Source organism: Lonchura striata, chromosome 3 (assembly GCF_046129695.1).
Source record: "Lonchura striata isolate bLonStr1 chromosome 3, bLonStr1.mat, whole genome shotgun sequence".
In the NCBI taxonomy this organism is placed as follows: Eukaryota; Metazoa; Chordata; class Aves; order Passeriformes; family Estrildidae; genus Lonchura; species Lonchura striata.
The window spans coordinates 77,303,719-77,375,807 of NC_134605.1; positions in this window are offsets into that span (position 1 = coordinate 77,303,719).

Genomic DNA, 72,089 nt, shown 5'->3' on the forward strand with positions numbered 1-72,089 from the left:
TTTGATTGTCATGCATTTTAAATGGAAAGTATCATAACCTGTTTTTTTCTTCAATTATCCCTTTCTGTCAATTCAATATTTAATGATTATATTAGCCACTTCATCTCCTTTTTCAGAGCTCACAGATTCAAAAATATTTTTAAGTTATTTATCAAGGAAGCCGATTATACAGGCTGATTCAATGAGATACTAGCAACACCTGTGTTTAAATTATTTGGTATTCAAATAGATTTTGTTGCATGAGGGGCAGCCCCATGACACAATCACAGTATGCCTTAGTCCCACTAACTAGTCAGTGCCCACTTAACCAGCTCCCCATGAACTGAGGGGGTGTGGTGAAAGAGACTTCATTTGCAATATGAACTCGAAGCTGCTAGTCAATCTAGTCTGAGTAAACACTACAAGAAACATCTTTACTCAAGAGTCAGAGGTTTACTTTACCATGTGCCTGCCTATGCATTGCTTCTCTCATTATGCACAACAACATAGTATCCCAGAGATTTTACAGTCTGCATTATGGAGTGTTTTTACCAATTGACCAATAATACTACCCCATGTTTTGCTAGGTATATGTGTGTTCATAGCTACTCAAATCCCTTCCAGAGCATAAGATTAATAAAAATAACCTTACAAAAAAATCTTCTGTGCAGTTAATTTCTAATTGCTCCCTTTTCACCCCTATTATAATGTCATGAAGGCTTTGCTTCAGGCATGGGCATTTTCACTCATGGATTTACATGATTTTGCACCTATTGTTGAGCCCCAAGGTCCCACTGTCAGCCAGAAAGCAAGTGACCAACCTGAAATCAATTGGTCCATACCCAAATTTAATTAAACTCCTCTCCTCAACTCTAGAGGAAGAGGATTTCCCTCATTATTGCTTATGTGGATAATATGTAAAATTAATTCTCCTTCACTAAGTTATCACTGCATTGAGCAGATATAACACAGATATAATGTTATTAAAAGTAATGAAATAGGTTCATCAGCAGTTAACATTAATGTTTTGTGTCATTGCAATCTCGTGTGCAGTTTAGGATAGAATTATTCACCTTTGCAGCTGCAAGATGCAGAAAGTTAGCTGCTTAAGGGTTTGCAAAGGTATTGTCATAAGGCACTATTTACACAAAATTTTCTGTTTACAGAAATGGGAGGCAAAAAATGTGCGAGATCTTCCTCTCTGTGGGAGGTGAGTGGAAGACCCCTGCAGTAGGTCAAGAACACTGTCCTGGTGTTGCCTTTGCTAGTAAGGAGCCACAGGTTTTCACTGAGTTTTCAAGGTCTCAAGGTTTGTCAGGATTCATTTGTCTGAACCTTTCTTTAACTGCAGTCAGCTCTGTTTTAACAAAGCACATGTTAGCCATAAGAGTAGTGTGTCTAATGACTAGTGCTAACAAGTAGTTATGCTGTGGTGAATTAGGTATTTATTACTCTAATATAGCAATGCAGTGAAGAGGAAAAGAAACCTGGTACAACAGCAGGTGTCTTAAGAAGTGGAGACACAGGATGTGATGTAGAGGAGCAGGCAGGGAATGGTCAGAGATGAGAAACTTGACAACACCGGAGACTCTAAGCTGGTAAATAGCTCACCATGACACTGTTAAAGAATGCAGACATGGAGCTGGACAAAATGAGGTTTAGGTGTATCAAAGACTAAGAATTTAATACCTATAGAATGGAACATAAATTCAGATGCAATGTCCAGCTGTAGACCAAGAAAAAGCAAGACACAACAGCATGTTGAAGACTTACAAAATGGCATCTAGTTGATCAAAATAAATAAAGAAATAAATGTGAGAGGAAGCAGAAGCCACTGATATCAGTACCATAGTCATCCCAGAACAGGATTCAAGGTGCTAGTGGCTTGTACTCTGACATACACACCCTGGCTGTTCTCACAGGACAAGGACTGCCTGAAAGCATCTGGAAAAAAATAACTGGACTGTAGCTGAGTAGATCTAATTCAGAGGATTTTGGTAGGTAGGTAAAAAAAAGGATCACAGGTAATAATCAAAGCTGAACTGTTAAATCTACATCCGTGTAGCACAGTTGAGGGAATGGCTAGAAAGTCACAGCAACCAAGGTAATGACAGCTAATTTAGTCTTAAACAGAGAGAAATTCAAAAGCATTTGGCCTTTAACTACATGATCAACAATTCTATTCACAGCTTACGCTGACCACATACCTAGAAAGCAATAAATATCTGAGACAGCATTGCCATGGAGGGAACATATCCTCAAATGCCTAGTGCTGGGCAGAAATTTGAGCCCAAGTTAGTACCATTATTTGTGCAAGCCAGGACACCTGTAAAGGCTTGGACACAGTCACCAGCTGTAGTGAATATCTGGCATCCTCAAGTCTGTGGTGCAGACTGAAATTGGACCGAAGCAGCAGGACTTTTGTTGGTGTGAATGTCACTGTGGTGTGTGTGCATGGTAAAATAGCAATCTTGGAACAAAAATCACTGGCCACCTGCTATGCCCATCCCACTCAGTAAATCAATTTTACATTTTATGTCAGTGAGTGATGTCATTAGAGCCTTGAGACTGCTAAGGACACTTCCCATGATCATTCCCAAAACCCCTTCACAGCTCCAGTGGTGGCTCCAGTAATCCAAGGGGTCCCTGCTTGGCTCCCCACACACCCCACTGACACACAGACCTGGTTTCTTTGCCAGTTCAACCCAGGACAGCATTTTAAAGATAGCTACAATTCTTGTGGAATGTGAGCAAGATTTTGTAATCTCACAGAATAGGTTTTTTTCTGATGTCAGTAATAGGAGAGTCCTTTTACCTTTTCACACAGTGATCAGCTGGTTAACTGTACTGATGCTCTCAGGCCTCTATTGCATATAAATGGCAGATAAATGAATTTATCTGCAAAGATGCTTGTGAAATAACAACAAAAGAACTCAAACAATCAGATTTAAGGGCTGAGATCAGCACATAAATTTGTACTCAGCTTCTCAGACTTACTTCGATATTTTAATCTGAAGAGTTAGAGGTGATTATAACAGTCTAGACAAGGCTGGGAGATCACCTTGATAAAAAGGAAAAAAATGGCCTTACCTATTGATCAGCTGGAAACACAAGAAGTCATTTCTTATGGGTATGATCAGATGCTTTTTGGATATCTGATTGTGAGAGCTGGAAGATACCCTTCCATTCCTTGGTCTGCAGGCCATCTTGGACAATTCAGAACAGATGTTACCAATTCAAAACAAATTTCCTTCTGTGAGATGGATAGCCATTTTCCTTTCTGTTTTGCCTTACTGATGTTGTAAGCTGTTTATGAAGGTATTACTATCAGTTCTGCTTTAGGTGCCTAACTTAGGTTAATGGAAAAGGGTAAATGCTTCTAGAGTACAACCCATAGCATAAGTTATAGCATTTGAAATATCATAATGTTTCCTTGTAATTTGCAAAGCTGTATCCCAGTCCTGAGATGTAAAATTCTTCTCTAGCAGAAGCAGGCTGGTTTTTAGCTCTGGAATGTGGAGCATGGCTGCTACCAACTACCTCTTAAATTACTAAACTGAGAAAATTAAGGTGAATGTTAAATTCACGTCAAGGTAGGTAACTGGACAGACAGAATGAATAAAACAATGTCTTGTGAAAATTAATCATGGCCAAACTCAAGAAAGTATTACTACCTGCCTGAATTTTCCCTGGACTTTCAATTAAATTTTATCTTCACTTCCTCCTGTTAAAACACTACTGTGTAATATTGCGTCCCAGAAGGAGTCACTATTCTTTCAAAGGAAACTGTATTTCAGCAGCAAGCCCAGCAATCTTTGTAGGGTCTCTGAGAAGTTCTTAGTATTCTTCTAGGCACATGCTTCTATAAAAATGCAAAGTATAACAGTATGCAATACTATCACTCTGCTATTAATAAAAAGGAAAAAGAAAGTAGGTCAGTATGTGAAGAACACAGGACATTGGGAATGTTCCCAAATACAGCTTCGGCTTAATCCAAATGAGGCCACACTAAGTATCCCAACAGAGGTGCTCCTTTTTAAGGATGCCAGATAGCATCATCTAAGAGGTGCAAGGCACCAAAACTTTGATTTTGATTTGTGTACCAAGTGGAAATGTAAATAGATTTCCGAATAATCTTACTGACTCACTCTAAGGTGTTAGAACTGTGTTAGAGAAAATCTGTGTTAATATGAGTATGGACATCTCTTCTTAAGATATCTGTAGGCACTATATACATTCACATGCCTTAATGCACATAAGGCTTCTGATGGATTCTTGGGTTTGTTAGTTTTAATTTTTTTTTAAGCTGGCTATAATAGTAATAATGACCTCAGTGCCCAGCATTTCCTGGGGACTAATGACCAGCTGGGATTAATGACCTGAAATGTAGCTGCAGGCCATCAACTCATCCCAGACAGCCATTAATCCTATGGAGCTACCAGCGCCTCTACTGTTATTGCTTAATTTAGTCTCCCTAATTTCAGCGTAGCTTTAAAAACCTTGCTGCAGCCACTGAGCAGCTCAGTATTTTATTAGCCCTGCATTTCTACTGCTGAGCACAGGTTGTTTTCCTAGCTGCTGATCAACTCTAAACACTGAATAGACTTTATTAAAACTTGGTTATCAAGCTGCTGAGCATCTCCAGACATCTAAATATTTTATGTGTGTTTGCTTTGAGTGGCCCTGAGCAATTAATACATTGTTTCATTAGGAGGGCTTTTTACTAACCACTAAGTGACTCTAAACACCTAATATATTTCACAAGAAGTTTGTATTCCAGCCATTGAGCAGCTTTAAACACTAAATTGGCGTCATACATTTAAAAAAGAAATCACTCAGTGCTATACATTTCTCACAAGTAATTTCCTGTCTCTACCCTTCTAAACATTATTATTTTATTTTATGGGGTTTTTTTTTCAGCTGATACATTCCCATTTAGCTTGTTAGACCTCCAGTACTGTTCATTGAAAAGCTTGGAGCGTCACTGGAATTGGCTTTGCTTCATTTCCATCATCTAATACAAAGAAAAGATGACCCACAGGAGGCAACGCAGACCTTAGTTTCCTTTCAACAGCAAACTAAGGGACTAGAAAATTACTGTGTTGCTCTGACCAAGGCAATAATTCAGACTTTAGACTTAAAAATAACCTATGGTGTATCCCTGCATATACAACCACCAGCAACATGACAATCAAAATGACATTGATTCAGTAGGTGCTCTTAATCATTGTTATAGGTCTCCAGCCTGGTGCTGTCAACACCAAGATTGGCCAACATCTGCTCTCAGGCATTTCAGCACACAGACCTCCACACGGCTGTAGTGAGTCTGTGTGCCAAGGCTTTGGTAGCAGGGGGGCTGCAGGGGTGGCTTCTGGGAGAAGCTGCCAAAAGAGCAGTCCCCATGTCTAACAGAGCCAAAGCCAGGAGGCTCCAAGACGGACGTGCCACTGGCCAAGGCTGGACCAATCAGCAGTGGTGGTAGTGCCTCTGGGATAATAAACTTAAGAAGGGGAAAAAGTTGTTGCACAGGAGCAAATTGCAGCCAGAGAAGAGAGTGATAATATGTGAGAGGAACAACTCTGCATATACCAAGGTCAGTGCAGTAGGAGTGGGAGGAGGGTTTCCAGGTACCAGAGCTGAGATTCCCCTGCAGTCCCTGATGCAGACTGTGGTGAAGCAGCTGTGCCCCTGCAGCCCATGCAGATCCACAGTGAAGCAGATTTCCACCTGCAACCCATAAAGGATCCTAAGAGAGTGGATGGTCAAAGGAGGCCATGACCCCATGGGAAGCCTGTGCTGGATCAGGCTCCTGCCAGGACATGCAGATGCTTGGGAAGAGGAACCCACACTGGAGCAGGATTGCTGGCAGAACTTGTGACCCTGGAGGGGTCCCACCCTGGAGCAGCCTGTTCCCACAGGACTGCACCCTGTGGGAAAGACTCGTATTGAAGTTGGTGAGGGACTTCCTTCTATGGGAGGGATCCCACACTGGGGCAGGGGAAGAGCCTGAGATCTTTCCCTGAGGCAGAGGGAGTGGCAGAGGCAAGGTGTGATGAACTGTCTGTCGCTCTCACTCCTCATCTTCCCATTCTGCTGGCAGGGAAGAGGCAGAGCTATCAGGTGTGAGGCTGAGCCTGGGAAAAGGGAGGTGTAAGGGAAAATGCTTGTGAGATTTGGTTTTATTTCTCATTGCCCTACTCTGATTTGGTTGGTAATAAATAAAATTCATTTTCCTCAAGTCATGTCTGTTTAGCCATTACAGTAAATGCTGAGTGATGTCTTCCTGTCCTTATCTTGACCCACAAGCCTTTCATTGTATTTTCCATCCCAAGTCCAGCTGCGGAGGAGAGTGATAGAGCAACATTTGTGGGCATGTTTTCAGGAAAAATTACTAAGGAAAATAAAAAAATATTGTTAAGGAGAAGATTAAAAAAAAAAAAAAAAAAAAAAAAAGAAAAGCCAATTTCCATCATTTTAAAATCATTTAAAAATTTGCCCTGAGACAATATAGGCATGGATTTAGAAGACTGGAACATTGATGTGGCCAAATAAACCCCTCTTTTTCAATTATTATCTCACAGGTAATGTTTTTAGAGCTCAGCCTGACTACACACACCACCTGCCTTCTAACATAATACAGAAATATTCTCTCTAATGATATCAGTTGAATTAACTGAATTCAAAATATAGGTTATATCATTACCTTTGAAATTATCCAATTTGATAGTCATGGTATAGAACTGTAGAGCAGAAATTTAGAGATATTTTACCAGGGTGCACCAGGAGTGTTTTGGTTTGTCTAAGTCTCCTCAGGCACTCCTGGTATTCAGCAGTTCTGCGTTGGTTCTGCAGCAAGAATGGCAAGGCAATTCTTACATTCAAATGATATCCAGTGCAATATACTTCAAAACTTTGCAATAAGATCTTACCTTATAATATCTGGATTGCTAGTTATGCACCAGCTTCAACTGCAAATATCTGTCTTGGTGCTAATACATAAGACATGAGTTAAGGAATGAGCTAGTATGGGAAAAAATGAGTGAAGATTATTACTTGGATAACTCCTCTGCTTTTATTTCTGTACATAAAAAAACTGACTTTGGGTGCTCTGGTTTGGCAAACTTGTAGTTCAGACTGATATCATGTGTGGAGTTGAGTTTGTGTATCTGTATGCAGGACTGCATACAAGAACATACTTGAATTTTACTTTCAAGCCTCCAATCTCTATTACTTTCCTGAAATCCTGTCAAAATTACCTGGTTCCCAGGAATCAGCTGTGGGATTATAGACTGTTACCTCTGGACCAAATCCATTCTGGGCTCCTCATGGGAGGTATTTGGTTTGTTTTTACCTTCCAGGCACTGAAAACCCATATATTTCAAAGCTGAATCACAATTTTTCTTTGACATGCATATTTTATTTTGCAAACACATGTGGTTTTCATGCAGTTAATATTTTAAGTTTAGAAAGCCTAAAATAAACACAACAAAAATCAAAATCCAAAATCCAAGTAAAGACCTTTAAAAATAAAGGGTATAATGGAAATATAAACTGACCCTGAGTTTCGTAAATACAGAAGCATAACTGTGTTGACTTTGGTTTAGGTTCAGTTCAGAGAGGATGAATGCAATATTTATTTCATCATGATCTGCAAGCATTGAAGTTACTGCCAGTTATAAGTGAAGTCACTCCAATGATAATCGAAATTATAATTGAAGAATATATTGTCACAAGAGCAATACATTATTCTTGTATTAAAGAGGGAAATACATTATTCTTGCATTGAAAAGGAAACCTGCCTTTTTTCTCTTACTGTGATTAATGCTACAAATTTTTATGTATTTAACTCTTCCTGTATTATAATTCCTGGACCTTTACAATAAAGATATGTCTGCTGCAACAAAATAAAACAAAAAAGAAAGAACATACAATATTACATTCAGAAAGAGAGTTACATTGTTTAAGTTACTTTTTCAGCACTGTCTGATCGAGTATGTTTTACTAATATAGTCTTAAGTGTTGGGTTTTAGTGGAGGCTTCTATATATAGTTCTGAAGTAGGTCAAAAGTTCCTTTGGATGCATGCATCCTAACAAACCAACAATAAAAATTTGCACCGTGATGCAGTTTCTGGGGAAAGCCATACATTTCACAAGTTCCTTGTCTGTGATGACACTATGTGAACTTAAAAGTACAACAGTTGCAGTGACAAAACCTATAAATGGCAGATGTTTGCCTATCTTCTCTGGTAATTAAATTTCATAGGACTGCACTGGAAAAAAAACCATATGCCTCATTTGGCACAACCCAGTAAATCAAAGGCAAACTTCTCATTAAAAATATTTGTTGTTTTAAAAACAGTTATTTCTGCTAAAAACAGGCTAAAATCCATTCTCTATCAGTACACTGGTGCATCTCTATGTGATGTCATTTTTAATATTTATTATTTAATAAATACCAATTCTTTATTTGTTAACTCTTAAGAAAAAGCTGATGATCAGAAAGCTCAGCTTTAAAGTCTGCTTTTCATCCAGTTAGTAAATACAACAAATAATTTCCCACTGATTTTCAACAAGTTCCTGTACTTCAAATAGTTCTGTCCTATCTAATTGACATGGTCTTAAAGGATATGAAATAGACTCTTTGTGAATATCACCTGAAGTTAAATCAGAGATTTCAAACAACCTTTTCTTTCCCTATGATATTGTTCCTTCTACAAAGAGATGTTTAACAGACAAGATCTCAGTCCTTTCTCTTTCTCCATTCATCAGTATATTTCTCAAAGCTTTGTCAGTCTTGTTTTTTTTTTTTTCCATTATATATTTATCATTTACTTTAGTTCTTTTCTCTTGTTATCTTAAATTTTTTCCACCTAAAAAATCAAATTACACAGCATCTGCTTCTTAAGACTTTCTAAGATAACAGTGGTCTCAGTCAGCCATTCACTTCTTAAAAATCCTAGATTAACCTTTTGCAAACATGTTGCCTCTGAAATATATCTTCCTTTTGGGCTCTGCACAGGCTGCTCTTTGTTCAAATTGGACACATGTAAGTCTTGTCTTAAGTCACAAATGGAAATTACACCAGTACTGTCTTTACATTTTCCCAATGCTGAACAGCATTACTCCACAGTTTATTATGACTATTGACATATCTGTTGGAAATATCCCAGAGTAGGAGACAGTTGGAAAGAAGACAGCCTTACAACTAGAAGCAGCACAAGTCCACGTAGAAGATACAGGTGGTCTCTTGTTTCATGGGGAAGTGCCAACACTTAGTTTTGGCATGAATCTGTATAAAATCTTAGAATTGCTCCTCTTTAAGGAGTCTCTGCCAGACACATCTCAGGGTACTGAGGACACTCCTAAGACACTGAGATGCTCCCTGTGTTCTAGTTAACCTCATCTTTAACTAGAGGTGATATGTCTGTTTTCATGCCCTCTGTTTTGCAGTTGTTGCCATTCCTAGGTACAACCAATATTTTTGCACTCCTCCAAAGGTTCAAGAAAAGCTTGGGAAATACTCACATGAAAATTCAGACTTGTTTATGCAGAATGTTTCCAAGGAAACCATGATTCCTTTGCACCTCCTTCTCTGGAAAATTGTTCATTCCTTTTGAGTACCAATGTGGCAGGTAGTGAACGGTGTATAGCCTAAAATTCCCAGTCTTGTCAAGGAGGAGGTTACAGGTGAGAATGAGCACATTAAAGAAGCAGTAACAAGGTAAAACCTGCCGAGTTAGTGTAGCTTTGAAAACTACTAAAGCACCATTATTATTTTCTGAGCCCAGGAAAATCTCATAAATGTGCAAGCAATCTAGAGTACAACCTAATAAACCCTTAGGTGTTAGCAACTGTGCTGTTTGTAATTTGACCATCATAGTCTAAAATCCACTCTGCCATAGTAAAAATTATTGATCCAAATTCAGAAGTGAAGAAAGCCACCAAATTTTCTTCCTCTGTGGAAACAGCAGGTGAGTATTGCATTCCTTTTAATTCACTGAACTTAAGGTCATCAATTCACATACTAAATAGAAAGGCTGTCTGAGGGCTTAACTTGAGCTTGAACACCAGACCACTTAAACTAGGTCTCTTAAGCTGGGTATCATACATATGTCCTACCATTCCCAAGATTTTCAACCATGTTGCAAGCTGAACTTGCTATGTTTGTAATAAACAGTTCCCCCTAATTTTTACCATGTAATTTCTAATTAACAGGTTGAATTTCAGAGTATCATGTCACTAGCTACCATCAGAATCTTTTAAATTTAAGAACAATTCTTTTTCCCTGTCAAAATGATCACATAATAAAAAATTATCAACATTAGAATCCATGGAATTTTTTTTCCAGAAATGCCTTAGAGAGTAATAAATCCTGTGGTTTCCAATACTATGAAGGTTCCTCACAACTTGTTCCTCTTTTCCACACCTCCAATTAACAAGTCTTCTTTGTGGGGATTTAGAAACATCCCTTATACTACACTTCATAAAGCTTTCCGTGAGAATCAAGTGCTGGAAAAGGAATTTGGGAAAAGCATCAGGAATATGGTCAGCACATAGACAACTAGAATTTTTGTGCCTGATTTTTAAAATACTTTTCCTAATTTAAGACCAGCTTGTTTTTATGGGCATGAGTCCTAGCTGTAAATTAGCCAGCATTCAGTCCATGGAAATTTTTCTTTTTGAAGAAAGTAAAGGAATGATCAGTAAGCACAGTAGTGAGATTGTCTCAGTTGGTTGGAGCACGGTGCTAATAACCCCAGGTTTGAGAGTTTGATCCCCCCATATGGTCCATTCACTTAAAAGTTGGACTCAACAATCCTTGTAGGTTCCTTCCATCTCAGAATATTCTGGGATTCCTTTCTTATAATTTATATCATCCTTCCCCCTATTGAAGCAACTGCCCTTCTACAGCTCCTGCTTCCTAGCTCATGCCAGAGACTGTGCAGATGGCACTACCTCTAACCAAAACCCCAAATTTATGCACTCAGCTCTTGCCTAACACTAGTTTTTAGCAGACTAGAAAAACTATAATTTGAGATAGAAGCTTTAAATAGGACATCTGGTTTGACTTACATCTGGAAGGAACAACAGTTCAGCCAAAAAAAAAAAAGTTAAAGCTCTTATGATATAATTAAACACATCTGTGAGGAGATGTAGTGTAATATGAAAGGTTCAGTAATATTGGACTAGGAGGACTCTCAGGAAATGAGGCAGCTAGTCAAGACAGCCTTGAAATCTGGAGAGGAAAAATCTGTATGTACAAAATGCAGATTTCTTATATATATTTCAATTGAATCACAGAAGTGAGTGTATGTGCCAAACAAAGTAAAAATGGATCATTTGAAGAGTCAATGTAAAGATGCACAATGTAAACAATAGCTGTCAGAAAAAAAAAAAATAATGCAGAAATTGAATTTAAAAAGTATGACGACCAGGAAATAATATAAGAAAATATTCTGGTTTTCTCGTATGCAAGTTTCTGCATAAGAACTTGCATGAGATCCTTTGGAATATTACTGAGTGGCAGTCAATATGAAAGTGTCAACCTTACCTTTTCTGTAATCATTTTAAACTTTCTTGTCCTCAGTAATCCATTGAGGTTCTACTACAAAGTCAGATTGTCAAAAACAGAGGTGACAAAGTTCTGTTACAAGAGAACCAGGATACAAAGGAAGATATCAAAGTGCATTTACAGAAACTACTCCTCTTAAAACTGAAAAATTAAATTTCAGATACTGAGGATGGAAATAATTAGAGGAAAATACCCTATGAAGAAGTACTGAAAAGGTTATGGCTTTTACTTCATCACAAACATGTCCTGGCACGAATCCTTCCAAAATATATGTTTAATGTGTAACAGTGAGAGAACAGCTGAACAAGATGAAACAAACTAGAATAAGCAAATGGGCAAAGGGCTTTTATCATTAAAATCCCTTGATATTACGAATATCAAGATATTAAAGATGCTTCAATGCAGTTTTCTGGAGAACAACATGAACAATTCCTTCTGTCTCTCTGTAACAAATGGAAATTTTTTAATTATTTTTCTGTAACATTTAGAATTATGTAAACAATCCAGTATCACATTTTGTACTTTGTCATTATGCTTTGCCAATATGTCTTTAATATAATCCCATGAACAATTTGTTTGCTTGTTTGGTTGGTTGGTTGGTTGGTTTGGTTTGTTTTAAATAGCAGGATCCTGGATTAAACACATCTTCATGTTGAGAGAATTCAAAACAGATTATCTAGAAAAGTCTGAAAAGTCAGGGTTGTGTGGTGATAACCAGACTATATGTGTAAGTTTTATTTGGTCTCTTATTGGACTCACATTTGTCTTTCACTACACTCTTTCTCATGAGAATTCATCACAGTTTGATTTGTTCTCTGTTTGTGCAAAAGAAGGCAAAATATGGCTGGGAATGATGCTACAGCAGCACTGACTAGGATCTCTGAATGCTTTAATGTGATGCCCAGAAGAACTTGCTTCTGGGAACATCAGGCAGAGAAATAAAAAACATGAGTGATTAAAGCACATTTCCTCTTTGGAAAGTTATTGCATAAACATGGAAGTGCTTTATCCAACAGATGTGTAAACTTTGTTTCTTTGGAGCCATTATATCTGCTTATCTAAAGAAAATGATTTATTATGTTTTATTCCCATGAAACAGAACAATCTGTGGTATATATACAAAGTTAGAAATAAGTTAATCCTGACTTGCATATGATTAAAATAATTTTTTAACTGAGGGACAACTCTGAAATATTCAGTACATACACATACTACATCCTAAGTATGTAAGCAGTCACAGGGAAATCATTGTGTAAGTATACATTAAGCAGTGACTAGGGAAACATTCAAATATCATAAAAGAGGTTACTGGTCTCTGTTGAAGTAGATAAAGTAACAGCTTTGGAATGCAAAACAGTTAAAACAACAGTCTAACATGAGAAACAGTTCTACTGCAATTAGAAAAGAGACAACTTCTTAACAAAATTAATTGAATAAATCTGAAGACAAATAAATAGGAAGACAATAAGCATAAAAAATTGCGATACTATCTTTTAGATTGCGAACACATTTGCAGGTGACCAAATTTCCAGCAATGCTATTTTTCTCTTCACTAACATCAGCATTTTTGACCTTCTCTCTATTACATATATTGATGGACTGACTATTTTACATCCTCCTCACAAGGTACCAAAATTAGAAATGGAGGAGATTGAAAACAGCTAACACGCCAAATTGAAAACATTGAATAGGTCAAAGTCATAGACTTTGCTGTAATTCTTTCTAGAATATATACAGAGGCAGAGCAGTCCATGTTTCACTTCTGTGCTAATCACTGCAAAAATTCTGTGAAATGTCCATCTGTGAACAAATGCCCACAGGAAAATCACTTTGTGAAAAGAGGAAAGTAAAATTCAATTCATATTTACAGAATTTACAGCACACTTAAAATTGACTAATTCTTTAGTTCATCTATACACAAAATGACAAGAATGGGCTATTAAAACCAAAACAGACTGAAATTTATAATTTTCTTGTGCCCCTTCCAAAGAACTGTCAAAGCCTTCAGACAGAAGCCTCTTCTTATTGGGAATACTGAACCCTTGGCTACTCATCCTAATTAAAATGTAATTAGGTAAGTGTAATTAGGTAATAATACCACTCAAAACACTTTGCCTGTTTTCCACAATTTAATCCACAGTTGAGCTCACTATGGCATAAAATTCTGAACTCAGATCTCCTGACACTAATTGCATCTTCACCCCAATTTAATCTGACATGTAGGCAGAAGCCTAGAGCTGCCAGGAATATTTATGGTATCAACTATGAGAGAAGTCTGGGAAGAACATCCACGACACGTGTTAGATGTGCAACAAAAGTAATGTAAATGTAAATAAAAAAGTAAATAAATATTGACTGCTACAATGAGTATCTACTTCATAGAAACAAATCTGGTTATTTCAAGGAAAGATTAAATAACTCATTCAGTCCTTGAGGCATCCTGTCACATAATTTTAGCCATCTGAAAGACAGATATGTCTTTTAAGGTAGTCTTTTTCAGAGACTACTGCCTCTGTAGTCAACAAAAAGAGGTAGGAGGTCAAATAACCATTCATCTCATAAAAGTGTAAAGTTTAAAACAAATGGAAGGAGCTGCTTTCTTCCTCAACCTGGACTACCAAGTGTTGGCCAAAATGAATTTTGACTAGATGCTGAGATTCTAAGACCAGTAAAATTACATGGAACCTGCCTCTGCTGCAGAAAATATCTCCAACTACTACCTCACCATCAGCTTTTTATATCTAAGGCAATAAATAGAAAATGCTGGACAGCCTAAATCAATCATGTGACATCTGTCCCCTCATCAGAGTTTCAGGCTCACTGAAGAGACCCTCAGAAGTCCATTTCAAAACAGTGGAACTATTCCATCGTTCCCAGGCCAGTCACATCACTTTCTGACCTTAGCTGCAGTCTGATATACCTGGAGCAAACCTCAGGGCTAAAGGAACATGTATGTGTGTGTGCATGCACACACCAACTGCAGTAAAAATGCCCATGCTCTCAGGCCATGCCAAGTAGGCAGCTCTAGTTAACACTGGCACCATCCACAAACTGCTCCAGACAGAAGAAGCTGCCATGAGCTCCACAGTCAAAATTTCTTTCAGGGCAACTTGCTACCTTCCCTGTTTTCTTAGTGTGTACAACTGTTAATGTTGTGCATGCCTAGAGAAAAGCACCTTGATGACAAACAGCCGTTCCAGTTTAATATATGCAAAGCTAGTGCTGGCGCCATTCAGACAGGCTACAAAGAGCTTCTTGGACAAATAAACTCATCTCCCAGCCAGAATAAATGCAGTCTCTTTTATATTGTGTCATTCAGCTTCTGTGAAGCCTTCAGAGCCTGCTGAATTTATTAGTAGCTGCCAGTTATTAATGTGTGGTTGGCAGTGCAGGATCATGGTTTCCTTTCCCTAACTGCAGGTGCTTTTTCCTACCCCTTTATCATCTCACACACTCCAGCCTGCTTCTGTGGACCATTCCGAGGTTTGGTGCTTATGCCAACATTTGAAAGGGATCAGCACCCACCTACCACAATTACATCAGGATCTGCAATGATGAATGGACTCTTAAAGGAAAATAAGAAAAGACATTATGTACATTAAAGAAAAAAAGAACAAAAACATTAAAAACCACCCCAACAGGACAATCATTCTTATCTCAGTAAAAGCTTCCTGTTCAAGATGTTGCAAAATTTAAGCCAATTACATAATAAGATATTAGAGGAGAGCAGACAAATGAAAACAGGGTTTTGTTTGTGATTCTTCTTTCATATGAATAATGCTCAAAGGTCAAGAACTAAAACTGAAAATGGCTGGATACCAAGAAAATATACCTTTGTACTTTTCACCTTCTCCAGGATGTCAAACAATATAGTCACCTTATCTGGCCTTAGTTTTTTATCATTCCTTGAAAATGCAATAATAACTAAAATATATCAATAGCAAGGATGCTGCTCACTAATTAAATTTAGAAATCACTAGAAATACTTGACATTAAAAGATTTAAATTAATTTTTTGAATCCTAATGAGTACATTTTCCAATTTAGTATTGTGTGTATTTCTCTTGAGGATCTACTGAGGATAGAGAGCAATAAAAAAAATAATTGGCTTTAAACCCTGGTAGATTAATGTTTTGTCATGACTTACACTGTCTGTTTTGTATTCAGTTCTAAAGTTGTTTTCCCCTCTATGAATCATGTATTGTTAATTCAAATGTAAGGTTCTAACTATTATAATAATGAGACCAATATAAGTTAATCACCACATTAATTTCTTTTTTTTTTCAATAATCACTTTATCATATGCCTGAACAATCTTTTGGTTAAAATTACAACATTTTCAAGAAAAACAATATCCTAAAGCATATCCTGAAAGAATAGACAGATATATTCTTCTGTGACCAATGGAAAAGTGCATAAAAATTATGAAACTCTATTACACTTTGTAGTATGTTAATATTTTGTCTGGATGCTTTTTCTGAGATGTTTAAAAACATAAAATACTTATGAATTTAAATATCTCAGAAAATCACCACCAAGCAGATTTTAAATTGCCATACATTTATCTTTCATTTAAGTAAGAAATTAATCATAAAAAAATTATGCAAAATCTTTTGCTAGTTAAAAAAAACAGTCAATTTTCCATCAGTCATACCTAAGAGCCTCTTAGGTCTTCTTCTTTGAAGAAATACATTAAAGGGGGTTAGAGGTTTCACAAATAAATTGGTTGGTAAGCAATATCAATGGTGCCCTAGATTGACCCCATCTATAATTGTTTGCATATCCTTGCAGTAAAAGCAACATCGTGTTTAATCTCTGTGTGTTTATTTTGATCTATATATGGACCTTAAAGGTCAATGTGATTTACTCACATTTACTGTTGGTTATTAAAAATGCTGAATAAAGTGATGGAAAGGTGTTAGAAGGCATTTGCAATTAGGAAAGAAAATGACAGTCTGCATGGAACTGCTTACTCACAGTTTTATCACAAGGGTGTTTGGGGCTTTTTCTACTCTATTTTCACAAAGCTTTATAACTCACAGCTTGAGAGAAATATATCAAAGCATTTTTTTACTTCAGTAAATGGGTGGCCGGATTAATCTTTCTTCCCTGGATCTTACATGATCATGACTATTATAAAATTATGGGAATGGAGAACACAAGGAATATAATATTTTTCACTGTCCTGGTTTTGTGTTTGGTTTGGGGTTTTTTCCTGGGAATTTAAATTACATTGTTAAAATTACTAGACTCTTACCAAAACTGAGGAGGAATATCAGAGTACTCCCTAAACATCAACCCACTGAAGTAAAATTTTCTTATTCACTTCAAGAGATTTTGGTTTTCTCTGTACACTGAAAAGATTTCTGAGTCACAGTCTAAGTTCAATCAGAGAGAAATTGCTCAGCTTTCAAATTTAAAGTTGATTCTATTTTACTATTCTGTCTTAGTCAGTATTTTATTCCATTATGAATTTCTACATTAAATTAAAATAAAAGAAGAAATGAAAAGTAGAAGAAAGAAGTCAGAACAAAAAAAGTGATGAAAAAAATAATATGAAGACAGAAAAAAAAACCCCACAGAAACGAAAAAGACCAAAAGCAGCAAACAAAAGCAGAAGGAAAACAACAAGTCCTCAATTCAATATAACCCATAAGCAAGTCTGTAACTAAACACATGAGTAGAGGAGCAGAAATCAGAGTCCCATTCAAACCTTTGAACTAACTATACCCGAAATGGAGCATCTTGCTGAACGAGTTCCTCTGGGAGCAACAGATAATGGGAAGGACTGATCTGAGAAAACCTTTTTCCAGCTCGCAAGCTTTGACCAAATCCAATTGCAACATCACATCTGGAGATAATATTTTTAAATTAAGAAGTTACAGCTTTTCAAAATAGATTAATGCCTGATTATGGCAAAGCAGTGCTTAGAGAACATGGTCAACATTTCTTGTCAAAAATCAGAAGTTTCTCAAGAGCTGTGGCAGTAGTCATTATTTTTAGAGATTAGACTGGATCATTCATGTAAGTAATACATAAGTGATCACAAATTTTTATCTGAATTGTGACAGAACTGAGAACTTTCTGAAAACATCATTTTACTGAGCTTTTTTTTTCTTCTACAACCATCTAAACAAGATCTTTCACTTGGGATTTTATGATTCAGCATCAAAATCAGCTGATTTACTGAACCCAGTCAGAATGGTTCCTGACAGAAAAATTTGGTATAAAATTCCTGCTTTGCAGCTGCTCCACAAACATGATACTTTGCATGCAGGATCTCAGGATCATACCCTGGAGCACAGACAGGAAGGCCTGGAGCAATGCCGTCATCGTAAGGCTTACATTTTAGAGTTGAGGATAGTCAGAATAGGAGTTATTCTCTATCATTTCCTAGCTAATCTCCTGCATACGAAAGCTCTGGTAAGCTCCTAAATTCCTGCTACCTACCTCCTCATCAGAGCCCCAGGATAGCAAAACATTCAAGTTCAGCTTTAAGTAATACCAAGAGGTTTAAAATATATGCTGAGGTGCTATGAAAAATCAGGATTTGAAGCTGGAGCTTTTCATGGAGTCAAGAGATTTCCTGCCCTCGATCCATGTTGTTGAATGCCCAGTACTGCAAATCAGCTTAGCTGATTTCATCATACAATCAAGTTGTAATTTTTCTGTTTGTTACTTTACACGGGGAGCTTGTCTAGCAAGTGTACTCAATCATCTCCCTTGATATATCTCCTATTTCACTAAATACCGTGAGCTACAGAGCAGTTGCTCTGCAAAGTTGTATCTCTCCAGGGTGCAACAGCATTGTAAAATGCCAGTTGCCATTTTTTATTTGTTCCTCTAAGGGACAAGCCCCTTTTGGCTACTAGTAAAGCTTTTGAAATTCCTTGATCCGCTGCAGCCCATTTAAACCATGTACCCAGGCCAGAGGGCTACTATAGTCAGATGCAGCCCTCCTAGCTAGAACACAAGCCTCACAGGGAGCCAGGTGAAAAATTCCTTGCTACCATCAGTGTAAGCAATTCTGCCTTTCATCATCATTTCCCCAGGGGGAAAAGCAGCCTGGACAATCTGATGGATGTTCAGGTACCACAGGTCTGATGCTCAGGAGCACACACAGGAGTTCTTTGCTGCAATCATAGACCTGGAGCAGAGAGCAGATGAGGAATGGCGCAAAAGCAGTGCCCTTTGCATGTCACATTTCTGTACCCTCCTGCTTCTTTCAGGCCACATTATCAGATACACTTAGACAATTGCAAGTGTATTTTTAGATAGAACTAGGATAACCTGTAATTTATCTATGAGCCTCTTAAACAGATTTGTTTTCTATCAGGATGATAACATATCTGAGACCAATTTTTCCTGAAAATGCATATTTGGTTTTGACTAAAAATTGTGATTGTCACATCCAGTTTATTTTCCTACTTTCTAAGTTTACAGGTAATAAATAGACCCAATTAATAATAAGAAACTGCAAGTTAGACCAAATCAGTTTCAATTAATTAATATTCATCTTTTTACTTCATGCACCTTCCAGCAGCTTGAACCCAAATTTTCTTGGAAAACCAAAATAACAAATATTTGAAAGTAGGCAACTATCTTTTAGTAAGACATTTGTTATCCTACAAAAATGCACCTGCTATGGTTTAAAAAATAAATTAATTTAAAAGAACACTTTAATTCTAAGGGAAGTATTTAATCCAAATTATGTTCTTCTAGCAAAGCTTTATTTGGTTGTTTATATGTATCTGGGTAACTAAATGCTTTATTTGCTTTCAGAGTTGTCCCATTTTGAAATATTAGGTATATAATTGCTAGGTGTACTTTCCTATTTAAAGAAAAATGCCACTAAATTTTTCCTGTCCATCTATAAGCTTTTGTCAAGAGTTGTTACAACTGTGGTATAAGGTGATTAATCAAAGGCAAGTAAAGGAGTAATTAATCAAACTATATAAGAAAGTAAGAATAAAAAATTATGCAAAAATGACAAGAATAGTCTAAACTCCTTGTGCTTTGGCACCACTGAAAAGTGACCAGAGAAAGAGGCTAAAAAGTTCATGAATGTGCTCCAATTAATCTGTATGCACACTGCAATGTTCTTTAGTTTGGTTCATTTAAATCTGAAATTCCCTTCCCTGTTGATGTCAGCTAGTTAGCCAAGATGGTGCATTACTGTTATGATCACTGCAGCGCATATAATTTAGATTTATCTCTTTAGGGACTCAGCTCCACCCTCTGCTAGCTAATATGCTCACCATGTTTAATGATGCAAAAAATTTCCCTGAGTACAGGTTATTTATCTTTATCAGGGGCTGCTTTCGGCTGGCTGTCAGTTATCAGCCAGAATATTTGTTCCTAAATGGTTTGTACTCATCCATATTCCAGGGCAATTCTAAGGCCCATATTATCACTGATGTTTGCAATAAAAGTGTTTCAGTTCTTCAGATACACCTTAGTAATACTGATTTATGAGTCTGGACTGGCTGTATTTCTGATGTGGTGATATGAACCCTGAAATATCTATAACTGTCATGGAAGTGAAATATCTATCCAAAATCTCAGAAACAAAACCCACTTGTATGGGTCTTGAAGAAATATGAGGAATGAAGATATTTCTTTGAATACATTTTGAGGGAAATGAGTCAGAGGTGTGTTTTTTAAACTGAAGTTCTGTAGAAAATAAAATAAAATTAAGAACAGACCAATGAAAATAAGACAGATGAAAGTGTGAGGTAAAGAAGACCAGTGAGAAAGAGATATGTCTGGATGGAGAGGTAGGGAGAATAAAAGGAAAGAAACAAGAAAAGAAAGAACTTTGTACCAGATGAGTGAACACTTTGAGCCTATAAGATTGAAAATGATAGTTGGAAAAGTAGAAAACTTAAGTTTTTCACTTTAAAGTGCTTTCCTGCACAGCAACATGAACTAGCACACATCTTAAAAGTGAGACGCAGATATCCCAAGTGAAGAAAGTGTTCAAAATCCTCAATGCAGCTCTGCAGCACAGACATGAGCATTATGCTACAGTTCAAAGATGAGACCAGTGAGTCTGGCAAGTAAGAAAGAATAAAGACATGAAGTAAGTAAATTTCAATTTTTTATAGATTTGACTAGGATGACAAAAAGGGCAGCAACTGCATGTCAGATTTGATGTATGCAGTGTAATAAGCTGGATTTTCTTTTCATGGCATGCAGACATCTGTGGCACAGAGATTCCAAAGCTCACAGCAACCAAGCCCGTTCCAAAACTTGAAGCAAGAAAGCCAGACATGCTCTCCCCAGGGTGGCATGCTGAGATAACAGAGCTTCACTGCTTCCCAGACCTGAGCTCATGCCTGAGCTATGCTGGAGAGCCACACCAGCTTGTTCAGTGCAAGTTCAGGTGTCTCCAACAAAAGACATACTTCAGAGAGTAAGTTAATTCCTCAGTTTACATTCCTCACCTGTGTCTATAAAGACACAATAACACTGTTATTCTCTCCTTGCTCTCTGTGCACCAATTTGGTAAGGCAGAGTAATAGAATCACAAAATCACAGAATGGTTTGGATTGGGGGAGACTTTAAAGATCATCTAGTTCAATACCCCTGCCTGAGACAGGGACACCTTCCACATAGACCAGATTCCTCAAAACCAGTCACACAACCAGAGAAGTTGCCATCCATAATTCAAAGAAAATTTGGTGTTAAAGCTGGCACATAAAAGGTTATCTTCAATACAGAAATGTGAACAGTGAACAATTTTTGTGAACAATTTGAGTGAACAATTTTTGTGAACAATTTGAGTGAACAATTTTTACTCCAAAGCATTCATCTAGCATACAGGTGCTCTCTAGGGCCAGCATATGCCTGCTACATCATGGACACAAAGGATTTTGTTACCACCAGTTGCAGTCATTATCCTTTGTCTAGGCTTAGGCACATGATGGCCATTCTTCTGGCTGCAGTTCTGCCAGCAAAGAAAGCTGTCATGCAGGAGCTAATGGAATATAACCAGAATTCATGATCGTGTCAGATCTGCTGGTTGAATTGCTCATGTGCTTGTCTCTCTTCCCCCTTGTGCTTCACATTTCTCTGTGGCTCAGGTCTAACTGAGGATAAGGATCTGAGTTCAAAAAATATCTCCCCTACCATGCTGAAGTAGGGGTGCCTGCTTATTGAGGAGGCTATTGACAATAATCCATCTTTCCTAATAGACCACAGAGTCAAACAGTTAGGAACATCAGAAATAAAGTGAATAACAAGAGATGTTCAACAGAAGAATGAACTCCTTTATTGACTTCTGAGAAGATAAAATGCCTGGCAAATCTGAATACTTCAGATTTGGATAAATTTCCTGAATCCTTATGGTGAAAATGAGAATGTATCTTGGATATGTGTAAAAGCATTGCAATGGACTTCCTTGGTTTTAAACTGCTTGCTACACTGAAGCTGTTACAGGTTTAAATTATTTATGACTTTTTAAATATGAAAGAAAAAAAAAAAAAAAAAAGAGTACCCTAGCACTGTGAAAAACAAGATTCATTTTCTTCAAAAGCCTCTTTAGTGTTTTCAGCTTACATCACGTACAAATATTAATATCACAACCAGAAAACAGGGTGTAGAATGGAAATAGAGCACACATACTTGGAATCCACTTTTGTTGCTTTAAGATGATATATTTGTTTGATTTCTACCATGACATGCTCTTCCTGCTCTGAAGTTTTCCAGAAGTCTGGATTAATGACAAAATGATCTCCCATATAAATCTCCACAATGATAATAACATATGCTGGCATAGACAGAATACTGCTACAGTACCACTGGGAGTCTCTGAGAGTGTGAAATAAATGCACAGCACTCAAAAAATAACTTAATTTGTGTTTTATTTCCAGTATTACTGAGGTAAATATTCAGGGACTTAACTAACTGACCATTTAATGCTAATAGGATGATATTTAATATTCACTTGCTTTGATAAGTATTTGAAATGCTTACTCTGTGGTGTTAGATAAATTCCCTATTAGACCCATCCTTGATAATGTGCATATTGTTTCTGAATGCAATTTCTGAATTATTTAGAAAAGACACATTTTTCTACTGAGACATAAAATGAACTGCAGATTTTCTGCAAATTCTTATTACCATTAGGTCTAGACCACATTATGGCCAAATTATGGTGAAAACCCTTGAATAAAGTAATTTAACAGAAAGCTGTTAACCTGTTAAAGCGCCAAGAAATACAGATCAAACTGAAATGAGTTTTAGTTGTATGCTTCTTGATTCAACTATTTAGATAATGTACTTTCATTTAGATCAGCAGTTAAATGTGTGAAGGATAATAGCCTTTCTTGTGCAGGTATAATGAGACATCAGAGCAGTGGTACAGAATAGCAGCAAAGAAGAAAGGAAAAAAGAAGTTCTGATGCCTGAGGTTTTCTTGTGACAGACCCTTCTTTGAAAGAATATGACTAGGGAAGCAACAAGTATTTATGTCAGACACTTTCATACAGCTGAAAAACATGAATCTGTCACCTGATGAAAACTGATTATGGGCCATCAAACTCAGAAGTGGAAATTCTATGCTATTGACAGCAAAAACACAAAACATAAAGAGAGAAAGATATTTATGCATGTGCCATCTCTTAAGCAAAAAATAAACAAATTTTCAAGTTCAAGTTTTTTCCCTCTTTCATCCTATCATACATAAAATCAGATCAAAAACTTTAAAGGATGGATGAGACAATATAAGCATACTCTTCACTCTAAACTTCCTCTAATTATCTCTAATATGTCTTTTAAAAAATCTCTTAGTTCAAACTGGCAACTTATTTTCCAGTGGCAAAATGTCTTCTTTAAGTACATTAATATATATGACAATAGTGATAATCTGATATTATTTTATTTTTGTATTTACATTGCAGCTTATGCACACTTTTTTTTTTACTTCCCTAACTCACTTTGTTTGTATAACCGCTGACCTCAAACAATGTGGAAACACTTTTGGCTGCCTCAATTTTTATCTTTTGTATCAAAATTTGCACAAATGTCATATACTACTCCAAAAATATTATTGATCTTGACCCTGCAACAAAGAAAATATCCTGGAAAATTTAATGGGTAACTTTAGTGTGTACTTAACTCCATACAGAAGGATTTTGATGAATGGAAGTTCTTAACCTGGGATGATATAATCAACTCTATTACTATATGACTGCTAGTAGAGTGAGAAAGAATGCAGCATTTTATTTTTCAAGATCTTTCCCTATTTCAAAATTTTTTTTCACTGAAAATGAAATCAAAATTTCTATTTTTAGAAGTAAATACCAGGCAGACCGCATGCGTTTGGTTACTCATTTTTTCATTCTATACCAATTGCAGTAAGTTGTTATACATCATTCAAGGCAGGGCAGAATGTGATGTACAATATGTTTACTGTGCACCCTCTTGGCTTGCTAGGTTACATGAGATATGTGTGCAAATTTAGCATACAAAATAGAGCATTTATATGGGAGCTATTCACATAGATGTTGTCCTTTCTCCAAACAGAAAGAGCAGCTATGATGCACAACGTGTTTAGCTTAATTTATATGTTTATATGTTTACTCACTTTGCAATGCCATAGATCAAGCCCTAGGAATGCCTGTTTCTTTCCACTAACCAGCATGGGCAGTTTTGCCCTGCTCTTCATTTTGTATCATAGGACATTTCAAATAATTTTTACCTTGACTTTACTTTTTTATTCTGTATTTCAAAAATCATTACAAGGACAGCAGCTACACAGATATTTCAGGTACCATGCTTTTTATTTTGTTATTTCTCTCCTGTCTCCAATTTATGTTTCAATAAAAAAGTTTAGTGCTCAGCAACTTGTGCAAAAAGAGGACAACTAGCTTCTGTATACTAACCAAAGTTCTGCCTATTTCAGTAGCCCAGGAAAATTGTTCTAGGAATATTGAGACCACTATTTTTTTCTTTTTTTTTGCTGTTGTTGCAAAAATGTTTTCTTATTTTTTCTTATTGTTGCTGTTGCCATTTTAATTGCAGAAAGTCAAAGTGAGACCTGGACCCTGCTTGGACTCAACATTGCAGAATACAGATCAAAAGATAGGACTGGTAGCACTGCTGAATAGAGCTGACAGGATCTCTAAGACAGAAAGTACATTTTTTTTCTCTTGCATAAAGGATTTGAATTAACTTTTGTCTGCTACATTTCATATGTGCTTTAGCCATTCGGGAGGGCTTTATTCTTTTTCTTTCAAGGTAGGAATGATCAGAAAAGAAAAAAGGGAAGACACAGCAAAACTCTCTAGGGAATTAGAAGGATGTATTGCAAGCTACTATTAGCACTATGCCTTTTGTTTTAGGAAGAAAACATTGAGAGAAAAAACATTATGGGCTGTTTTTGCAAAATATCTTAGAAGCTATTAAAGCTATTAGAGATACAGAATATCATAACAATGTATTAGAAGCAACAATAGGGTACAGGAGATTGTCCTGATAGCTTACATAAAATTGAAAACTCATGCTCTTAGATGTAGAAAACAAATTAAAGAATTATTTCTGTGTAGTGATAAATAGAAATACCAGTAAGCCTACCTGGCTGGTATTCCAAAGCTGGCAATAGGAACCAAAGGAGGACTTTCACTTACTAGCTGATGTTCTGAAACCACCAACAGGCTGGCTATCTATCTATCTATCTATCTATCTATCTATCTATCTATTTATTGATAAAGATGCATTGCAGGATATGTAATGTGACCAAATGGAGCAGATGAAAGGGGATTTTTTTGTTGTTTTGCCTTTACTGTTAGCAGTTAGGTAATACACTTACATTTTCAGAACTGCTGTACACAAACTAATACTAAACATTAATTGTATCATGGGTAGAAGTGTGATTTTTTATAAAGTGTCCAGGAGTATACTATACTTTTTTCTAGGATTGCTTGTGTGGATTTTTATATTTCCATTATCCACTGTACTTTCCATCCACCTTACTTTATTGATCTGATTATTTCACAGGAGGTTTTTGTGTGAGTTTCTTGTTGCTTTTTATCCACTTTCACAAAATATTGATTATTCTTAGTTTCCACTGACTTGAGAAACACCAACAAATTCACTGTCTTACAGGGGAGTTTCATTTCTTTGGTGTCTTCTGTTTTGAAAGAATACCATTATTTCAATGCTTTGCAAGACCAGAGATTAAAGCCCAAAGTGTCTCAGATTCCACACACAAGGACATATTCATCCAAAAGTGGGATTCATCCCATGGAAAATCTCAGTAATTTTTTGTCATCCTGAAGTAGAACAAAAAATTAAAATTTACTCACACTCCAAGGATAAGCTAGAAGGCAATGAATGGTCTCAAGAAGCTTCAGTTTATATGAAAACCAGTGTCTGATGCACATGAACTTTTAACTCCCTTGAGACACTATGGCAGTTCTCGTAGGCAGACACTGTTGATGCCAACCCAAAAAAAAAAGACTTTTTTTTTTTTTTTAAGGAAGATTACAGTGCACCAAGTCATTAAAACATATTTTTTATTAACTTTTTAAATATAAATTTATATTTTCAAATGCCACTGATATTTTAAGAATGAAGTATTTAGGAATGTATCCACAAAAGCAGATTTAATTTGTAGCAGATAGAGGCTACAATAATAAGAAAGTAAGAAGAAAGGCACACAAAGGAAATAGTCACTTTAGAGTTTTTCAATATAAAGAATGATTCTATTCAAATTCTGTTGAGGTAAGTGAGAATCTTTCCCAAACATTCAGAGATCTTTGGTTCACACTATATTGATGGTCACTGTGTCATAGTAATCTCTTTTGTTTCCTATGCATTTAGAAGATTTTTTATTACATTAATCCTTCACATACTGCAGATTTTGAGGTCTTCTCTAAGTCTAAAATCTGACTTGAAGTATGAGACTGGATAGTAATAAAGTAAAGAAGAAGTACTTTTTCTGGATATAAGCAGGAATTTAAGTTCTGCTAGAGTTTTCATCAAGCATAACGCCAACACTTTTAAGTCTTACACTATTAGAATGCTTCTACAGATACATAAATAACAGTTATGCTAAGAAATGCAAGTGTCAGAGATTTATTCATGTTTTGTATCCCCAAAGTAATGCAGAATACACAAACACCTAACTTAGTGAATTATGGATCTTTTCTAAAAACAAAATAGAAATCTGCCACCAGAGAAGAACAGCAATGACTGATTCCAGGTAAGTGTTTCTCTAAAATAAAATTAGATGTATTTGATACAAATCACTCTGCTTTTCCCTTGTGCTTGTCTTTGGAGCCAAATTACAAAACCATTTGAAGAGAAAAAAGTTTCTAAGTGGCCGCAAAATTAACTCACTGCCTTTTTTGACCCTACCAGATCTCCAGGAAGGAAAGGGCTCTGGGGTGTCAGCAGCAGAATTCCCTGGCCTCTGAGCATTATTTGGGACCCTATTGGGGAAACTTAGGACTGCTACTGCTTTCTGAAAGACATAGAAATGAGTTCTACTATCCCAGGCTTGCTTCTCTTCCTTCCCACGCTGGGAAAAAACATTATTCCAACAAGGTCTCATCTGCTACCCTTTAGCAACAATATTTGGATTTTATTTGTACCATTGTGAAGCTTTAAAGAAGCTCTGCTGCAGAATATGGGTTGATCTCTCTTTATCTGTGAGCATATCCATTGCCTGGAAATATCCCTCCAGAAGCCTTGTTAAGTATCTGGCTCCAGGGATGCCAGGGCACTCCAAGGTTTCCAGTCACATAACTTTATTTGAAGCATTTGTAAAGCATTTAGTGATTCGTCATCATTAAATTTGACCCTCCTAATCCACATTTTATTCTGATCAGTCAAGTGTTTGGAACAACAGGAGGTAGCACATTTTTATTTTAACCTTACGTATCTTTTTCTTAGGCCACAGGAAGCTGATGATAACTGTAATGTGAAGCTTACTCCTACTTAGCCAGAACTCCCAAAGAAACCAGATGGAAATTCAGACTATTAAAGAAGAAGGGAGGGAAATATGCTTGGAAGGAAATATATATGTAATGTGTATAATTGGGCCTACTTTCTGAAGTCATGCTCCCTTGTGCCTATTACTTTCACTCAAGGGTGTCTTACTAAGTGGCACTGTAACTTATTTTGGTGTTTCTTTCAGTAGAATTTAAAGGCATTTATCATGCTGAAATTCTTAGAGCAGCACACTCTGTTTGGTATCATTAAATCTCATTAGCAATCAACATTTAAAAAACATTTTCTCAGGGTCTTTTCCTTAATACCCATACATATAGCTTTCCCATAATTAAGCAGGTCTATTAGTTTCACATCGTGGGTGGAATGGAATTTTAAATAACATCCATTTCTTTCAGAAATAAATAGGAGTCTGAAATGAAAAAGTCCTCAGTTAGCTGGCTGTTGCTATAAGGGTGTGGGAAAGGATGGGATGAGAGTAATACAAAATTTACCGTGCTGTATTGCTGAGAAAAGGGTGGAAGGTTCTCAATCAAACCTCAGCAAAGAATGATCACTTCTGTGACAGGCTGTGAAATCCAATTTCTGATGAACACAGATCTAACCTTTCAAGGGGGTTTCACAGAAGGTTAACACTGAACTCAAACCTAGATGTAACCTGCTGAAACTGGAACATGAAGATGCTTGAAATGTTTGGGGATGCAAAGTTGTGCCCAGGGAGAGGGAGACTTGGAGGCCAGGTATTTTTTCAACCCTGTTGCTGTCACTTCTCAGCACACAGGATGTTCAGGGAAACATTAAGTTTTCAATTGAAAAAAACCTTATTTGTTAACATACTTGTGTTGGTGAAGGTGGACAGGATTGTGGTTTCCAGATTTGTTTCTATTGTTTGAGAAATTAGGAGCACAGATCAGCCCTGCACTAGGATCTGTTTTGTTTATTTACAAAGAGGGAACAGAAAGCCAAGCTTAACTCAATAAAAGCAAATAACAGCAGGAATTTTCCTTCTTCAAGAATTCCCAAGTGTATGAGTCCAACAACCTCTGTACCCAGGAAGTCCTGCTCTTGCTCTGTCTCTAAGTCACACTTCAACTCTTTCTGTAGGATTTCAGCACACAGAGAACACCTCTTAAAGCCAATAAATCAGCCCCACCCTGTGTAACCAGGGATATCCACCGCTGACAGATGAGTGTCTGAACTCCTTTGACACAAAAAATAGACACAAAGTAATAAATATAGCAACATCCAAATGCATAATGCTAACCTTGAAAAGTTCTTATATGGTTATCTAACAGTACAATGAAACTTGAGGGACTACTTATGCTACAAATTTTTAACACAAGAAAATTAAAATTTAGATGCATACTTGATCTTAGAGCAGAAAATGCTCAGATTCTGCAAGTCATTTAAGCCCTTTGATTAAGCACACTCAGATTTACACCAGATTTAAGCTTTATTCACCACTAGGGAACATCTTACAAAGAAAAAGGGAGATTTTACCCTTGTGTATCCTACAAAGAAAGATGGAGGGTTTACCCTTCTGTCACTTTGGCACTCCCCTTTTGATAAGCCTTCTTATCTGGCATCAACATCAGAGCTGCATTCATCGTTGTCTCTCTGCTGAGCTGTGTAAGGGGAACATCTGATTGCAGATCAGTCAAAGTGCTTACTTTTTTTCCATAGTGCAAAAGCAATAAAAGTAGTTTCTAGAATAACACAAATGGAGTGTGCCTGGCTGGAAGGAACATGGAGATCTGATGATGGCACCAGAAAATAAAAATAGTCCTTCACGTTCTTTCTAAAATATTCATTGCTTTGCAAGTTAAAATTTCAGTATTTGCTTCTTTGCTTAGCAGGTCCTTGCTCCCAGTGAGCACCTCATTGACTGTTTGGACCATGATGATATATCTTTAATTTTAAAGTGCTGCCATTAACTAGCCAGCTTCTGGTTTGTTCCTGAACATCATCCTTTTCCCTTGCTATTTTCCCTTCCTCACTAGCAATTCAGGCCTTGGGACAACTGAAATACTCCCCACAGACATTTAGCTTCAGGAGAAGTATGCATAGATCTATGTTGTAGGGAGAAGACCTGATGGGAGCTTTGGGCTGACCAAGTGTCTTCCAAAAGGGAGAATGTAAGACTTTCCTCAGGTGAAATCAGTGATGCCTCTTCTGTTGGCCTTCCTCACATTGTCACATTGTGAAAAGCCCTGGTCTCTCTCCAGGCAGCAGAGCAAATCTGTAACAAAGGGCACCAGATGGGAGGCAGGAATTTCCATTTCTAGCCAGCCTACTGTGAGAATTCTGCCTTTCCTCTTCTGAAAATCTTGTCATCTCTCAAAATGCAGCTGGAATTTCCCACATCAAAAACAAGTCTGGACTGTTGATAGGTGAAAACTGCAGAGTGGGATGATTTTGTATAGTGAACCTACACATTCACTGTGCCAGCTACGCCTCTGCCCAACACTAACTCCAGGACTGATAAGACATGGGAAGAAGTAATGTGCGTATCAGTCAACCTGCATCAGGCTCAGTATGCATTAAAGAAAGGGCTGTGATGGGAACTCTGACAACTTTAATCAATCTACTGCTTCTCCAGACTTGTTCCTACACATGCCTGCAGCCCTCCTGCTTCTTCTGTGGCTGTGCCAAGCCTCAGATTTCACAGCGCCAGTCTGTAAAGACCATGCTGTTCATCATCCATCATGAGCTCATGAGTAGGGTGCCCTAACTTCTTTACTGTACAGCTTTGAAATGAATCCTGTAGTGAATAATGACTCTCCATCTATTTCTGATCTGATCTAAAACACATTTCCTTCTTTGCTGTACATCTACTTTCCATCCCTGCTTTCCATCTTATTTTTAAACTTCACCATGGAGCTCCATATGGTTTATTAGATTAAAACTAAAAAAAGTTGTACAAAAAAGGCGATGCATTTTGTTGTGCTGTTCCCCATCCCACCACATCAAACTGCTATGAGAAGAGGAGAGGTTATTGTAGAAAAGGAAAAACAAGGCAAAATCTTCTGCTAACCATAACTCACATTGTCTACAAATCTGGAGGCAAGGAAGTCATAGTCAACAGCCATATTGGTTAAAAATCTTCTGTAGGACAAAAATTCCCAAAATACAGTTAGACTGCATATAGCAGACAAAATTAATGCCTACTATAATGTTCCTTAATTCAGTTTATAAGAACTTGGACCAACATTATCTATCTTCAAAGTTATTTCTACAAGGATGAGCTACAACTTGGTGACATTTATAATGGAACTCCATAGAATGAGAACAAAGACTCAGCTTTCCAAATGTGTGCCACAGAAGCAATTGTATCACCAGCAATATGGATAGGAGGAATAAGCTTATACAATTAAATAAATATGAAATCTTTCAATTAAAGTTAAAGTCTTAGAAGTACGATTTCATGAACAGTTGGCAAGAGCTGCTGTATTTTTAAGATAATAACAATCAATTCTTCCTGTACAATAAAAATAGTTATAAGAGAAAAATCACTCAAAACTGAAATGTAAGAGGACAAAAGGTCATAAATTGCAATAGAAACCCCTAGGGAATCTGAAAATGTATAGGGGTTGGGGGTTTTAAAAATTGTCTAGCTATTGAAGAAAAATATTGTATTAACAAATGGACAAATGAGACTAGAGCTATCCCTCAGAGTCGCTTCATCAACCACAATCATATGAAGAATCCAATGTACCTTTTTGAAAAGTAGTTGAAATACTGAATCTCCTAAAGCAGAGAACAAGCCTTTGTTAGCTACTTTTGAAGGTCATCAGTAGCTTTTAGTGTATAGGACGTTTTTACAACAATTAGATCAAAACTCAGATTGAAAATGTTGGTGGATTTCATAAGTTAAAATGACATCAATAGTTGACTCCTAGAGGGCACTGCCTGGGAACAAGGGTTTTATTCTAAAAAAATCTTGCTTCCACTTGGAGCACCACTGGAAACGCACATTAATTTTACGTGGTAACAAATGATTGTTTGTTCATTTTAAATTTAAAGGACATTTGAAGAAAGACAGCTTCATTTTTGTCACCTTGGGTGTTGAAAACCTGAAAACCCCTGTTGCTTGTGCAACTCCTGGGCAGTCATGTGGATCATAATAATCAAAACAGATGTACATACAATGTCTTTGGCATAACTGTCCTTATACCATCTGTTAGGCTAAGTTTGCTCACTAAGAAGATATAAACCAAACACTAAGAGGTTGTAACTTCAAACTGAGGTGAACCTCAACAAGCAGGCCTTTGAATCAATGCTAGCATGTCCTGTCTGTGAAAAAGGACTCATTTCATAGTACTCACAAGCTCCATTAAATGGAATGGCAAATATAAATGCTGTGGATTTAAAAAAATTCAGCTCCTTTAGACCACAGCAGCATGCAGAATGTAAAATGTAAAGATTTGAGGAACAAGAAAACTTCGGTTTGCCCAACAGGCCTGCAAAATTTTATTCTTCCTAATATCATGTGAGCAGGAAGGAAAGTAATTATTATTTTTCTACATGACACTAAATCCTTTTGCAATTGACAAGCTGAACAAAGGCTACACATGTTTCATTTAGCCAAAAGGCTACTTTCTGTTTGAGAGCATAATGGATGATTCGTTACTTCAAAAAACAACCCTGCAAGAAAACAAAGAAAAATGTCATGTTGGAGAGGTGCTAAAAAAACCTACTGTTTCATGCACAAACAGTATCTGAAACATTTTCTTCTGTTACAATAGCAGGATATATAGTTTTAACAAGACTGTTAAAAGGAAGCCAATTTCCTCTATTTACTTGTGATTTTAAACTGAAAATATTCATGTCACCACCTTTTAATTCCTGGAGTCCTCTCCCATAACATATCTGGTACCTCTGGCATATGTACTGGAGTGTGTAATGTAGACATTACAAATAAACATGCCAAGGTAGGTTCTTGTTAAAACCAGAATGAACTCATGTTACAAAGGCAGTGTAGCAATGTCAGTTCTGACAATAACAGTGGTTCTGTAAAGTTACAAAATAACCTCCCTCCTGAGAGAAAAAACTCTCCTCACCCATTTCTGAAGACATGGATTACCTTGCATTCATGAAATTTTTGTCCTTCAAGCTGAGCCATCAACTAATGATGAGGATGAATCAAAGACTTGGAAATTAAAACATGCTGCAGGTAGTGGGTAACATGTTAAAACTCATTAATCAGGTTGCTCACAGCCAATGGACTAATTTTTTTTCAAAGTCATGATGTCCAAAACAAATTTCCAGTGTGAAAATTATAAATATTGGAAGCTGAGTGTGCCAGTGCAGAAAACTCAAAATGGCATCATCCACCCATGGGTCTGTGAAGTTCTTCCCCATTTTCTCACTGTGCCTTTGAAACAGTTAAATCTGCAGCATTGGCATCATATTACAACGAAGGTATACCTAGGGAATTAGCTGACAGAAGATTTGAGTTAGTAAAAGCTGTGATTATTTTTTAAAAAGAATAGAGAGAGCATATATATATATATATATATATATGTGTGTATATATATATATATGTGTGTGTGTGTATGTGTGTGTATATATATATATATATATATATATATATATATATATATATATATATATATAGCATATGGGCAGGAGCAAATAACTTCCTGTGTGAAATTAATTACTTGTTTATTTTAGGGATTAAAGATGTAAAAGATTGGGTAAGATTAAGAAAATAAATGTATACAAGAGGCTTCTAAGTAGGGTGACAGTAAGTCTTATTCAGCTTCAAAGCAGCTCTCAAATGAAGAGATAAAAGGTCCAGTGTTCAACCATCATGCAAGAAAAGCACTAGCAAGTACTCATAGGAGGATTAATTTTCCTTGGTAAAAAAAAAGGGTAGGGTCTCCTAACTGCAGTGTTAGGCATGATATATATTCATTATATTTCTAGCTTTAAAAACCAAGATACTCCATTTTATAACCATGAAGTTCAGCACTCTCAGCCTTGGTGAAAAATGGTTTTATTGCACAGACCTGGGATAACTTTTAGTATTCATTTCTGTATTTTCTTCCAAAGAGTAACACACATTCAGCATATATTATCACACACTGTAATACCAGGTAGAGAAAAATTATTTTCTGAGATGCTTTGGTCTTTTCTCATTAATAGGATTTTGGTCCAGAGATAACATGTATAAAGATTTTTCTGCTACCTCTTGTATGTCACTAACACTGGAAACAAATATGATTGAGCATATGTGAGCAAACTCCCATATACTTGTTAGGAAAATTTTCTGAGGTCTCCTTTTGACATCATTGTTTATAATAAAGACAGTTTAATCTGTTCTTATTTTTGCCCTTAGTAACCAAAATCTCTTTCTGCCTGAAGACCTATTCAACAATCAATTTCTTTCACTCATATTACCTATTACCTGATGAATACAATTACTCATGGTGATAAGTAACACAGGCTACACTTTAATTTTAAGGTTTGCTCCTTCACTGACTTAAGGACCCTAAGGACTGAAGGTTCCAGTCTTCATTCTAGCTGACAACTTGCTTTCAATTTTACTCTGCCTACAGCACATTGCAATTTTTCCAGAAACAAAGGAATTCTTAAAAAGCACCAGGAAAGCTAACCCCAGTATTTCCTGACATAACTCCTCAGAAACCACAATTTTTTTTTAAGTTTTGGAATTTTCACTAAATCCCATTTAGAGATCTTCAAAATCCTGAAGGTGGCTTTTCTTGGTCAAAATGTCTTTCAAGAGATAACAGAATTAACAGACAATTATGTTTCCAAAAGAGAAGCATCACACAAAAGCTCTTGAACTAAGCTAAATGAAACATTTTGACAGACCCAATCTGATGTTCCTCCCTACTGGATTTTCAGTTCACTCTTGCAAAATATCAGTTTTTCAGTTCCAAATGAGATAGTGCAAATATTAAAAATCTTTCTAGCTCTTCTCTTACTCAAGCTGTAAAGCTGATATTTTAAATAAATCAGTAGGTCTCCAGTCTCAGAATTTATTTCAGGAGGATTGCCCCAACTATTTTTTTTAACAAGTGTCAAACCTTTGGCATTGACAAGTTGGGAACTGTTCATGAACTTGGTATGTTATGCACATCTCCTGGAGTATGAAGGATCCAGAAGTAGTGTGACCACATTAGCACAATGTCACATCTGAGGAGATAATCCTCTTGCTGGGTTTATTAGTTGAAGAGGTTCCATGTCATATGCACACTGATTTCAGAGAAAATATTGCCAGAAACACTGAGAGTTTGCCCTCCTATCTTCCTCTTACACTGTGTCTACACTTTAGTTGCAATATATGTGGCATTAGCTGAATTCCTCATAGCTTCCATTCATTGCCTTTCACAAGCCTGCTCTATCAAACCTCTTGCTTCAACCATGGTTCTGAAAAAAATCCGTTTTCCTGGCAAGGCTGCTAAGTAGCCTCTTGTGCAGCTGGAGTCCTTTCAGCTAACAACGCCCCTCTTTTTCTTGAGGAACTGAATAGCAGGACAAAATTGCAGCATCAGGATGGGCAAACCTCAATCTGTTTTGATAGTAGCTTTCTGCTCATGGATTTTTCCTGAAGTATAGATTCACTCTGATTCCTATACAGGATATTTTAAAACACTAGAAAAAAATGGTCTATAAAAAATCCCTTCCCTTTCCTCTTTACCCCCTAAAATGGACACTTGTGGCTCCAACTCATCAGGTCACACTAAGAAGGATTTCAAATAACCCTGGCTTAGGATGAAGCTTCTTTTGAAGGAAAAATCAATGGGTTGTTTTTTTTTTTTTTAAAGCGTTCTAATTCTACCATTCACATTTTAAAGAGTGGCTGTAGGTAAAGAAAAAGCCCTCTTCTCCCCTTACCTCCGCCAACCTGATACTTTTTCCCTTTTGAATGCCTTTAGCCTGAGCTATGGAGACTTCAAAGGCTTCAAAGGCAGCTGATACTGCTGCTGGGGCTGACACTGAAAATGCTGGATTCAGCAGAGAATGCAAATATTATGGAAGATCTCCATTTGTTCCAAAAGAATGGTGCCTTTTGTTAATTTCAAATTAATTACAAGGAATATCCAAAACAATCAAACAAACAAAAGCAGGAGAGGGGGAAATCACAGGATGAAGGAATTAGTGTACAGCAAACAAGTTGCATTTTCTGCTGTATTCAGCACACACTAAGGAGATAGGACATTAGTTATCACTCTCTCTGTGGTTTCCTCAAGCTGAGAAGGCAGAGCATAATCAGTGAACAACTATTTCTTAGGTACTTCTGCCCGTGTGCATCATATTCAAGCTGTCTCCTAAACCTTGGCCCTGTAGCTGCCACAGGTTGTAACACAAGGGCGGAGAAGCCAACAGAGTGTCCCAAAGGGCACTGGAGAGGCAAAGCCATCACAGGCACAGGGATGTCTGCTGTGCCACTGGCAAGAGGCTACAGGGAGGTGAGGTGAGCTGCAGAGAATGAAGTCATAGGCAAGGATTAAGTAAGGAAAGTTAACAAGTCATGTATTAACTAGGGAAAAACCCATCTTATTTCTGTTTTGGATTCATTAAAGATCCTGGGAGAAAATCTTGTGAAATAAGTTAGGCAGCTCTTTGCTTCTCATGTGTCAGCCGAACTGTCCCTTTCTAACTGGTTTCTTGCCATCTGTAGTGATCTCAGCATCATCTGCTCCTATGTGATCTAACACCTGATGCAGAGGTCAAAACCTTGGTTAACAAAACATGCAATCTCTACTACTCATTAGGATTTACTAGTGGAATTATCAAAATCATCCTAAAAAGCTAATGTTTTATTTATAGAAATACCTGAAAGTCTAGTAAAACCTCCTGAAAAATTCATTAGGTTTGGATACTATGTGAATTTTATTTCAGGCATTATGCTTTTAAATGCAGCATCATAGCTTTTTAACAAGTGCACATTAGCTGTAATAGGCAAGCAATGCAATTAATGAAAAGGGGCTCCACATCTTTTATTACAGAGGATTCTGGGGTTTCAATTTTGGGTTTAAACAATTTAAAAAACACCTTGAAATGGTTTAAGTAAGAGCCCTTCAAAATGAAAAATTATTGTCTTAGCTGGTTTTGGATGATCTACTCTGGTAAAAATAGTATTGTTTAATTTTCATGTTGAATTAAAGACCTGGAAAGCTGAGCAATACACAGGCTAATTCTGACCTGAGCTTCACTTCTGCTCATCTGAGTGTTATAAAAATGTATTAAAAGAGGAATTATTTTGTACACTGTGCTGTACTTCGACATTTAATTCTCAGTAGGCTATAAAATCACTTCCAAGATAATGAAATTACAAAATAATTTTAATTTCATTTTCAATCCCTTATCATCAAAAATTACTAAGAGAAGATGGTCAGAAGATGCCAAGTGATATTGCTACTTTCCCTCATCTGATGACCAGGACTTTTTGACTGAAATACCTGCAAAAGTCTTGTAGATAATTTAAATAAGGCATAGTGCAGAAGATCCTGAAATATGCAGATGGGTACATCAGTTTATACATTATGGAAACACTGCTGTTAGAAAGGATTCTGAGTGGAATGACAAAATAATAGTAAATAGTGAAAATAATAACCAGGGAAAACAGTAATAATAAATATCATCACCGCAAGGGTTAAGTGTAAAAAGTCAAAATCATATACTCCAATTGTGAGATCAATAAAAAATTAAGTATGTTTTGGTGCTATTTCAAAGAAAAAGAAAATGCTTTTCCCTACAAATTGCAAAATATTCAAGGGTGAGTTATTTTTTTCTTCTTCCTGGGCCAAAGTCCACAGTTGTTCAAGACAAATTTCCACTAGAACTAATAGAGGCTTTCAGACTTACTTTCCTTTTCACTGTTAGGCAGAGGCAGAAGCAGAAGCAGAGGCCTTACAGAGCTGATGCAAAAGTTACCGTCCTGTTACAAAGCAGAACTTAATATAATTCTTCCATGAAGACAGGGTGCATGGCTGGATGTACAAATCATTTTAAGCTTCTGCACATTTCAAATGCTGGTTTGAGCTAATGTTAAAGATATTTGTACAACCCCAGTAAATGAAGGGAATCTTCTCAAAGATCAAAGAATGAAATTTCCAAGAAATAATGTGTCCAAGAATATATTCCTATTGGAGAATCAATGACCCTAGGTACCTACAGTGTGTTCAAGTAGAAATGTCTAGACACACACATACACCAAAAAAAAATCCAAAAAATTCCCTGGACAATTGTCTATGCAGTTTCCCACACACAGTTCAGCACACACTGTTAGATTGAGCATATCTTGCTTAAACTCAAGTTCAATGCAAAGCACAAAAGAGCAGATCAGGGAATTCTCATGGAAAGGCCTTCAATTAGCTCATGCAAGCAAGAGATAAGACTGTTCCACGCCCTCGGGAATGCAGGCTCTTTCACTTGCAGGAATGGTCAGAGTATGGTAGGTGGGAGCAAAACAAAGCACTCTGCCTCCTCCAGCAGCCCCCAGTCCTGGCTAAGCACTGAATGAGCTTCTGTGAAGACCACCACATCTGGTTGACCACCACAGTGACCAATGACCTTCATCTTCTATGAGTGACCATCTCTGTGATCTAAAGCACTTCACGTCCTGCTCTCTAAGCTTGATGTAACTTCTGAGAAAGAGCACAACCAGAAGCCTTGACCTCTTCTTGAACTGGATCATACCCACATAAATCAGCTTATTTATGCATTACAGTTCTCCCATCACCCACAACAAGACTGTGTGATTCCTAAATTTTGGTGCCACTTACAGTTGCAGTTGGTACAATTTATCCAATTACTTGTAAGAATAAAATGTGCAAAAAGAGGGGCTAAGTGACAATAGAGGAAAAGAGAAATAAAACAATGTACTCAAGTCTGTAGCTGGACACAGTCCAAGCCTGTAGCTGAACTTTCCCACAACCCTGGTCAGTGCTTTAGGTTCTACCTCCTTTCAAAAATAGAGAAACCAAACCAGATAAGGGAGACAAAGGAAAATATAATGGAAATGTGTCTTGGTTGTTTGTTTCAGAAATACAGCTATTGTAGTCAGTTTTGCAGTGATTTATATGTGCTTAGCAGATGCCGACTTTAAGCTCTCATACTTGTTCCCAAATAACCTGTGAAGATAAGTCAGGAGTGCTCTTCCAGCTGGGGACATGAATCATATTTCATTTCTTGTGCAATACTTCTGCACTCTGTGTTTAACAGGTTTCTGTCCTTATTTTATTTAGTTTAGTACAACTTCTTAGGTTAACACAGATAAATTTATGAGTCACGTTTATTTATGCCCCTAAAACAGCTCTGTTGTGATGTATGTGATGGATACTGAAAGAGAAGTGATTCCAGAAGCTGCTCAGGCGTCTGTATATCTGTGCCACATTCCACATTGTATTTATCTCTCAGCTATCGCCCAAACACAGGCTCAGTTCATACTAAACACTCTTTGTGTTTCCACAATATTTTCTCTTAACTACATCTGTAAAATTCTGTCACTTCTCTTTACCGGCTCTTCTTAATTTCCTTTTTTTCTTTGCTTTATTCATCCTAATGTTGCCACACTGTATCAAAGTTAAACTAAAGAAGAATCTGCCTTCAGGTGTAACTGCCTTTTCCCTCCACATTTAACATGTCACTGAGTAAATTACATGCCAAGTGATCCCATTATGTCTTATGGGACTTCCATTATTGGAAGTTTGTTGCAGAATGAAATGGCAAGGTAAATAAGAAGCAGAAGTGATTTGCCAAAAAATGGACCAATCAATGATGAACAAAATCTTTTAACATCTACAACCAACTTGCACAGTATGACACTTCCATTCAGAGCTATGGCCACTAGCAATATCATTGATTCTGTTTTAAAGACATAACCCTTGTGTCATTTTCTTACCTCAAAGAACCCAAGTCCTTCAGAGAGAGTCACAAGTTTATTTGGTTTAACTTCAAAGCAAGCAGATTTTCCAAGGTTCTTTAAGCTATTTTCAGGTTCCCCTAGGAAGAGGAAGCCCTCTGGGAGATCTAAAACTGATGAATAAAAATGAAGGTTGTTCACAACTAACTTGCATTAGTCCAGAAAAAATCAGGGACTAGGTAACATTTTAAGACTAGGCAAAGATGGGTGTGACGATTTAAGAGATGTGGATTTGAAGGGTGAACTATTCTGTGCAAAAGGAATTGGCTGTATGATCATAGCCAGAGAGCTGTATTTTAACAGCTCTGTGTCCAGGTGGAGTCTGGTGCTGCTCAGATCCCTGTCTTGGGATGGGTGTTCTTCAATATCTTTTTCAATGACATAAATTATGAGATCAGCAGCACCCTCAGCAAGTTTTGCAGATGACACAAAGCTGGGTGGTGCAATTGACACAACCCAAGGAAGGGATGCCATCCAAGGGGACCTGTACAAATGTGAGAAGAAACAGGTTCAAGTTCACGGTGCTGCAGTGGGTCAGGGCAATCCCAGACATGAGCACAGACTGAGAGAACTCACAGAGAGCAGCCCTGCAGAGAAGGACTTGGGGGTTCTTGTGGACATGAGCCAATAATGTGTACTTGCAGCCCAAAAAGCCAACCCCATCCTGGGTTGTACCACAACAAATGTAGCCAGCAGGTTAAAAAAGGTGATTCTTCCCCTCTCCTTTGCTCTTGTGAGACTCCACCTGGAGTGTTGCATCCAGCTCAGTGTAGAAAGATCATGGACTTGTTGCAGTGAGTCCAGAGGAGCCATGACATTGATCAGCAGGCTGGAGCACCTCTCCCATAAAAACAGGCTGAGAGTAAGGATTGTTCAGCTTGGAGAAGACTCATGGGAGAACTTACAGCACCTTCCAAGTGCCTAAGGGGAGATTTTAGAAAAGAAGGGGAGCAACTATTTACATGGGCATATAGCAATAGAAAAAGAAAGAATAGTTTTGAACTAAAAGAGGAAATTCAGATTAAATGACAAGAAATATGTTACTCAGAAGGTGATGAGGCTCTGGAACAGGTTTCACTGTGAAGTTGTGGATGCCTCACCCCTGGGACAGTTAAAGGTCAGGTTGGATACATCCCTGAGCAACCTGACATAGTGGAAAATGTCCCTGCCTAGGGCATAGGGGTTGGAACTAGATGAACTTTAATATCCTTTTCAACTCAAGCCACTCAATGATTGCACAAAGTTTTTTGGCATTGACTTTTTTGGCAATGCCAAGCACCGGTACAGATTTCTGTCAAAGAACTCTTCATCCTCACATCATTTCCAGAGTAAATTAACATCTGGCCTGGCTATCAAAGACACAGGGATTCAATAGGAAACACATAACCAACAGGCCAGGTGACTGGAAGAAATAAAACCAAGCAAACAAACAAAAAACCAAAAACCCCCAAAACTGTATCTAGTTATTAGAACTAGGATTTCAGGATTTTTTTCTGTCAGCCATGCTGAAAGGATTTTTATCCCTGTTTGCATAGGGTTGCACTGAGTTCCCAAACCTGTACTTGGATGGGACCTTAATGGCACACTGCTTGAGCCTGATTTTAAAGACTTGTCATGTGAATGTTCTTGTTATTTTTTTCTTGTTTGGATAGGGAGTGAAGAGCTGACATTTCCCCAGTTATGAAAATGTGAATCATCACTCCTTTAAAAATATGCTGTTTCCATTTCAGATCTAAAGTTTTATATTTTCTGAGATCTCAGGTAGTTTTTACAAGCAGTTAATACTCAGTTCATATTTTTACACTCATTAAAAAAGTTTTAACATAAATTTTAAGTTGGAAAGGCACTAGAAAGCCAGAAGATTATTATGTTTTATTTTCAGCAGGACATCACCACAGAAACCTCTCAGAAATTTCTGTTTGAACTGTGGTATATGTTTCAGAAGGACACTCAATCCTAAAATAAAGGGTCCACATGGTGGAGAATCAATCACATTCCTAGGTAAGTTATGTCTATCTTTAACTACCATCAGTGTTAAAAATCAGTTCCGTGCTTCAAATCTAAATTTGTCTTGACTCAGCTTCCAACTGCTGAATCTCGTTATGGTTTTTTATTGATAGATTAAAGAACTGGCTATGAGAAATCTGTTCCTCAGGTAGGTACTCACAGACCAAAATCAAACCATTCCTAAGCCTTCTTTCAGCAAAATAAGTTGATGAATCTTCTTAAATTTCTCAGTATGAAATATGTTTTCCAAACCCAAAATCTTTCATTGAACCAATTTACTGCTTCTCGCTATATATAATGCTTTTAAACTGCAGCACTGGAAAGGTCTCCTGTGTGAAATTATCAGCTGTGCTGACTATAACTATTTAAAATGTAATTATTATTAGGGCCTTTACAACCTTTTATGTGTGTACCTTGTTTAGAGACATCTGAAGTTCAACAGAACCAGACAGATAAATTGTAATGCTGTTAGATGCTAGTTTGAAGCTAACCACAGAATATTAATCTCAGCAAGAGGCCAGTTGTTTTATGTTATTTCTATATTTCCTGGTGGGTAGATAAGCAAATATGTTTGGGAGACAAATAGGGGAGGTGAATAACTGTGCTGCTAGATATTCTTTTTGGTGCTGAACTTCTGACAATCTTACACATTTAGGCGTGGACAACAGAACATGTAAGAGAAGCCAGACTAAAACATCTGTTTTGTGTATCAAATCCAGGGGCAAGCTGTTGAAACCACATGTAAAGAAAAGATAATACTTATGTTTGATCCATTCAGCCCTCTCCTCTCATTTCTTCTGCTCTTGCTCAGGAAGGTGTCAGCTGCTCCGCTGAGACTGAAGGAGATTTTACCCCCTTTCTTCACCCACATAATATTTTACTAACAGCTCTTCATTTTAATTAGATTATCTTACCATCACAGAGTTTTGCCTACATGTCTGGGAAGGTTTGAACCAGAGCTAATAAAATAAAATAATTTCTGACAAAGAGGATAAGCATCTTTACTTTTTTGTCCATTTTTTACTTTGTAAAAATAGTTTACAAAGAAAAACAGAAAAATTTCTCAGCTTTGAAATTAAAATAGAGGTTGTGGCTTATTTTTTCTTTGTCTCCTTTATCTGTTCTGACAGAAATTGTGTTCTCTCTTTACAGCGACAAAATGAAAATATAGGTCATACTAAATAGATCATTATCTAAATGGAAAGGACAATGTCTCTGTGATACAAAAAACACAAAACCACTTTTGGCAAAAAAGTACCACCTCCCCAAGCAAAAATGCCTGTGTTGAGATGTCAAGACCACACACACAGCTTAACTAGTGCTGTGCTATTGATCTTCCCAAATGTCTGCGGCCTGTGCTAGCTATTCCTATCACTACTAAACTTGGCTTTTCCCTCTTGAATTCACTCCTTCCCACCTTTATTTGCACTTGTCAGTGAGAGAAATAGTAGCTGACAGAAGGAAATTGTTTGTGTCATCTATATCAGAGTTGAGCGCAGGCTCATTTGGATTCTCAGTTAGGTACTTAATGGGCACTTGAACTTGAGGTGTCGTGGCTCTCTCGGTGAGAATCCTGTGGTGATACCCTCGGTTCAATTCTCTCTGTTCTTCTGTTTCTTTGTGAATGAATCTGCAACAGTATCAAAATGCCAATTGCTGAGCCATGCAATACCAGGAAAGGTTTTTCACTACGTTCACTGGACAAAGCAACAAATACACATCAATATAATCAGGATTTCTAGTGACCCAAATCCAGCTCCACTACTCCAGATCAGTGCATTTATTTCAGAAAGGCTAGAGAACACCTTTAAGGGAAAACAAAGGGAAGATACTAACTGTTCAGCACAGTACATGGTAATTAACTTAGCCATGTAGTTCCCATTACTGTTAATAGGAATCAGATGGCTAGATCCCTGTGCTAAAAATTAAATTTTAAATTGATATTTGCATGTGTGCCAAGAACAAAAATCAAGGTAGAAAATCTCAGTGAGGAAGATCCAAACACTGAAGGCACTGAAGGCATCTAGAAAAGTTACAGAAGGATTTGTGAAACTGGAGCAAAATTTTACTATGAGATCATTTACTGGAAGTAGTTTTCTTACAAATTGGATAAGGTTTTAGAGAACAACATGTGCACTAGCTGGGAACAGAAGTCTTCAAAGGCAGGGGAACAGCTGTGCTTATACACAAGACATGAGGGGAATGGGGGCAGTCTGTAACAGGACCACACAGGAGAACACAGCCTTGACTTGCTGCCTACGAAGCTCCTCAAAGACACTTAGTGGTGGGACAGAAAAAGGCATGGCTATAGCTGCTGACTTTATAACTGATTCTCAAGCCTGGCTTACTGGTCGAAACCCCTTCAGAAGACTGGGATAATACAAGAGCTGCTTACGCCCTGTAGATCACATGGCAAACATGTGCCGCAATATGTACATTACTCATTATAATTTCAGAATATAGATGATACATTCAAAGTGAAAATCTGAAATCCACCGATTTTCTGAAATTCAAACTAATACTTTGTTAGATATATTCCTTATACATAAATACAAAAATGAAGATGATAAAGAGATACATATATTTTTTTCATTGGAGGTCAGCTCTGCTGAAACAAGGGATATCAGATCTACAGTCTGGAGTTGTATAAATGTTGTTAATAATTGGCATGTACAGTTGTTACTAAAACTATATTATTAATTTCCACATAATAATTAAGCCCAAATTAATTCATTTACATTACTAGATGTCATTAAATAATGAAACAAGGCTCAAGGTCTGAAGAATAAGAACTACTCAGTTGCCATGACAAAGTGAGAAATCTGTGCCCAAGTCTGGACATTTATTGACTCAGATACACAAAGGGAAAAGAATCAAAACAAAATAAAAAGTCTTCTGAAACTAAAATAGAGTTTCTGCACGGAGGAAAAGAATAATCAAACTGTATCAAAACACTTTTTTCAGAGACAGGATTTTGGATATACTCTCTGATTCTGTCTAGTAATCTTTCTTCATCAGGATGAAAGGGTTAGTTCTGTTGTTCAGGTATGAGCTCTGGATGATAGTTTCTTTTCCTGTCTTTGAAAAAACAGGCAGACATGGTTACAAAAGGGAAAAAAGATACATAAAGGTGAAGGAAATACAGCTTTTATTTATGTTCTCAGGCTTCATGGCAGCTGTCAAGTTACAAACAGACCATTCTGGGCTGCCAAAGACAGCTGTGATGCTTTTACCCTGAACTTTATCTTGCTGTTATCGTCTGAGTAGGCTGATCAGGGTATTTGCCCAGCCAGACTCTCCCAGACTATTTTTTCTTGCCTTTGGGATGCTGTGAAGTGGTGGAAGGGGTATTGGCCCACTTACAGGCATCTCAGCATAAGCATGGGGCAAACCCTGCTTCCATTCCCTTCCAGTGCTGTGGCATATTCAGCACCTGCTGTACACCTCCTCTGAAATCACCCCTATGTGCATGGGCTTGTACTCAGCCACAGCTCCAGTGATGAGGCCAAGCCTTTCATGAACACAGGTTCTGCTTTTACACGAGTAGATTAAACAGGTTACTGACAAATGGCAAGACGCAGTGCAAGTACATATTCCTTTCCCTGCCCCTCCAAAACGAGTTGAGCACTGTTTTTTAGGGACAGTCCCAGGCCTGTGTTATCTCTTCAGCTATGTCCAGGTATTACCAGTGACAGAACTAGCTGAGCCTGGCCAGAGAGAGTCCTGCCATGCCCTGCTGCTGATGTGCCAGCAACACCCTGGCTGTACCTGGCCTGGTCCAGCTTACTAGAACAGGCAAAACCAAAGAGACTGGTTGAGAGATCCCATCTGGAGAGTTACAGGTTGGATGGCACATGCTGGCTGCAGACCAGAGGCTGAGAGACAGTCAATCCTCAGGACCCTGCTGAAAGCCCTTGAGTTCCTTTGGTCACCACTGCCAGAGGATTTGAACAAAGAACGATTTTATTACAACTCGGAATTCAGCACTGTACTAAGCTGGCTGTATAGTGAAGAAGTACCTCTGAAGACAGGTATCCAAATATCAAGATCTATAAAGGACTTCAGTGCAGTGAAACTGAGCCATGCTTTTTGGTGAAGTTGCTTGGCCTGCACTTTCTGAGACATCAGGATTGTACTCTCCAGGAGCACAAACTCAGCATCAAGTCAGAATACTTCTTTCTTTACCCACCCTCTTTTCTAGCTACAGCAACCCTACATTGATTTCACCCATGTGAAAGACCAAGACACTCTTAAGAGTGCAGGATTTGCAGTTTTAAACTCAGACTCAGATGTCACACTTGCTAGGCAGGTGCTGAGTAGAAAATGCACATCTTTTTCTCTATCTGGGTCTCTGAAGAGAGGAAGGGAGCTAGTGAACCACCACAAAGGGATGAGTTAGTACCACAGAGTAGAAGGATGCTTTTGTTTTATATTAATTCCTAAATTCTGGGATATGGGTAATTTTATATGAAAAATGGGATTTAAGACACCATTCCCTTTCTGAACATTTGTTTTGGACTATCTTTGGCTTCCTCCCAGTCATTGTGGCCACTTTCTCCATCTTTGCACAGGCTCATGGGTGCTTTTGGGCTCTGTGTACTTCACCTATAAAACTGCAAGACTGGCTAACTCTGCAAGGCCCGGGATTCTTTGTGCATTTGGGTCTGACTGTCCTTGCTTCCAGTTACCTCTCAACTGAACAGTAAAAGCCATTTAACAGACCGGTGAGCTTGGTCCTTTCAAGTCAGTTGGAAATGAGTTGCCCTCAGAAACCATTCTTCCCTTTTGTCCTCTCATCAGGATTTTGCAGTTATCCTTTTTCAGTCCTAACTGTGGCTATTTAGAACTTGAGTCTTTTGTACTGATATGTCACTGCCACAGAAATGGGCAGATTTGATTATCTTTCTGATCCTTGTGAGTAATCTCATTTCAAACTTTGACCTCCCACAGGCACCTTCTCCTTTTGACATCAAAGCCAGCTCTTTATCACGGAAGTAGCTTAGCCTTATGGCAAAATTATCGATCGCAGATGACTTATATGCTTTCCCTGCTGTGCTTTATCAAAAGCTGATCCACTCTTTTGTTGCTTCTTTTGAAAATTAGGTTGAATTTGTTACTGTCTCAAGTAGCTGGCTCTATGCTGGCTTATAACTTTTCAGGAATTGTCTCCATGTCTCTTCTTTTTGCATGCCCAGCTTCTCTTCCTTACACTCTGTGCCACTATTGCTCAGCGCCTCAAAGGCAACAGGCTAACACATTGCCCAGGATTTGCCTTTTTAATCTGAACTTTGTGGTAGGGTGAAATTTCTACCCACCATAAGCCTCCGTCTGTACTCAACAGACCTGCTCTCTGGAAAACAGCTCTCCTGTGGAAGAATGGGCAAGGTCTCCCTCTAAAACTGAGCAAGCCACCGCCTTTGCTTCCTTTCTCATCCTCTTTCATTTCTTTTGGAAGCACCATGGGGCAGAATGCATCTCATCACCTGTATGAGCTGTCACTTGTGACACAGACATCCATTGCTGTATCCAGTGGCTTGTGTGATTATGTTTGTGTTGCCATATACATAAATGTCTCCTGGAAGGCTCACCAATATCTCGAAAGATAATTTATCACAATTGACAAGTTCCCATTTTTTAGATAATAGGTCTAATTCATCTGGCTGTGATCAGTTCCTTTTCTTAGTAGAATTTTCTTCTATTTTGGCCAGAATCCAATCATTCTTTTCTGGAGCTAATGATGTGTTGAATGAATCTGTTTACCAATGCCAAACTCTTCTATCAAATAAAATTACTTTTGCTACCTTCATGTACAACTATTTTCTTAGACTTTTCCTAAAAGGGTAATGACAAGTTTGATACTGTAAGCCAAAAATTAAATAACTACCTTATGTTCTAGCTTCAAGATCTTATTTTAAGTAGTCTATTCTTCTCGTTTTAAGAAATTGCTCCTGACAGCCTTTCCCTGTCAGTGCTTTATTCCATTCAATTTCACTTACAACATTCTGCCTGCTTCCAAAGTATTAGGGAGTAAGTGACCATTGAACATAGACTCTTCAAATCAAGGTTGAGCTGCAGAGCAAAACACAGAGAAAAGAAGCCTGGCAATGTTTTCTGCCCCTTTATACAAAAGGGCTCAACATGGTGTTTCCCTAGAATTAACTCAACCCACATCTCAATTAAAATTTTTCTCCAGTTGTAGGATTGGCATGGCTTTATAGGGACGGCTGATGACATTGCACAGGATGAAATGTGAGCTAAGGGAACATGAAGCTTCAGTCTGTACATCTGGCAAATCAGAACTCCATAGGAAGAACTGCCTGCCCAGCAAGTGTCACCTGCTGAGAGTGATACTGCAAACCATGGCCCCAGCCTCCCCTAAGTCTGGCTATGACTGCTTAATTTGGTGCCTTCATTATCATCTGCATTTATTGTCAGAACATGGAATTAAAGCTGTAACTTCTTTGATTTTTTCTCTTCTTTTTGTAAAAATGCTGATGATATGATGCTACAGCAATAGAGAATGCTGAAGTTTTAGGACTAAAGAATAGAGTGTAGTTGAACAATAGCTTTCAAAGTTTGTTTTTTTTTTAAATAAGCCATTATTCTTATGCTCAAATGCATATGGACAAAAGAAAATAGCATGCTAACTATAAATGGAAACATTCTTACTATCTCAAATCTCATACAACACATGCATAGATGCCTGCATAAAACTACAAAGTACCTAATTATTTGAAGAAATGGAAGACATGTTCAAGGACATTTTAGCTAAGGGAAATGAATATATTTAAAAAGTTAACATTTACATGTATTTATTTGTAGAAATAAGAAGAAAAGTACAAACACACATTTGTGCACATTACTGTGAATCTTTCCTAACTGATCTTAATGTGCAATTTTTCTTCTCTGAACAAAAGTTCTGTTGGAATACAGACCTTATCTACATACAAATAAGGCACTACAAACAGTGTGTCCACTCTTTGGTGGTATTTATCTCTGATACATGACAAATGTAACATTTCCTTGATAGGAAATGCTGCTTTCAAAACCTAGAAAATAAAAAAATTCTGATTTCAAGGTGGATATTGAGAATAGATTTTAAATCTCTCTTACACATTGGATGATTTGTGACACTATTGCAAACTTGCTTTTTTTTTCAGTTCAAATTTTGTATTTTTCTTATCTTTTAAATTATTACTAACATAAATAACCCAGGCTGAAGACACAACCATCCCACTAGGACCAGTTTTAGAGGGTTATACTATAATCATATTCTGACATTTAGCACAACACTCATAATTTGAGACAATTACAATTCTGCATCAAATACAAAACTGATTTATAAGAGGTAAAAGTTACATAATTTCACCCTCAGGAATAAAACAAAGCATAATAAGATGATAAGGTGTAAATTAGACTAAAATAAAGGCTAACCTTTTAGGTTCTTTACAGCTTCAAAGAAAAGCCCATTTTAAAAATGAGAAATTTTACTGAATTTGGTGATATTTTGATTCAAAATTATCATAAAATACTTCCTACATTATATGAATGGAATCAATTGCACCTAAGAAGAATAAGGGATCCTACGTTTTTGTAAATTAGCTTACCCTATGCACACAGTTAAATCTGACAAAATGATGAGGTGACAGATTTTTTTCTCTTCCTCCCTCCAGGTAAGAAGTTAAGTATGACAGTCATTAAAGGACTTCAATCAGACACTTGATGGATTTGGGTGCAGATATATCCATTTGTATGTTTTCCATTTTTCTTTGGATTTTTCCCCTGGTCAGCTATCCCAAAAACTCACTATCAGCTCACACTTCACTTTCCTTCATGACATAAAACTCCAGGCACAATCTGCCAATGTAAAAAAATTTTATCTTTGGTGGTATCTATATAAGAAGTCCATTAAAAGAACTCTGAGCATTTAGCATCCATCAGTGGCAGTCACCACCAGCACTGCTCTTCCCACTGATAGGACATGGAGAGGTGATGCCACCACAACCAGAGCAGTGGCCTGATCAATACCTGCTGACAGCACACCTGTGGTCACATGTCCATACTTTGTTGTTGGTCATTCTGGCTCACAAAACTCAGAAGACACTGATGATTTTAGCTGAAATCTTCATATTTCTAACAACTTTTAAAGCTCTCCATAAAATGGTGGTCTACCTTGTCCAGAACTGCCATTTGGAGATAGGGAAATTGAGTGTCCAGCCTGGAGAAGCATCTTCCAGATTCACAAATGACCTCAAAGCGATTGGCTGCCTAGGGCAGATGGCCAAGAAGAAGGTAGCTCCTACAAAACATGTGCTCTCGTAATGTACATGAGGCAGATCCAGGTGTTTTCTGGAGGCCCAAAAGGCTGGCAGAGAGGTCCCCTGTGACAGTTCATTCCCACCACTACAGCCACCATCTCTTGGTCAGGGAACTGCTGAGTAGCCTGTGGTAGGACTGGAAGAGGAGCAGTAGGTAAGAAAAAGGTTCTTGTGTCTGAGTGTAAAGCACAGTAGGAGCCAAGAGTTGGATAACATTTACAGAGAACACCCTCAAGATAAAGTAGCTCTCAGTTCCCAGTCTTGCAGAATGCCGTTTGACATCTGCTTTCAGCAAGGCTTTGGTCCCTCAGCAGGAGATAGCTGATCCTTGCCTTTGGGGTGCAGTGGATCACAATGCATGCTGCTGAGGTACTGAAGTTTAGAGTGCTCAGAAAGCTAAAAAAAACGCAGGACAGTCCAAGTCACAGAGTTATCAGAGGCTTGGCTGATCATGCCTTTGAGCCAGTACCTCTGCTCTGTGCTGTGTGATCAACACCAACCCTACTGAATGAGTGTAGCTGTGTCCTGTGCAATTGGTAAACACAGCTGCCAAAAAGAGTGATATAACATCTTTTCATATTTTATGTAGTTCCAGTCAGATAGCAGCTAATTACCATTATTCTTCTAAGTGAGAAAAGGCGATTTCAATATAATCTTACAGAAGAATTAGAGCCTATGAGTAACAGGCATATTATGTGTTATCTATGTTTGTTATAGAGATATAAATATGTATACAAAATCTAATTGCCATGAGAGCTGGGTCTAAGACATTAACCTATTCCTTCTGCCTTGATTTTCCTTGTGAGAGAATTTCTGCTTTTGGAGATGGAATAAAGATTATCCTTAATAAATGCATTCTTTTTTGAACATAAGTTCAAAAAAAGTGGTTTAAACATTCTCAGAGTCCTTGAACCCAAATAACTGATTCATTCTGGCATTTTCAACATCTTTGAAAACTCTAATGAATGCTTGAATAAAATAAAAGTCTTAATTAGAATTTATTTTATCTAAGTGCCTTGGGAGTAGAAATTAGTGACTTCCATTTTATTACTCAACCTTTTCCTTAATTCAATTCACATGTTTGTCAGCAGCATTGAGCCTCTTTATGTAGGCATAAGATGCTGACTTTTTACAAAATTATCCTGTGATAAAATTGCCCAGGTTGCCCAGGTTTTTGCACATATGTCAAATTAATTATGACCCTTTCTTCCTTGCATTGAAAATGCATGGTTATCCCAACCTAGCCATTTTGTTTGAAGGGCAGTACAGGCCTCTGGGATGCAATGTTTCCCACAGGTGCTTTAATCCAAGGTATGTTATCACAGAGGCCTTCTCTTCTGTGGAAATTGCACTGCTGCTGGAGAGTGACACAGATTTTCTTGAAAACACTGATTTAAATGTATGCTTTTATAACATTAGATAGACCCTTAGAATTTTTTTTAAAGAGTGTGTGTGTGTGTGCACATATACATACATTTCTTTTATCTTTGGGTGTTTACTGTGCAAGAAAGCAAGTGAAGCTAATCTGGTTCACTAGATCCTGTGCCTGATTCTCAGGCTGTACTCTCTGCAAATGGAGCTAAATCAAATGTCTCATGGACACCAAATTCCCACTAAGTTGACTAGGAAGGAATTAAGAGTGCTTTTTAGGGGAATTATCAGCTAGACTTCCTTAGCAGTCCATAATCCAATATTGTGCTTTTGATAGGAGTCTTCAGTCTATTTTATTGGCAGAAATAAAGCTCTCTAGTTCTCCAATGATTCCAGGATCACAGGAATCCTAGATCCTCCATTCCCTCGAATTTGACTAAATATTTTATAAGGAATTTTAATTTTCAAAGAGCAATCAGCAAACAGACCAGCTAATCCTTTTAAATATTGGCTGGTAAAGTACCCATGGATTCCTACAATGTACACATACAGGCATGTCTGCTGCAGCATTCCAAATCTGTGACATTTTTTTTTCCAATTTTACCACTTTATTCTTAGTCTGCAGGGATTATGAAAAGAATCAAAGAGAAAAATTAGTCTGGTATATGTGGCAATCTGCATTTGCTTTCCTATAATAAAATCTGAGTCTTTAAGAAATAGGCTATTAAGTTTCATCTTCCAGCAATATTTTTGCTCATTATTTATTATTATAGGCTGACTTTCCTTAAGGAACCTAAAAGATTTTGCTGTCAAAATGTCAATTAAATTAAGAAAAATATTTGCAGTTAATGCTAGTGATTTCTGTTTAAAATTTTGTTCTTCATACATAATAAATAAGACACTATCAACCATTGCTGCCTAACATCATAATTTGATTTCCCAGAGGAGCATGATGACAGAACTGACTCTCATCTTAGGGTGACTTTCAAAAGAGAAGACAAAGTTAGAGACCTTACCTGAGTGTGTGACTTTAGACACTTAAGAGGCAAGGTAGATAAAAGTTTGTTAAATGAAAAACGGACAGCCTTTTCCTCACAGACTGGAAGATATTCCCCTTGATGAGAAAGGAAATTGTGATGGGAATCTGGGACATCCTGAAATCTTAACGCAGGAATAGGGCTCCTGATTAGCAACTCATAGCAAGCCAGAACCAAGCAGCAGCTCACTGCTTATTAAAGCATTAGTAGAGTATTGAATTCTAGCAGCAGAAATTACTCATTTTTTGGACATAATTTATTTCTTTTCAGGCAGCCACTGACCCTGAAATTCCACTTGTATGAGTTTTGGATTTGTTTACTGAGTGGGCCAGCACTGGAGTCTTCTATTTCCTTAATTTGTGGATTTGGGTTCAGTGGTTTCTTTTGTGTGTTTCTTTGCTTATTTGCTTTGATTTGCTTCGAAGTGTAATTCCGTTTGGGGTCCCTTGACACCATTCAGCTGAACAAACTGTAGCCCTGGTCTCCCACTGTAAGCCAGGTACAGATAAAGTGTCACTTCCCAAAGCCAACACACTTACAGGTAACACATTTGCCTCTTCCAGAATGAAAATGTAAAAGGTAAAATTAAGATTCGATTTGCATTTCTGAAAATTATTTCTCAAAAAGCAATGTCATTTTTGATTCAGATGTTTGGGAGGTTTTTTCCCTTTCTACTATGCACTGGTTCACCTATCTGGAAATGGAAATAGGAAACTAGGGGTGGTTCTGCTGCATTTTTTTTTTTTTTTGGTGGGGTTTCTTTTTTTTGGGTTTTTTGTTGGTATTTTGTTGTTGTTGTTGTTGTTGTTGAGGTTTTTTTTAGTAGACTCTGCTGTGCTAGCAGTATTTTCTCATCTTGTCAAGTAATCTGTTCTTACAGGTATGCAGACTTCCATAAATTTTCTCTACAAAGAGTAAAAGGGCTTTTTAGTTAACTAAGTCCTGCCTCTTAGTTTGAGGAAACAAAAACAATAAAAAAGACTTCAAATAAGGAAGGATTTTTGGACAGGAAACAGGTGAAAAAGAATCTTTAAAGTCTTTTAGATTAACTCCAAAAATAAAAGTAATATAAACCAAGGTGGTTTTTGATATAACTTATAAAATAAAAATTGGAAATCTGTTGAGTAAATAAATGAAAAATAGAATCCAGCATCTGTGCTCTATCCATCTGTTGCCCTGTCTCCAGCTGCAGCCACCTCTGATGTTTCTGAATGACATGGAAAAAAATAAAGGCAAACAAACACATGAGCCCAGAGAATACATCTCCCCAGTGCATAAAGGAAATCTTTTCACTGAAGTCTTGATAAATTTTGGTTCCCATGGTTGTCTTAACATAGAGTTCCAGGTGTTATAGGCACTCTTGGGGTTATGCAAAATTTATTATCCTTTCCCTGGTACACAGAAAGAGGACATGAATAAAGAATTAATACATTTATAAGCATTTAGATCAGAACATACCAAAACAACAATTCCACCTAAGTCTCTAGACCTACTTGACGCAGAATTTGGTCCAGAGGCAGATTAAATTATATCTCATAGAAGGATTTAATTATGTATATCTTTAAAGATCTAAATCCATGTTGAGTCATCCCTGTCCTGTCCTCCCTCCAGCCCTTTTAGGAGACTGTTATTTAGTTTAATTATCCTCTCTGCTACCAAGATATGACTAACTTCAAGGCCTAATTTGTCTAAGTCTTTGCAATAGCAACTCCACAAGATCTTGTCAGGACTTTGTCAACAAGCTCAAAAAGACCCTGCTATTGGATCTCTTTCTCATGTGTAAGCACCTAGACATGATCAATCCAGCTCTCCATCTCCTCTCAGATAAGCTGAAGAGACTGAACTCTTTAAGCCTCACATAGCACAACTTGTTTTCCAGCTGCCAGATCAAACCTCCCAAACCTTTCATCTCTGGCACTGTTATTAGGCTGCACCACTACCTTGGAATGTGCAAGAGCTCTTCAAAGGATTTTAGACTGACCATCTGATATTCACACTAAAGCACTGTCTGGGGGGATTTTGATATTTCTTTTGATTCAGATCTTGGCTTTAAGAAGCTAATGGCTTTGGCTGGTTTAGGGCTCAGTGATGGCTTTGCCACAAGCAAGCAGGAGAGCAGCTCTCTGCTATGGAAGGCAGATGTGCCTCCAGGTTTCTCTCTGCTATGCAGAAAATATTCCTGGTACCTTTTTTTTACTCCCTCTGTCCCAGAAAACACAGCTATGGATAGATGAGTATAAGGAACAGCTAAGCTCTGTTTACACCTGATAAAATGCATTGTATGAATGAAGAAGAGAATTCAGCAGCCCCCAAGAAGTGTCTGCCTTCTACAGGCTACAAGCTTTAATGGAAAAAAAAAAAAAAAAAAAAAAAGCAGCACTACTGGGGACAAGAACACAAATGCAGAAATGTGCATACACACATCATTTGACATTGCAAATATAAACAAATGTGATCTAGATCAACAATTTTCAAAATATTTTCATACTAAATGAGGGTCTAATGCATTTTCAGTGACATTTCAAATCATTACCTTTAGGAGGGTGTGCCCCAGAGTCCACAAATATGGAATGTCATTCCACGTTTTTCCACTGATTTATTTGAGATCTAATCAATTCCTCATTCTATGAGGATTTCAACTTCTAAAGATATAATTAAATTCTCTACTTACTTTGTGCTATCCTCTGACTCCATTTCTAAATGAGATGGGGTGCATTTTAAACTCATTTTACAAGACCTTTAGTGAACTATAAGCTAATTTACAAGTAAATATTTTATAATTTAGGAAATACTTGACCATATATCCCCCCAAAGTTTTATACACTTTTCAAAGGATGAGTAAGTTGTACTGAGAATAGAAGTGACTGAGAACAATGAAATGCATAATCTGAAAGTTCCTGTACATATATAGGTTTGCCACTTAATAAAACTATGAAAATAATTAATATAAACTAAAAATTACATCTTGGATCTCATCTCTGATTTTCTCACATCCTCATTGTAGATTATAAACATTGACAAATGGATCAGTGTGTCTCAAATAAAGGCTATGATTACAGATATTTTATGCAAGGAAACAAAATAGAACATCTTTACATAGACCAGGTCCCTTGCTTGACAAGATTTTAATATACTTCTCACATGCATAGACTCACAGTAGCAGCTCAGTGCCATGTTTATTTCCTCACCTCACAGATGGAGTATGTTTTTTTCACCTTTCACATGATGCAGCACATCCCAAGAGAGATTTAAACCTCTTTTTCCTGGTTCCCATGTTCATTTATCAGCATCTGACTCTGTTGTTTTCTAAAGTCACCCCTGAGAAGACAGTCTGAATATCAATTTGTAATAAACAGCAAGAATTTGTTGCTGTTAAGGTGCCATAGTGCAAAATAATACATGGTTTTTCCAGACACATCTGAAGCTTAAGTAACCTACCCAACAGTCCTCAGCCACAAGGAAAGAACCGCGTGTCACCATCTCTACTTCCTGTGTTTGATATCTCTCCCCTCAGCTCTCCCAATGCAATACTTTGAGGTGCTTATTCTAGTTTTTGAAGCACACTGCTGAATCTTCAGTATCCAAACAGCATAATTTACATGTGAAAACTCAGTACTGATAAAGTAAATGCTTTTTCTGAACAAACTTGTGTTGCTGACACTAAGGTCCCTTTTGGCACAAAGGAATATGTAAAGAGAAAAGGAAATCAGTTGCCCCTTTTTGTCCAGCAGGATCTCACAATTTTCAAAGTTCTGTCCATTGTTGTCTCATGAATAGAGGTCTCCAGGTCTGAGCAGCATGGTGGGACTGGAGAAGTGCAGGGCAGAGCTGAGGGTTTGTCCCAGCACTAGGTGCAAGATGATCATGTGCCCCCAAAACAAACCAAGAACAGAATTCACAAGGGTAGCAATGCAGAGGGTCATACAGTATTTGAGTCCTCTTAGGACTCTAGGTCACTGGCTGTGGCTTGGAGGACAACTTGTGCAGCTTCCAGAAAACAGCTGGAAACCTGACCTCCCACTCTCCTTTTAATGAACAAAGGCAAACTTAAGTCCCAAAATCACAGATGAACTCTGCAAGTTTTAGTGTAAGAGTTCTGAGTCATCAGTTTCCAAAGTCTCCCACATACAGCCCTACCTAGTGCTCCAAGTTCTTTATCTTAACTGATGTTCCATCAATTCCTAATAGTACAAATGCAACAAAATAAACCTTTGATATGTTTGGTCTCTATAAAGATTGCAGTTACCTGGCAAACATAATAACAAAGTTAGCTTTTTACAGCAGCAGCAACAGCCGCATAACAATTTGCATTCTAGATCCACGTCCTCATTTCTTATAACCTTCAGGTGTTCAAAAGAGGTGCCTCATACTGAGCTATTAATTCTTTATTTAGGCACCTTGACTTTAAATGTACTGAGTACCTCTTGGCTCTGATGAATGTCAAATAACATTCAGATTTAGAAGATTGCATGAATTTCTATTTTTTTTCAGGTGTCTGGGTCTGTCCTTGAAGGAAAAGCAAACGTCTGCATTGTGCTCAATAATAACACTTATTTTACCCTTATAGTAAAATCAATTATAACAATATTAAAAGGAGCCAGGGGTATGGTGTTTTAAAAGAAAAAACAACAAATAAACAAACCAGGAGGAGAATGGCCCAACCAGCTATTAAAAAGTTACCAGTGTTTAGGTTTCACAGGAAATACAAAATTTCCTATTGAAAAAGCCAAGTTTCTTAACAGCTGATTTGCAATACAAACATGCAGAGAGACAGGTGTGCATTTATGTACTCTGTCTTTTACATTTCAATATTTGTCAATCACATTAATGTTTACATATTTAACAGTAACTTTGCACTTAGTGTTTTCAGATACAGATTTAAAAATGCAGACCACAATTTTTCTGTTGCATTATTCTTTTATTCCTTTGTTGCACACAAGAAACAGAATAAACTACAGAGTACTGATGCCATGGCTTTACAACAAGAATTGAAGAAGTAAGATTGCACTTTCAGGTGTCTGATGCAGAGAGGGATTCGTCATGTGGATTATTAGTGCCTGAACATAAGGATGTGGACAAAAATTTGAAACCATTTGGGAGCTAATGAAACACTTATGTAGCTAGTGGGGGAAATTCTCAAGGGCTTCAGCACAGGGAAGGGAAATAAATTACCTGAAGTCACCCAGAGAGTTGTTACAAGGAACAGATGAGAACAAAAAGTTTAGTAGGCAACTGAGACAAGTTTGAAGAAAAAGTATTTTTTTAATTGGAAATGTTTTTTAATTGCCATCTTTTCTGAATCCTGAAAAGCAAATTAAGGTGTTCAAGGTAATGGAAGAAAGAAAGAAGGTTTGAAGGAGGATGAGAGGGAGGGAGTATAAGAAAATACCATTTATCTGAGAGGGACTGAGGTGATGACCACATAGTGCAGAGTTCAGTGTGGTCTGCATTGAAGATCTCTGACGGCCTTTGTATTGTTCCGCTCTCAGCTTTGTTTTCGCCTTTTTTTTTTTTCAGAAAACATTCAGGTATTGCTCGTTTTTCTTTCATTATGGAGGATATTTTTTTTTCCCTACTCCTTAAACCTGTTCTAAAATAAATACCTTCTCTAGACATTTCATTTTAGGTACTGCCAGTTCAAAAGTTGAAGTCTTTTGCAAGTTGGGAGTTGAATCCAAGTGTTCAATTAATATAAGGCTCAAATTCTGATTATGTGACCTGTAATTCACCCTTCTGCCCTCATATTCATTTTCTAAGGATAATTATTAAATAAACATCCCTTTTCAACTGATTATCTTTTGACCCAAATATGATGTAGGGCTTTGGTAACTTTATACATAAAATGAACTCAAAAAGAAAACAAAATAAAGAACAGTGATTTTAATAACATACACTATACCAGCAACATTTCACAGAATTAAAAATTGCAATTTTTGGAAAAGGGTTAGCTTGAAATATATTGTTTAAGCAAAAAGGAGGTTTATGTCTTATAGAAATAGTACTCTAGGAATAGAGTAGAACTCTGCTGTACTTAGGTATATGGCCAAGTCCCAGACATTTAGGATTAGTTTAAAGCACTCTGGCAAGCTCAAAAACCCTCATGGAGTATCAAGACCCACTCAGATCATCATCAGAATAGAAAGAAGAATCTAAAAGTCACTTCTCAGGTGGGGAACTAATTTCTTCATCTTGTATTCTATTTTTTATCAAAAAGAAATGCCAAAGGCTTTCTGAAAAACAGAAGATGTGCAATTTCTTTCACAAACATAGATCTATGCTTTGTTTTCTTATTGTTGTTGACAGAATCCTTCATTATGCCCTTAAAGAATAATTTTATGTTTATTTTTACTGTCTATACAGATTTGGAGGCTTGTTTTATGAATTGCCAGAGAGTGATGTCTTTTTTTAATAAAAGTTTATTACATTTGGATTGATTTCCCTGATATTCATTTTGTGTGTCTGTGTTATAGAAACTCATTTTTGTTCTAAAATCCAAATTACTCTAACTAATGTACCAGAGGAGCACCATAACTGTTAGCAATTGACAAAGCAAAATGTTTCACAGCTTTATTTGTCAATGCAGATGCCATGGGGAAATCATTGAGGGCTAGTTTTATTTATTATTATTTATTTATTATTATTATTTAATTATTTATTAATTCATGGAGGATTGCAAGAATAAGTCATGAGTTTGAAGCAGCACAAATGTCAGCGAGAGCTCAGCCACATGACCTTACCACAAATTAACAAATTACTGTACATCTTGTACAGTGGTGGATATGTTAAATGCATCCAATATGCAAGCATTTACAAGCAACAAATGAATATATATTTAAAATGTTAACTTACCTTAGCAGACAGTTGAAGATACTTCCACTATAAACCAAATATATTCACATTTTCCATAAACTAAAAGCATATGTAAATAGTTCCTGTGTCTCTGCTGATGTTTGCTAACTTGCTAAACACCAGTAATTTGAGCACAACTCAGAAATACATAGAAGAATGCCATTTTTGGGTTTCGTCATTTTGAAACTCTATATTATTTGCCATCATTTGCAATTGCTCTGGATAACATTAAAATTGCATGTGTTTCATCACCTGGTAAGTAAATTTTTTTTCTCCCAGCAGAGTCCCTTCTTTAAGTCAAGTAATGTTCTTTAAAAGTGTCAATGTCTTTTTACTGAGGCAGAATGGGATGAAATTAAATCTTTCAATGAAACCTGAGGTGTGTGCTATTCCCTCAGTGCTGGTGCTGCTTCTCATATTGCCTATGGGACAGCTAGATTAGACAAACACACTGAATCGACTCTGTAGAGACTTTTAGGGAATAATCATCAAAACAGTTTTGTCTTGCCTTGTATTGCTTCACCCGCTCTCTGAGCAACATATCACATCTCAATAGAGACTGCAACGACTGCTCATTTCACAGCTAGGCATTCATGCTCACTGAAGGACATAACTGAGCTGGCAGGCTTCATCTTGAAGAGAAAGAAATTGGCAACATTTGTTCAGCAACCTTTGGTGAACAGTGGTGAGGCAGCGTGACTTCAGCTGCTGAAAGGACAAAGCTGCCAGGCCCTGCTAGCAAGAGATAGGAATTAAGCCATGAAACTAATGAACAGCAGAGGAGCTGGAAAGCAAGGTTACTCTGTCCTTCTCCTGTTGAGATTGTCCTGGATTTTAATTCTCTGTCCTGCCTCCTGTGCAGTCAATAGCAGCCATTACACATGGTTGAAACAGATTTCTGTACAGATGTGCTGTCCTGAGAAAAGACACAGTGGGCCACCCTGCTGCCTTCTAGTAGTGAATATCAAAAGTACTCTGGGCAATCTAGATTTGAAGTCAGCTTTTCCTATGGCAGTGCTTTGGCCATATCATGTCCAAAGGTCCCTTCCAACATAAACTGTGAATCTGTTCCAGTCATCCCCCTCCAGGACATGGCACCAAGAAATAGAAATGGTGCTGCATTGACCTGTGTTGACCATATTACCATAAAAGCACTCCAGCATCAGGAATGTGGGTTGAAAGCTGGGACTCCTTTGGATTAGAGCTGACATGGGTCTGGTCTTCCTTAGAGGGAAGAAATCACAAAGAATGTTCTTGAGACTGCCAAAATCACGAAGAATGTTCAGTGAGATTGCCATGCTACATATAACACATCAGATCAGCCAGTTCACTGTTTTCACCTAGCTTTGTTTCTTTTTCCTTCAGAGGCTCTTGCTTCTCTTGCTATTACATCTCATTCCACCTTCATAAAGGAGGTAATACTGGAGATTTAATACTGGAGGTAATTGCTGGACACTGCAATTGCTGTAGACAGTGCATGCCCATGCTGCCTTGTTCAAGCTCTCCTCTTCTTTCTGGGACTTACCAGGCATTCCAGAGACCTTTGTTTTTATCCACCAGCCAGCATTTGATACAGAATCTGGAAAGTATTTTGCTGCCAAAAGTGTACAAGGGAGGTGGGAAGACAATCTGTCAGCTTCTGCTAGAGTAAACACAAAGAACCATTCTCTCATCTAGTAAAACAATAAGATTAGTCCTTTTATCATTATTTTTTTTTCTCTCCTTCACTGCTTTGTAAACACTGCTTGTATGACTTTGCCTCTTATCGTCTGCAAACTGAGTCTGCTTTTGTTGAAGCAGTGTCAATCACAAGGGTTTTCCTGCTCATATACTTAGTGATATGACTGATTGAAAAAGAAGACAGGCTTTCATTTGGGTCTGCAATATGTGACATAGTCACTTTTGGAAATATAAGGCGGGGGGAAGAAAACAAAGGGAACAGTTTGGTAAAATATAACTCAAAGTGCACTTGCTCTGTCAAACAGATTAAGATTAAACTGAAGGAGGTCAAAGCTATTAACATTTAGACTACAGGGTATGTAAGAAGTTAGTGTTTCATTAGATATTGGTTTTCTAATTGGAGAAATTTCTTTATCTAAACACCAGCATCAGCAAAAGTTTGGGTGGTCTCAACATTGTAAACCAGTGGACATATTTGATCCACATCAATCTGAAAACTGTCCTCAATGACCAAGCTTGCATTTAAATTGTAAATATGTCTCTTGAATCCTTTTTGCCAACTGTGACAGCATTTGCAAAGGGAAAAATTCACTGGGGCTTCTTTAAATTTGTTTTCCCAAATGCCAAATTCTCCTTCACACCATACACTTAGTTGCAATCTTATTTATGTTCAGCTCTTTGGACCAAGCAAGAAGATTACTGCAGCCACTAGGAAGGAGCACAGACATGACTTGACTTAATTAATTCCCACAGCAAGAGTGACTCTTACACAAGTCAGATTATTTATGGAATATCTTTTGCATTTTCAAATCACTTTATTCTCTGATTTTATGGTGCTCTCTACCGCTTCCTGTCCTAAATCCAATGGCAAATGAAACAAGGGAAAGTAAATTAGATCTCAGCCAGCAGGGTTAGTCATTGGAAGGTGATTTGGTTAAAGGTTTAGTTGCACTGACTCAAACAATACCTCATGACTGTGTTTTAGCAGATTTCAAGCAGATCTGGTATGGTGGGCTGACCCTGGTTAGATGTCAGGTGCCACCAAGCCTGACACTCCCCTTGTCAACAGGATGGGGGGAAGAAAATAAGATGAAAAATAACCTCATGGGTCAAGACAAAGGCAGTTTATTAAAGCAAGTGTCATGCATGTAAGCAAAGGAAAACAAAATATTTATTCTCTATTTCCTGTAATAAATGGGCAGGAGATGATGCTCCTTAAAAATGCCTTTATTTAGTGAGATCAGCTCGGATGGGGGCCCGACAGGCTGTGCACATGCCGCCGCTGCTTCCTGGAGGGACACCGAGGAGGAGGAAATTCAGCTTTGTCCACTTCACGTGCAGGCAGAGCTGGGGGATCTGTCCTCACAGGAGCAGCAGGATCCTTCCCCTTCTTCTCACAGTCTGTGTTATGGTCTAAGGTCCTCATGCTATTCAAGGTCTCTGTAGGTTAGAGTGACAGATTAATGCATCCCTCTGGGTACTAGAGTCAGTTGCTCACCCTTCTGCAAGCGTCCTGGTCCATAATTTTGTGAAGGCTCATAGTTCTAGGGGATTTTAGCGTGGTTTCTGAGGCATTCCTATATTTGCATACCGTCTCTGATGTCATTTACTCCTCACAGGCCCAGGGACCATTTTCCAGGAAGCAGCAGCTGGCAGCACAGTGAAACAGCACCTAACACAGGAGGATTTCTAAACAGGAGTGAACACAGGTAAGTGATTAGCAGCAATAACAACATTGTAACTAGGGTAGCATAACTTTATAACCCTTCTTTTTATAACATTTCCTATGAGCAGGCAATGACCAGACACTTCCTGGGAAGTAGGACTTCAGTATACATTAGTGCTTGCTTTGGAAAACAAGTATAATAACAAATGCTCCCTCTCCTCTTTCCTCTTAGCTTTTATTGCTGAGCAGGCATCACATGGTGTGATATATCCGTCTGGCCAGTTTGACTCATCTTTCCCTTCCTAAAATCTTTCCCACCCCTAAACCTACTAGTTAGGGAAGAATGTTTACAGAACCACAGAAACACTAGGCTGGAAGAGACCTTTAAGATCATCAAGTCCAACCCATGCCCTAACACCTCAACTAAACCATGGCACTGAGTGCCACATCCAATCTTTTTTGAAACATATCCAGGGATGGCGACTCCACCACCTCCCTGGGCAGACAATTCCAGTACTTCATTACTCTTTCTGTAAAAAATTTTTCCTAAAACAAGTTGGATAAACTTGATGCTGTCTGTTGGACAGACTTCATGCCGTGTGAGCCAAAACACTGGTGTCTATTCTCAACACTTTTCTAGCTACCAATACAAAGCACAGAATTGTGAGGATTGCTGTTGGGGAAATTAACTCCGTATCACCCAAACCCAATATACCTGATAATTTCCCACTGCATTAGCATATTTACTGAGGATTAACATGTTTTGATTTGGTATGTGAGCAGCATAACCAGTAGTCTCACACAGGGGGATGGATGAGTGCAGGAAGAGTGAGCTTGTGGCCTTGTCCTTGTACACTCTGCCAATATTCCCAGTGAGATCTTCCAGAGCTTCATATCTTTCCACAGGTTGTACTGCTACAGGGGGATAGGCAAACAGTCAGAATGTGGGAGGTGGCCCTGGGGAGGATTGTCCAGGAATGCCATGGGAAACCATAGTGGTATAAGGAAAAGCATTGCCCCTGGATTTCTGCCTTCCCCATGCAGATGAATGTATGTCTGTCATACACTGTACACTCCCCAGTTGTACTATCCCCCTGTTCTAGAAAGATCTCTGTTCTCGTTATTCCCCATGGTTCTTTCTGTAAACCACTCCTTCCCTTTGTCTCTCATTGGCCCAGTTTATGCCACTCCATTCCTGCTCTTCCCTTACATCCCTTCCCATTGGAGCTTTTGTGCCCTAGCCACCCCTTCCCTTTCCCAGTTATATACTCTGGCCCCTCCTTCCCCACTCACTCTTGTAGCCGGCTTGCCCTGCGTGCAGGTGTCTCCCTGCTCCTGCTCCCGTCTCCTTTGTCCTCGTTCTACCTTCAGTAAACCCAGTGGATTGCAGCAGCTCAAGAGTCCTCCTGTCTTTTGGTGGAGATTTTATTACACTCTCCAGGATCCTGTGGACCAGCCAGCAGCGGGCTGCCCTGTGGGACTCGGTCCCGGGCTGCCTGTATCAGAGGAAAAGGATCGTACAAAGGTTGAACTGGAAATAATCTTCAGAAATTTATTCTGTCTCTCTGCTAAAATTTGAGCCATATGTTTTTTTCTCACACAAAAGTGTGGAAGCTGGGAAAAGCTGTGTTCAGTGATCTGTACGACAGAAAGACCATTACTGTGAACCTTCCTGATCCACTGGCCAGTGTCTGTCATCCACTTAGTGTGATTTCTTGCATCACCAGAGGAAGCCGTACATCTAAAACTGCAGTTTAATCATCATCATTTTGCAGTGAATAAATACAGTTCCTTTCTCAAGCAGCTACAATCCAGGGCTTCCTACAAACCTCTTTGAGCATTGAGGGCAGCCCCTCAACGCTTAATAGCGCTATCGCCTCAGCTTTTAAAACCTGTTGCAGTCCTTTGATACAAGGAAGGCAGTGTGTATGAAATTCTCACCCTCCCTTTGGAGCACAGCCTCACTGAGTACAATGATGGTCATCAAAGCTTTTCAGGCCGAATTGCCTACAAGTTAGATGTGGCTGTCACCTGACACTCTCTGTTGTATCTTTTCACCTACCACTGGTCCATCACTCCGTGCCTACCGACAGAACAATATTACCACCATGAAAATCGTTGCTAGCCTGCCCAGTTCTCATTTGGCCAGATGCTTGAGAAAGCAGGAGAGTGTCTCATTAGTTAATCTAGTTGGCAATGCTAAGCACACTAGCCTTCTAATGGAAGAGATGGTACAAAAATTTTCAAGGATAAGAGTTTTCTTCAAACAGATGAGCAGAAGCCTGTTAGTTTGGAAGGAGCAGGACAGTTTACATTAAGCTTTTTGAAAGAAGTAAAAATAAAATGTGGCAAAGACTGACATGTATTCATGAAACCTTTGGCATTAGAGAGCCTATGTTTTACATCAAAAAAGTAATTTCACAAATCTCCATTCTCCAAGAGATGCATTTGCATGAGCATTTAGAGGCCACAGAAAAAAAAAAAATTGTATTGTTATTAATTATAATGACAGTCCTGAAGGAAAAAGGTCATTTTATGAAAGTCAGAGGGTTTCGAAGAGAAATACATTTTTGACAATGTAAATTGACTAATTCTGTTGAACACAGATCTAATTTTAAAGATGAAATCATAACTGCAAAAAAATATATAATAGGGTTTCAAATTAAAGAATATACAAGTGTATTTTAAATGTTTAACATAAACCAAAGATGAACAGAATCATAAGTGAGGTAGCTTCAAAGTGTTCTAAAAAAACCCTAACAGGAAACAAATACAAAGAACACACTCCAAATGAGATCATCTTGCCTATCTCAGGGCACAAAGCTGGCTGTCATTTCTAACTTAGTCTGTTAACATCAACAGTACAGCATCAGATCCTAGAACCACCAAAATTAGCAGTGTCTCCCACTCAAGAACCAGTTTCCTGGTTTCTAGGATACATGTGATACTGAAGACTGACTCTTTAATCCACCTTACCATCTGGCAATCTATTGGTGAGAGCAACAAGAAAGCATGAAAAGATGAGACAAGCGCTGTGCCCTTTTTAAAATATCTGTTGGGGTGAACTGTTAAACACATTCCAATTGTTATCTATTCATTTTCCTTGGGAAAGATTCTTTGGGGAGCTAGTTATCTCCTTTTAAATTCCATTTGGTCATGAACATAGGACAGAAGAAACATGATAAAACTAGGAAATAGGCTCAAAGGCATAAGTAATTCTTAGTCTGTAGATTGGCGTGTTACAAAAGAGGTACAAAAAAGTATGGGTTTTGTGTGTATGTTATTAATGCCTTCTGCAAGTAATTATCAGAAGAAGAGGGAAAACTATCTCCTTAAGTAAGTATCCATAAAACAAGAAGAAAAATAAACCATGCAGTGTCAGCACTTCAGTATGAATAGCATGGTTTGGAGTTTTCATGCCACCATGGAATAAGCCATAAATTATAAGTTCCTTAAAAAGTGCTGCATCCAACACTTTTGGAATGCTATATCACATTTTATCCTTATAGATGAAAATAAAATATCATAGATGTAGACTTAAGGAATCAGCAGTAGTTTAGATAAAAGTGATCATGATTTGCTTCTGTTTGTTATATATAATCAGAATTAAGTCTGGACCAGTAATATGTATATTTGATAGATTGCAAGAGTCAATTTTGCAAAGCTGAAAACAATTATGAGCTAAATCATTTGGGAGAAAGAAATTAGACAGGAAATGTGGATAATAACTGGAAAGTGCTTAAAAACATTTTACTAGAGGTTTAAAAAAAAGAGTCAAAGCTAGAATAAATGTTGACTTGCATAAAAGTGAAACAGTTATGTAAATCAAAATAATTACACCAAAAAAAAGCCATTTATTAGAATATGACTTAGACAGAAGATAAGAACTAAAGAAAACTAATAAGCATGGAAGCAAGAAGTAAGGTTTTTCATCAGAATTAAGGATAACAAGAAAGATTTGTGGTCTTGACTACACACAACTGTAGCCATCTTAATAATATATGCAAAATTTTGTATATTCTGTAAATAAATCTGATCTCTCTTGGAAGAAAAAAAACAGACAAAATCAGTTCTGCTGTAAGAGGACAATTCAATGCTGTTCATTCCAGTAAATCAGAAGAATGCTAAATAGCAATTTAAATCAGTAGACCTGCATGATTTTCAACCAAGAGGTTTAAAAAAGCTGGCTGAAGAAAATTCCAAACAATGGATATTGCTTTTTGCTAAGTCTGAGAACACTGGAGATGTTCCAAGAAGGATAGGGGGAAAGAAAAGGGAAAAGCGCAAATATCTCACCAGTTTTATTTTTTTAAGTTACATGTGTAACCCAAGTGATTGTAGCCCTTTCAGCCTGAGCTGAAAGGACAAAATAATGTAAAAGCTAATAGAAGGCTAGGGGTGTGTATGCAATTAACCCTAAGCAAAATGGTTTATCAGAAACAAGAAGCTCTCATAAGCCTTCCTGGAAAACTCAGCATATTTACTGGCCTTAGGAAGCAAAAAAAAAGGCAAATATTTCCAGGCGTATAAAAGACAAGGTGGGCCAGCAAACTGAAGTCCTTCAAAGTCTGCAAAGAACCTGCAAACAAAAGTAACAAATAGCACTGGCATCAGAAAAATCAGCCTCTGTCAGAACCCATACAGGTGTGAACAACTTTCCACAAAGAATAAAGCAGATTTGAAAAGCGGATCCTTTATCTTTTGTAGCCACACTTTTTAAGCCCCCAAAATTTAGCAGTTTTTGTAAACCTGTCTCTTAATTTCAAATAGCCTCTTTTCCAAACTGATATTCAAGCAAGGTTTTTCTGGCCCAGATGCAGGGGAGAAAGTCTTCAATGAATCTGGTACTGTTTACTGAGGGTCACTCAGCACAAAGAAGTCTTCTGTATTAGTGCAATTCTGAAATGGTGAACTAACTCCCAACCAGGTAACGCAGTGAATAATTGGTACAACTTGCTAACTGGTTAGGGTTAACTGTGTGTTACATCTCCATTGATTTATGACTGTCAGGTTCACAGGTTACTTAGATTGTTCAATTTAGCACTTTTCCCTAGCTTTCAATTGAACATTTTGAACCAGGTGTTCAATGGATTGATCGATACAAAGTACAATAGGTCTCTGCACCAGTCCATAAACAAAGCTGATTTTTATAGCCTTGGTGTGATTTAAACCTTTAACACTTTAAAACATTCTGCAGCAGTCTTGCCATGTAAGCATATGTTTCTCTTCACTTTCCTTAATTGACATCAGATTGTGATTTAGCAACATGTAGGGCAATGAAAGCTGCTGTGTGCCTGGAGGGCCTGATCCTGCAAATGTGTGTGCCTGACACTGCATGCAGGTAAGCAACTCCTTTGATCCCAGTGAGGCTATTCACATATATAACCCTGTTAAAGGGAATTAGTTGTAAGGGAAGGACTGACATTTGAATATTGAGCTTTGTGGGTAGGGAGAACTTTCCTAGCACTCAGAGGCCAGGGGGAAAGGCAAATCTCATTTGCTGTATGTGACTTACACATCTTGCATGATTTCTCCCTGTCAGGTTCTCTCCCCCCATAAAAACAGATTAATATGTTCACCTTTGCAGCCTGCCCCCCACCTTGTACATATCACATGCAATTTTGTAGGGGCTCATGTTCACCTGCCAACTGAATTTGACGTCTGGTTCAGACAGGAAAAGGCAAGAATTCAGGAGAGAATTGAAATGCAGATGCAAACCTCAGGGGTCCTCAGTCTGTAGACCCCTTACTGGATGCCAGACTCTGGTCTGCACCATAGCATTTGAGTGAACTCACCAGATAGGTCATCCCCCATTACAGGATTTGGCCCAGCTTTTACTTCTTAAATTAGCAAAAGCTAGGGTTTCAAAGGTTTGGAGAATGAAGACCTTGAATCAGGTTTTGGGAAAGACCTCACCCTGCTGCTTGGAGTGCAGAAGGCAGAGCGAGGAAGTCTCTTCAGTTCTGAATCCAGGGTTGCTCTCATGAGCAATCTGAAAAGGAAAGAGCTGCTCCCACTTTCTTTCCTTGGCACATGTCACTGACCTGCCGTTCACACATACACACCCTGAGTAAACGCTGCTTGTTTGGCTGACCTTCGCTGGAGATTTCTCTAGTACAGAGAGAGTCTGTCTGAGTAAATATCCCTCAGGCATGTGGAAAATGGGTAGGGATAACAGATGAAGTCAACACATGGAAGAATTTACTGTCTTACCCGGAGGTAAGAAGCAGATCCTCCTTAAGTACTTAAACAACTACAAATGTTTTCAACTCAGTGTTGGTATAAAATAATAATGAAAATAACCAGTCCTCCTTCCTTTTAAAAAGTGGGAAGATAAGTGGAGGGAAGGGATAGGGGGCAAAGGAAGGTGAGTGGGGAGGAAGGAGAAGGGGAAGATAAAAAAAAGGTTAGATCTCTGAGCTATCACCACAACCAGCTTTCATTTCACACACTAAAAAGGCATAGAAAATGTGAAACAGTTGCAAAAGTCTTAAAGAGCAAGTTAAATGACTACCACGGACCAGGATCTTTTAATATCTGTTGAGATGAGTGTCACAGATTACACATATTTTTACATTTAACACAGCTTTAAATACTATACATAAATGCATGTCATTGAGCACTGACAGGAGAATCAGGCACGTACTTTTACTTTAAAAATATCTTCCTTCTGTGTTGCTGTTTCACCTTGAAAAAGTGCCATATTCAGCATCCCAGACCCTGGACCCTGAGCACCTTCCTTTGACATCGATCCCTGTGGATCAGCCTCTTTGAGCCTAGCAGAAGTGTTTGAGAAGAGGTCAAGTTGGCCTCAGAGGGTGTATTTTGAATCAGCTTTCTTATGTTCTTACTCCATCAAAACCTGTGAAAAGGAAATGAATCATGTTTGGATTTCTGCAAGAAGTTGGGGATTATGCAAACTATTCCCTAATACGTTATAAGGAGATTGCTTATTTTCATAAATAATGTGTTTATCTAAAACTGTAGCCAAATAAGACTCCCATTCCTTAGCAGTTAGATACAGAAACTGCCGTAATTTAACAAACTGCAAATGAAAAAGTAACTTCTTTTATGAAGCTACTGTCATAAAATAGATCTTGTTACAAGAAGAAGTTGCTGTAAAATAGGAACAGCACTAAGAGCAGAACTGTGTGTCTGGAATGAGATTTTGCCTTAAATGCTATTCAGCAAATGAAAAGAATCATTAAATATATTACAAGCTATTACTAGAACAACCCATCCAAGTATTTTTTATTGCCATCTTCTTTTGCAAACTCATTGAAAATTTTGAGAGAAAGAGGCCAGAAAAATCAAGAAACAGCTAGTTTCATAAAGAATGAACATATTTTTACTGATGATTTCAAGGCCAGTACAGCTGCCACCTGGGTAAGGTCCAGTGCTGCCCCTCAGGCACTGTAGAACTGGACAGCTGAGTCACAATGAATCTTTGTGACACTGATGTTCACTTTATCAGAAAAGGAAAGAGAGTCTGATGATGGTTTAGTAATTTTATTGCTTCCAGTGTCCAGACCTTAACTTGCTTGGAGCAAGTGAGGATGCTCCTTCTAGAGCTACCTCTGCACAGGTGCAGTGTTTGTATAGTGTTCAGCACAGTGGGCTGCTCTTCAGCTTTTAGAGATCAAAGATGGTACAGTTCTGCTACTAATTATGATGAGCATGGATATGGTGGCTTTCACTCAGGAAAAGGTTGCTAGGTTGTCAGTAAGAGAAGTTACAGATGGAAAAAAGACAGAGAAATTGAATGGAATTATAAAATATAGAGTATGTGGAATTGGAAGGAACACACAAAGATAATTGAAGTCCAATTCCTGGCTCTGCACAAGACACCCAAGAATCACACTAAGTGCCTCAGAGCATTGTTTAAATGCTTCTTGAAATCTGTCAGGCTTGGGACTGTGACCACATCCCTCAGGACCCTGTTCCAGTGCCCAAACTCCATCTGGGTAAAGAACTTTTTCCTAATATCCAGCCTAAACCTCCCTGACACAGCTTCAGGACATTTCCTTGGGTCCTGTCATTGGGCACCAGAGGAGACATCAGTCTGTCCCTCTGCTACCCCTCCTGAGGAAGCTGTAGACTGCAATAAGGTCTCCACCTTCTCCACTCAGAATATCCCTCTGACAGAAAGTTGTCCAGCCATATATCTGCTAAACAGCTTGTAGATAAAAGTAGTGTATAATTAGAGTCACTGGAATTTTGGTTATTTTTAAGTACAGGATTTACCTGAAAATAACCATACAGGACAGTTGCTTAGAATAAATTGCTGTAATAAAATATAAGAAGGTTTTTTTTGGGGTTTTTTTTTTGGTTTTTTTTTGGTGTACAGACAATTGCACATGAAAATTATTTACAACCAATTTACACCATTTGACAATCCTATTCTTGATCAAAATTAGAGTAATGATATTTACTAATTTAAAAATTCAGAAACCAGGCCCTTTGAAAACTTTTGTACAAAAAACTTCAGATCCCAAATTTATAATGGCTGTTTATGAAGTTCATGAAGTTCATTTTTCATTTTTCTGACATATCCCTAAAAGAACCCCAAACTATTAAACAAATGCTAGGCTGATCTGTGTCCAGACAACTGTGAAATTCTGCAAAAATGGTCTTTTTTAAACTCTTCATTATTAAGGCACCTCTGATAAAAAAATATCTGCCCTGCAATACCTCAAATCTATTAATGTCTGTTATAAATTTCCCCTTTCTGCACTGGAATGAAAGACCAGAACTGCACTTCAAGGAATTGAATTCCATAGCCAGGTAGCTTAATTTGCCAATCCGTTTAATCCATAAAACATAGTCTACACACATGGATCACATTAGAGGGAATTCAAAGGTGAATGGAAAAGAGCAGCTGAGTGAATAAGGAACAGAGGATGCAGCAAATCTTTTCCTGCAAAACTTTTTCCAAACAAGTACCAAAAAATCTTAAAATTAAACTGCCACTGTACCAAATGGTCTCAGTCAGATACAAAATAACCCATATTCAACCATAAGCAAGACCAGACCTCTTGAAACTGAGTTTTACAGAAAGGTCTCAGTTTCAGAAAAACACCAGTGGCTTGTTAAACAATATGAAACATTAGCATTTAGACATAGAGAAAACAGCCTGCCTTAAGTTCATGGCAGCTTCAGACAGAAAACACACAAATAAATGAAGAGCCTATTTTAATTACTCACCAGAAAGCTGAAAGAACAAAGTAGCTGGCTTTATAATGACATTTTCAGGAAAGGAAATAGTCCCAATTCAAAGAACAGCTGAAGAAAAAAATTCAAGACAACTTCAGTTAGAAAAATCACAGTTATTACTTTATAAGCAGCATATAAATGGTGTATTCAGAAGGTATTCCTAGGAAGACTGCATCTTCCAGTAAACTATTCTAGGTCTTCTGTAGAGCACTGGTCAAACACAAGAGCCACAAACTTGCTGAAGCCGGGTCAGCCTTTTATTAAGAGAAGGACCTTTTTGAGAACTGTAGAGAAAATTAATTGATTTGGTTTCAGGTAAGACTGTCTCAACCCTTGTTTCCCACATTACCTCCTGCAGTGGAAATGTTAGCTTGTCATATATACAGTGCAGAGAGCTTCAGGACAGTAATGAATATCAAGCCAACATTTCTTTTAGTGGCCAGTTTTCTAAATGTGGGCAGGCAATCATATGCACATGCACTAATCAAGCTTCCCTCTTTCCACAGGAGGCTGCTTAAAGAGATATATGGTAGTAGGATTTGTG